The 71835-nt window shown below is 43.9% G+C and overlaps 4 protein-coding genes across 8 annotated transcripts in view; 1 reads left to right on the top strand and 3 right to left on the bottom strand.

Annotated features, from left to right (window-relative positions):
• The window catches only part of LOC141112687 (mixed lineage kinase domain-like protein), a 74423-nt gene extending 66714 nt beyond the window's left edge, over positions 1-7709 (bottom strand). Inside the window, exons 1-2 of one of the 2 annotated variants that reach the window (XM_073605691.1) lie at positions 7381-7708; positions 6099-6149 (exon numbers count right to left, since the gene is read on the bottom strand). The gene's annotated coding sequence lies outside the window, so the exon portion shown is untranslated. Of the gene's footprint in view, positions 1-6098; positions 6150-7380 lie in introns of both variants that reach the window. The other variant, XM_073605692.1, reaches the window with a different exon arrangement.
• Positions 7710-14757: 7048 nt separating this feature from the next.
• LOC141112686 (mixed lineage kinase domain-like protein) lies at positions 14758-43471 on the bottom strand. Of its 4 annotated transcripts, none has more exons than XM_073605687.1 (12): positions 43197-43471; positions 36604-36798; positions 35232-35694; positions 33277-33366; positions 32111-32270; positions 31899-31996; positions 31457-31592; positions 31143-31227; positions 30348-30496; positions 25297-25346; positions 20018-20170; positions 14758-17423 (listed from the first exon to the last, which is right to left on the bottom strand). In XM_073605687.1, the coding sequence occupies exons 2-12, from the start codon at positions 36709-36711 to the stop codon at positions 17350-17352; spliced, it is 1566 nt and encodes a 521-aa protein (XP_073461788.1). In that variant the 5' UTR covers positions 36712-36798; positions 43197-43471; the 3' UTR covers positions 14758-17349. The 4 variants fall into 4 exon arrangements, with proteins under 4 accessions (XP_073461788.1, XP_073461789.1, XP_073461790.1 ...); XM_073605688.1 differs by having other exon boundaries at positions 36616-36798; XM_073605689.1 differs by having other exon boundaries at positions 36682-36798; positions 43197-43469.
• Positions 43472-53955: 10484 nt separating this feature from the next.
• LOC141112685 (mixed lineage kinase domain-like protein) overlaps positions 53956-71835 on the bottom strand; it is a 28156-nt gene continuing 10276 nt past the window's right edge. Inside the window, exons 2-11 of the mRNA XM_073605685.1 lie at positions 67521-67974; positions 65157-65213; positions 63897-64056; positions 63469-63566; positions 63121-63256; positions 62777-62861; positions 62081-62229; positions 57726-57775; positions 55640-55792; positions 53956-54141 (exon numbers count right to left, since the gene is read on the bottom strand). Coding sequence (XP_073461786.1) covers positions 54092-54141; positions 55640-55792; positions 57726-57775; positions 62081-62229; positions 62777-62861; positions 63121-63256; positions 63469-63566; positions 63897-64056; positions 65157-65213; positions 67521-67971 — 1389 coding nt within the window. The 5' untranslated portion in view covers positions 67972-67974 and the 3' untranslated portion in view covers positions 53956-54091. The remainder of the gene's footprint in view (positions 54142-55639; positions 55793-57725; positions 57776-62080; positions 62230-62776; positions 62862-63120; positions 63257-63468; positions 63567-63896; positions 64057-65156; positions 65214-67520; positions 67975-71835) is intronic.
• Positions 70180-71835, top strand: part of LOC141111753 (mixed lineage kinase domain-like protein) — a 47592-nt gene continuing 45936 nt past the window's right edge. Inside the window, exon 1 of the mRNA XM_073603891.1 lies at positions 70180-70206. Coding sequence (XP_073459992.1) covers positions 70180-70206 — 27 coding nt within the window. The remainder of the gene's footprint in view (positions 70207-71835) is intronic.

The following is a 71835-nucleotide window of genomic DNA, read 5'->3' as shown; positions in this document are numbered from 1 at the left end:
CACCGCCTGTATACTGCTGTTCAGAGTATATAGGGCCTGGTGGCCCCACGCCTTTCCTTTTTTTAATTTAGGTGTGGGGTTCCCCTTAATATCCATAGAAGACCCAAAGGGCCTGGTAATGGACTGGGGGGTACCCATGCTGCTTGTCTCACTGATTTTCATCCATATTGCCAGGACCCGACATTACATTAAAGCCGCAAGCAGTTTTAAATTACTTTTTTCCTTTAAAAATGACATTTTGTGCAGGGACTGTTCTAAGCACAGGAAACATGCGCCACTTTACAGGCATACTACCAGGTACGATATTTAAAGGAATATTTCACTTTTTTTTTTTAACTTTAAGCATCATTAAAATCACTGCTCCCAAAAAAACGGGCGTTTTTGAAAGTTTTTTTTGCATTGATACATGTCCCCAGGGGCAGGACCCGGGTCCCCAAACCCTTTTTAGGACAATACCATGCAAATTAGCCTTTAAAATGAGCACTTTTGATTTTGAACGTTCGACTCCCATAGACGTCAATGGGGTTCTAACGTTCGTGCGAATTTTCGGTCCGTTCGCAGGTTCTGTTGCGAACCGAACCGGGGGGTGTTCGGCTCATCCCTATATAAACAATATTATTGTGTATCTCTCTATCTCCTGTCTGAACAATGTTCATAAACAATGTTACTTTGTATCTCTCTATCTCCCCACTATTCAATGCTTATAAACAATGTTTTTTTGTATTTTTCTATCTCCTGTCTGATCAATGTTTATAAGCAAAGTTACCTTGTATCTCTCTATCTCCCATCTGAACCAATGTTTAGGTAGTGCTACCCCCAGAGGAGCCACTAAATTGTTTTGTGGTTTCTCTGCACACCTGAAGATGACACACATTGCCCACACATTGCCCACTCAGCACTTACCAACACACCTTAAAGAGGGAGTCCCGCGAAAAAAAAAAATGTTAAAAGTCAGCAGCTACAAATACTGCAGCTGCTGACTTTTAAAATAAGGACACTCACCTGTCCCAGGGTCCAGTGATGTCGGCACCCGAGATCGAATCTTCCCTCGGTCCTCGGGTGCTGCCGCCGCCATTCTCTGTAAGGGAATCAGGAAGTGAAGCGCAGTTCCCTACTGCGCATGCGTGAGTCGCGCTGCGCTTCCTAACTGGTCCCCGCTGTCTCTGGGACCCATGTGTGTCCCAGCAGACAGCGCGGTGGGGACGGGAAGAGGCATAGACTCCCGTGGCAGTCTATGTCGGAAGTGGGTGCAAATACCTATCTTAGACAGGTATCTGCACCCCCCTCCCCCCTGAAAGGTGCCAAATGTGACACCGGAGGGGGGGAGGGTTCCGAAAAGCGGAGGTTCAATTTTTGGGTGAACCTCCGCTTTAAGGTATTTCAAAGAAATGATTAGGCCAGGCATCACTAAATGGCAGGACGCAGCCCACATCCGAACCGAGTAACAGTCCTATCTGGATCGCAGCCTCACCAAATAGATGCCTGTGTATCTTCTGGCCGGTGGCTCCCCTGCTCGCCATTGCCACTATCATTCTCAAGGGAGGTCACAAGATGGGAGGCACAGCAGGTCTGGATAGAGGTTGGGGCTTTTCAAGTTAAAAAGCAAGTGATTGGTTGTTAGGCTGTGGGGCAGTCCAGGCAATCCTTCACCTGCCTTTAATATTAAAAGTCCCGCTCTCTATCCAGACCTGGCGCACCTTCCATCTTGTGTGAGTGAGTAGGATAGGACAGTAATGAGGGTGGGGGGGGGGGGGAGTGCTGCAATGAGATGAAAGGGACAGGAGTTTGTAATATGGAGGCAAGACTGCGATGTAAAGAGGGGTCTGTAGTGTAATGGGGGGACTGTGAAGTAAGGGGTGTTGTAATATGAAGGGGAGACTGTGATGTAAAGAATGGGGACTATTATATAAAGGGGACTGTGGTATAAGGCTGGGGGACTGTGATCTGATGTGAAGGGAGGACTGAGGGCAATGGTGTAAAGGGCGGTTGGTGATGGGGAGATCTGTGATGGGGGTGTAATGGTAACACATACTGGGCCCCTCACAAAACTGTGTGAAAGGGCAAGGATGCCATGTTGTTCAGAACTCAGCCATGACAGTTTGAAACACAGGTTGGTGAATAGCAGCAGTGGTCCCCTTTTTTCACCCCCCCCCCCCCATGAAGCATCTGGTACAATACACAAACTGTTAAATGATGCCAGGGACTTCTTATCAGTCCACTGATTGGGCACAGACAGACCCTTTCCATGAGGCCCCTTTCACACGGGGTGGATCCGCTCAGTGGACTCCGCTAGCTCAGTGGGAGATCGATCCGTTAATCCCTGCTAAGCCGGCGGATGACAGGTCCATCTCTGCTCACTGTGCAGGGATGGACCTGTCAGAGCCCCGCTGATCTCTATGGGAAAATAGGATGAAAACAGACATGTCCGTTTTCATCCGATCCTATCCAATCCGCTGGACGGATAGCGAACGTATCGCCATCCGTCTGTTTTGCGTGGATCTCATCGGATCGGATGGCAGGCGGGTGTCAGTGGACACATCTCCGCTGATATCCGCCTGCCCATACAAGTCAGTGAGTAGCCCGCTCGGATCCGCCTGAAAAACGGACAGGCGGATCCGAGCGGGTCTATCGTGTGAAAGGGGCCTTAGCCAATACAGTCTAGGTACCCTTGTAAAACTGTAAAATTCACAAGCTTGAGCAACCCAGAAAACAAACAGATATCAGACCACCCCCATCATAAATACCTTGGCTAAAGTCTGTAGAATACACATATCTATCTCTTCCTCTTGGTAGAATCCATAATCCACCTGGCTTCACTCTGCCTCTCCCACAGCTCTCCCCGTGGAGGCCTCCACTGGACTCACTCACCCAGACCCAGTGGTTGGAAAGGAGTTGGTGTTGGTTTGTTTCCATCCCCACTGAGCACCTTTCAAGTCCTTCTTAACCCTCCCTCTCTATTCTTCTCTTCTTTCGAGACTCAATGTATTCATCTGTTTTTTCCCATTTATCTAAGGCTTGCAGTGATCTATCAGCCTCCTGGACCAGTGTCACGCTTTCTTGATGACTTCTTTGCCTAGCTACCCCACTTTCTCACCTCTAAAATACCCACCATCATTCTTGGTGATTTTAACATCCCCACTAATGTTAACAGCCCATCTACATCCTAACTTTTAAACTTACAGTAACCTCACCTTTTGACCTAACACAATGGGGTTGATTTATTAAAGGAAAATATACTGTGCACTGCAAGTGCACTCGCTCCAGAGCTTAGTAAATGAGGTAAAGTTTCACTTTGAAATGAATATCCAATCACATGCAAGGAAATGATTGGATGATAGAAACCAGCAGAGCTTCCCCTCATTTCAAATCTTCCCCTCAGATCTGGAGCGACTGCACTTGCAGTGCACAGTATATTTGCCTTTAGTAAATCAACTTCAATGGTCACAGTCCCCCACTCCCTCTGATGGTAATACCCTTAACCTTTCTTTCTCTCATCTTTGCACTCCCTAAACCCTCACCAACACCCCCTTTCTGCTCTCTGATCACAATCTCATCACTTTCACAGTGTCCTTTAACCACCTACCTCTCCAATCAGCAAACAATTAGCCTTAGAAACCTTCACCAATTTAATCCTTCCCTTTTCTACTCTGCAATTGACCATCTCTATGACAAAATACCCCCCTTCCCCTTGTCCTGCCCTGGCCTGGCCACTTCTATCTATTTCTCTCTCTTCCACACTGAACTCACTTGCTCCTCTCATTATATGAAATATCAGGCCTCGACCATTACAACCTTGGCAGACTGATGACACCAAGCCTAACAAGCCTACTTTGGCACTCTCATTAATACTTTGTCCTCGTCTTCTCTACTTTTAACTCTCTACTTTCTCCACCATTGCCTCCACCCAGTAACTCGCTCACGAGATTGAAAATCACTTCAAAAACAAGATTGATGCAATTTTTGGGGGCATCTCCACTGCACAGATATCTACCCCATTTAACACACCCTGTACAAAACCACCCTAGGTCGCTAAAGTTTTCTCAGAAGCCCGCCTTACACTTGACCCTGTTCCCTCACAAATACTACAGTCACCCTCTTCTATTCTATGCTCTCTCCACTTACATCTTCAATCTCACCTTCTCTACTGGCACTTTCCCCTCCTCTCTATAACATGCTCTGAACACCCTTATACTTAAAAATCCCTCACTGGACCCTACAAGCCTGAACAACTTAAGACCCATCTACTTGCTCCAGTTTACCTCTAAACTTTTAGTCTACAACCGTCTGAGCCCCTACCTCACTGACAACAACCTTCTTGACCCCTTACAGTCTGGCTTCCGCTTACTACACTCTACTGAAACTGCCCTACTCACTAATGATTTACTAACTGCTAAAACCCATGGGCACTATTTCATACTACTACATACTCATACTACTAGACCTTTCTGCAGACTTTGATACTGTCCATCTCCTTGTCAAAAACCTCCACTCTCTTGCCCTTCAAGACTCTGCTCTCTCATGGTTTTTCTACTGCCTACTACCTATCACAGCACTCTCTTAGTCTTACCTATAGCTCTGCCTCCTCCTTTCCACTCCCTCTCTGTAGGGGTCCCCCAAGGTTTTGTCCTCTGACCCCTCCTCTTCTTCATTTACACCTCCTCCCTTGGTCACGTGATAAACTCCCATGGCTTACAGTACCAGCCCTATGCTGATGACACACAAATCTATCTCTCTACTCTTCACCTCAGTCTCCTCTCGCCTTGCTAACTCACTAACTGACATATCAGCATGGATGTCACACCACTTCCTCAAACTTAATCTTTCTAAAAGTGAGCTCATAATATTCCCTCCTGCCAGGAGCGTACTTACAGGGGTCACAGGGACCTGACCCCTGTGACCCAGCCCCATGCTCCAGGGGGCCCGAGCGGCCACCTGTATGCTTGGATAGAAGGGGAGCAGGGGCCGAATGCCTGCTTCTCCTCCTCTTCCTCCTGCAGACATTCAGCAGCTGCAGGAGGGAAATGAAGGACATTAGTTCCTCCACATGCTGCTCCTGCCGCCTCCCTATTGCTGTCCTGCTGCCCCGGGCTCCTGTGTGCTCTCTCCTGGCCCCGCATCTCCCCCGGGTTTCCCCATCCTACCTCCTGCCGGCTGCTGCTGGGGATCTGTCAGGATGAAGAGCAGGGAAGTAACAGATAAACATGTCATTTACTGGCTCCTTCCTTGTCTTAATGAATAGAGTCAGTGATCGGTACCGATCTCTGACTGTTTTTTTTTTTTTTTTATCCACTCATAGAGCGGCATAGTGAACTGTGTTTACTATGCCTCAGTTTATGAATGAACAGGAAGCCTCTATGCAGAGCTATTCTATGCCCCCAAACTGAGGTGCGGTGCATAAAAATGAATAAAATGTAATTTTGACATTTTATTATAGTTAAAAGAAAAAAAAAGGATACAGAACTACGCACTTAAAGTGGTTGTAAACCCTTACAACACACTTTTTGCTACAGGTAAGCCTATAATAAGGCTTACCTGTAGCTACCCTGGATATCTCCTAAACCTGAACGGTTTAGGAGACATCACCTGCGCACTGAAGCAATGGCATGTACGTGCCATTGCTTTCAGTGACTGTGCCGTTACCGGCGGGTCACGCACGCATGTGCGGGAGTGACATCATTGCAGCTTTGGCCAATCACAGTGACGGAGCCAAGATACCCGTAGGTAACTCCGGAATGACGTCGCTGGCCGGTGCTGTGTCGGGCACCGCAGAGGGGGCTTCAATCCCAGGTGAGTATTACATAATGAGCTAGTATGCTATGCATACTAGCTCATTATGTCTTTGTCTTGCAGGTGTTAGTTTTTTTTATTTTTTTCCAAAGTGAGTTTACAACCACTTTAAGCACCACCATACCAGTTCCTGGACTTTGCACTAACAGGTGACCGCACAATAGAACCTTGCATTTTACATTAAGGACCAGGATGTTTGGGCCCTAAAGGTGGGGGGGATTGTGACATGAACAGGAGGCTGTGATGTGAAGAATCTGAGTCATAGCTCAAACATGAAAGGTGGACCTCTGCTGGAAGAAAATTGTACTCACCAGACCTCTGTAAATTTTAATTCAGTACTCCTATATTAGGTCAAGCATAGCCTACAAGAAGAGAAGATTACTTTGTATCGCTTAACATCTGATCAATGCTTATAAACAATGTTACTTTGTATCTTTTTATCTTGACATCTGATCAATGTGTATAAACAATGTTATTTTGTATATTTTTATCTTGACATCTGATCAATGTGTATAAACAATGTTACTTTGTATCTTTTTATCTTGACATCTGATCAATGTGTATAAACAATGTTATTTTGTATATTTTTATCTTGTGCCTGATCAATGTTTACAAACTTTGGGGTTGATTTACTAAGGGCAGATAGATTTGTGTGTCATCAGCATAGGGCTGGTACATTCGCTTTAGATCTGAGGGGAAGATCTGAAATGAGGGGAAGGTCTGCTGACTTTATCATCCAATCATGTACAAGCAAAAATGCTTTTTTTTATTTTCCTTTCATGTCCCCCTCAGATCTACAGCGACTGCACTTTCAAGTGCACTTGTAGTGCAAAGTGGATTTAGTAAATGAACCCCAATGTTACTGTGTATCTCTCTTTCTCCTGTCTGAGCAATGTTTATAAACAATGTTACTATTGTAACTGTTGTAAATGTTACTATTGTAACTGTTGTAATTCCTACACTGTTCACCTGATTTGGATGTAAATACCCCCAAACTAAAGCTGAAAGTCTGCAGTTAAAGCACATCTTGTTCGTTTCATTTCAAATCCATTGTGGTGGTGTATAGCGCCAAAATGATTAGAATTCTGTCGATGTCCCAGGCTGTGTATATATACATATATATATATATATACACACACAGCATGTGAGTGTTAAACTTCCAGACATTTACTTATGCGTCATCGATCATGCTGCGATCAATAGACTGAAAAACATATATCTCATAAGTTCCCTGCGGGCAGATCACAGCCCTGCCGGGGTATGCAGTACCCTCTCCTGCGGGTCGGAGTGACAGATCATATTGGAGGAATATAGGGACTGTGGGGACAGGCTGCTTATTTCCAACACTCGGACACAATGCTGCATGGCCAGTCAATGTTTACTTTGTACTGTGCCACATCCCAGACATGAATGAAGTGTCCTATAATCCCTGATATGTCTGGCCATGCCAGAGGCCATTGTATGGCATGTTCTGCCCAGAAAAGTCAATGCCCACACAGAATGATAAAATCTCACCTTATTTACTAAGCTAAGTGAACATCTCTAACTTTTTAGTAAATCACCCCCCCCCCCCTTGACGGTAAATTGTCTGACCTTTGTACAGGCTGATGCAATGGCGAAGGGTGGAATCCTCGGGGTCCTCTCTGAGCTCTTTCACCTTCTCTCTGTCTCCAGCGTTCTATCCACAAACTTCCCTTCCAAGAAAATGGCTCAGCCTCCAAAAAAGGAAGTCTTCACCCAGAGCCACGACAGCAACTTTCATTTTCACTTTTAAATGTGACTACCCAAGAAAGTAATGTTCTGATTTCTGTGTGACGCTCTGTAATGAGAACCATTCATTATAGACTCACGTCACAGAAGACAGAGCGCTGCGGGCTGCTACTGCTCCATCTGAAAACGCCAGGTGCCTGGCTGTCATTCTCATCCAATGACGTTAAGGCTCAATACTGGCTTTTTAACTTCCCCTTCCCCCCTTAACCACTTTAGGACCGAGCCTCTTTTTGAGATTTGTTGTTTACAAGTTGAAAACTGTTTTTTTTTTTGCTAGAAAATTACTAAGAAACCCCAAACATTATATATTGTGGTTTGAACACCGTTTTCATATGCGGGCGCTACTCACATATGCGTTCGCTTCTGCACGCGAGCTCGACGGGACGGGCGCATTTAAAAAACATTTTTTTCTTATTTATTTTACCTTTTATTTTTACACTGTTTTAAAAAAAAATTGTGTCACTTTTATTCCTATTACAAGGAATGTAAACATCCCTTGTAATAGAAAAAAAACCTGACAGGACCTCCTAAATATGAAATCTGGGGTCAAAAAGACCTCAGATATCATATTTACACTAAAATGCAATAAATAAAAAAAAAAATTGTCATTTAAATTTTTTTTTTAAATGGCCCTTTAAGAGCTATGGGCGGAAGTGACGTTTTGATGTTGCTTCCGCCCTGCAATGTTATGGAGATGGGTGGGGGCCATCTTCCCCTCACTCGTCTTCATACCCAGCAAGGGTGAAGATCCAATCGCCTACGCCGCTGCCGACGGCTCCGGTAAGCAGCGGAGGGCACCGGAGAGCGGCGGGAGGGGGGGTCCTTTCCCGCCACCATTAACAGTGATCTTGCGGCGAATCCGCCGCAGAGACCACTCTTATCGGAAAGCAGACCGCCCGCTGAAGAAGAGGATACCGGAGTTATGGCAGCAAGTACATTTGTTTTTGTGCGAATGCCAGCAAAACTGCGCTTGATAATGTGAGGCCATCTGTGCAAAAGGTGGAAAAGGATCTTTCAATATGATAATGATCCAAAGCACACTAACAAATCCACTAAGGAACGATTTAAAAAGAAGGGTACCAAAATGGCATCCATATTGTACTATACAAAGGAAACGTAGAAAGATGAAATAACCTGAGATAAGGGTTTATTATTGTGGAGTTTATGTCTAATTGTGCTGCTCAGGAAAAGTATTGATCTGCCAAAAAATAAATAACCTAAATTATAACAACTCTGAGTATGAGTTCAAATTTCCTTACAGTAGTTAATGTCACTGCCCCTCCCACAATGGCATGATTTCCTTCCCATTCGTTTGTGAGTTTGCCCCCCAGTAGTTTGTGTCTCTGCCCCTTCCACAATGGTGATTTTTCCCACCTATTAGGTTGTCAGTTTGCCCCTCCCACAATGGTGAGTCCCCCCCCACACCACAAGTAGTCTGGGTCTCTGCCCCTCCCACAATGGTGAGATTTCCCTGCAGTATTTTGTGTCTCTGCCCCTCCCACAATGGTGAGATTTCCCTGCAGTATTTTGTGTCTCTGCCCCTCCCACAATGGTATGATTTCCTTCCCATTTTCATTTGTGAGTTTGCCACCCGGTAGTTTGTGTCTCTGCCCCTTCCACAATGGTGAGTTTTCCCCCTTATTAGGTTGTGAGTTAGCCCCTCCCACAATGGCGAGTCCCCCCCCACAGTAGTTTGTGTCTCTGCACCTCCCACAATGGTGAGATTTCCCTGAGGTAGTCTGTGTCTCTGCCTCTTCCACAATGGTGAGTCCCTCCCCCACCCCAAGTAGTCTGTGTCTCTGCCTCTTCCACAGTGTTGAGCCCCACCCAACCCCCCCCCCCCCAGTAGTTTGTGTCTCTGCCAGGGGCACAGCATGGGTTGTCAGCGCCCCCTATCCTGTGGACTTACCTATTCTCAGCTCGCTCTAGTCTGGTCACATGATCCCCTCTGTCAGTCAGTGGTGGCTGCAGGGGAGAGGAGAGAGAGCGCTTAACAATGGCTGGAAAAGCCTGGAGCGGCGACATCACCCATAGGATCCCATGTCTCATCTGTTGTTGGCTCTCCCTCCTCTCCCCTGCATACACCACTGGCTCCCACAGGGGATAGCGTGACCGCACTGGAGCAGCATGAAAATAGGTGTATACATCTTTTCTACACAGGTTAGACAGCATAGGTTATAGGAGGGGGTGGGGGGAGAATTTTTAGGCTAGTTAGGTTTAAGCTGAAAATTCTTCCTTAATCACTAATTAATTAACCCCTTCACCCCCCCCCCCTCCCAGGGGTTAAACTGTCCAGTTCACAGGAAAGAGAGAGATGGGGGGGGGAGGAAGGGGGTGAGATAGAAAAACAGGGGTGAAAGAGAGAGGGGAGGTGAGAGAGAGAGGTGAGGTGAGGGGGGATGAAAGAGAGGGGAGGTGTGGGGGGGTGAAAGAGAGAGGTGAGGGGGGGTGAGGGGGGATGAAAGAGAGAGGGGAGGTGAGGGGGGGTGAAAGAGAGAGGTGAGGGGGGGTGAAAAAGAGAGGGGAGGTGAGGGGGGGATGAAAGAGAGAGGAAGGTGAGGGGGGGTGAAAGAGAGAGGGGAGGTGAGAGAGTAGGGAAGAAAGACCCCCACCTTGCCAACATCCAAGTATTAGGAAGAAAGGACTGAGAAAGTGGGCTAGACCTTCTAAAAAATGGCGGATTTTATGGGCACAATATGAGGCAGTACATGTAAAACAAAATAATCTTTATTACAATCATTGTTAAAAACAACACACTATTAAAATCACTACAACGCCCACTACTCAGCAGTAGTTGAACAGGTACCCAATTACAAACATGGAGGCATGGATACAATCATATAGGCGTAAAGGGGCCATCGAAATAAAAGAAAAGGAGTGTAGATATCAAGAAAGTCAGGTCGATAACTCCTCCATGCGTGCTTGTCAACGCGTTTTGCAAAAGATTTGCTTCCTCAGGACAGATTGGGTAGGTGCTACTGATTTATTGACCTCAAAAAGGCAAATAGCGGGCATGAACAGATCCAGAGCATGGACAAGTAGGGACCCTACATTGCCAGATGATACAAGGTGTCCAAAACACAACGTTGGGCCAATGGGAGGACACCTCCCAGGGTGGCCAATGAATGTTATATCATCTAGCCACTCTATTAGGGCACGGACATGGATATGGGTTCAAGAGGGGTTATAGAAAGGTGAACCAGATTACAGTTTAAATGTCTGCAAATATGTTGGGCCCAGTAATAGTAGATGGATATAAGAGGTAGCCATACTACAATCTTTAAGGCACATCCACTCAAGATTGGGATTTATCCTAACGCGGCCACGACATAGAAAAACGTTCCTCCAGAGGTAATAATCTACTCAGAGCAGTCACTAGTGAGGCTTGTTGGTCACCAGGCAAAAAGGAAAGGAAGTACCTTATTAAGATGGAGTCCAACCCAACAGAGGGAATGTGCCCCATTTGGGAGCTCAAAAGTAAAGCTTAGCCAATCAACCGGTAGAGTGGGTGAACCACTCTTGGGAAATCCACGCCTCTGTGGTGTCATCGCCAGTCCAAATTTGGCTTTTGAGCTCCCAAGTGGCCTGTTCTGTTCAACTACTGCTGAGGAGCGGGTGTTGTTGCGATTTTAATAGTGTGTAGTTTTTAACAATGGTTGTAATAAAGTGTATTTTGTTTTACATGTACTGCCTCATGTTGGGCCCATAAAATCTGCCATTTTTTGAGAAGGTCTAGCACACTTTCTCAATCCTTTCTTCGGGGTTAGAGAGTACCTTCCATGCCAGCAGTAGGATGTTCATGATGGTCAGCAGAGTTCTCCTTCTGTGTGACGATAGGGGTGCTATAATCCTTCCAGCGGATGCCGGCTATTTGTGCCTTCCTCCCGTCCTTTTCCTACGGGCCCCCAGTCAGCGTGTCCTCTGGGCCACTGTCACTGTTGATGTTGTATAGAGGAGGTTTGAGAAGGAATCCAGGTTCTGGGAGGCATTGCTGCAGCGGGGATGCTGCACCCGCTGCTGCTCACCTCTTTGGGCGTCAGGGAGGCGGTGGAGCTCTTCTCCCTCTCAGGCCTAGCTGCCCTCACTTTTCACCTTCTCTGTGGCCTCTATCTCCAGGGCCGCCCACTTGGCATTTGGAAATAGAAATAGGCCTGCACCCCGAGGATGACACTATCTGCTGCTCCGCTCCTGCCACCACCAAACCGGGACTCGCCCTGACAGCAAGGGGCTCAAGGAAAAGCTGCTTTGGGCCCCACAACAATGACTGGGCCCAGGGCAGCTATCCCTTCTGCCCTGCATCTAAGATGGCTCTGGGTTCCAGCACACTCAGGATGGTGCCCCTCTAAAACAGCACTATGATAGGCATTTAAATCTTTCTTAGCGTAATATACACATTTGCTGTCCCTATTTAGATCGGTATGGCTATTCCAGTCACATATTAGAGATCTGCATTATAGATGACCGTATGACCCACAACTTCTCGGATGCCTCTATATATTATACAGACATTCCTCAGTACCTGTTATTGACCCGGGTCTGTGGACAAGCACCCTTTATTTTCCCTTAATCATTGGGGTATAGGTACGTTTTCGAACTTTACAATATATATACACAACTTTTGCCAGTAATTTAGCATACGGTTTTGCACTAACCATTGGATTAACTTTACAATTTATCTAGGTCTACTGGGACATACTAGAGTGAGTGTCTTAGGTTGTGGCCCCTCCCTGGCGTGACTTTTGCATCCATACGCGGGGTACTTGCTGTGGCGTCATCAGCACATGTGCACTGAAACAATTGCTTCAGCTAGTGTGCCGTTACCAGCTGCTCCCGCGGGAGTGACGTCATCGTGGCTCCAGCCAATCTCAGCGCCGGAGCCCGCGATACCCGGAAGTAACTCCGGGAGCGATGTCGCCGGCCGGACCAGTGTATGAGGAGCGGGGGCTTCGATCTAAGGTGAGTATTTCATAATGAGCTAGTATGCTATGCATACTAGCTCGTTTTGCTTTTGTCTTGCAGGTTTTGTTTTTTATTTTTTTTGTTAGTGGGATTACAACCACTTTAATAAGATATACAAATATGTGACCAAATACTATTTGGGTCCAATAGTTTTCGATATCTACAGTTGCACAAGACGGGAGGCATGGCAGGTCTGGACAAAGGCAGGACTTTTCATGTGAAAGGCAGGTAATTGATTGGTTACTAGACAGCGGGGCGGTCTCAGCAATCAATCCAGTCCTTTGTCAGGACCTGCCATGCTTTCCGTTTTGTGTAAATAAGGTAGGGGAGGGGAGGGAGAGTGCTGCGATCTTATGGAAGGGACAGACCTGCCACGCCTGATGGGCCAGGATGAGGAAAGCTGTACATCTGATCTGGTGCCAAATCTTCTTGGGCGTTAATTTGCTGCCCCTCTCAAACTGCCGCCTGGGTCCAATGGACCCAGCGGGACCAATGGTAGGGCCGGTGTCTTGTCAAATACAGTCCCCTATCATATAGTGTCCGCCCTGTACTGCGCAGGCGCAGTACGGAGGACAACTGAGGCGCCGAAAGTCTCCGAAGTTTAACAGCTGATCATCAGCTGTACACGGCGCCTGCGCTTTTATTCTCACCCTATGTCCAGGTTCATTCCCTACTATCCAAGTGGACATAGAGTTAGAATAAATAATTGCCGAGCGCAGCGAGGCCGCGCCCGAAGCGTGGCGAGCGAAGCGAGCCCGCGAGGGGCCCTCTTACAAAGCCATCGCCTAAGCGCCGTGTACAGCTGATGGTCAGCTGATAAACTTCGGACACTTTCGGCATCTCCTTCTGCTCCGTACTGCGCAAGCGCTGCGCCTGCGCAGTACGGGGTGGACACTATGCGATAGGAGGACAGTTCTAGTCAGAACACCGGCCCTGAGTGCACGCCACCACCAGGTGAAAATCCAGCTCACCTCATAGATGGGTATTACAAGCTCTATTCAATACAACTCCTGCGATTCCCCCTGGATGGTATCCATCCTTCCCTCCTGGGATTAAGCACTCCTTAAAACGACTCTCTCTCTCAGTGAACCACATGCAATAGAAAAGCAACTACATAGTGCTCTCCATTTCAATAATTTAGTAAAAAGTCCCCATTAATACCCACTTACAAAAAAAGAGCGCTCATATATATATCACTCACCTGCTAGCTCACCACTCCACTGGGACCGTGGTCGAAGCGCGACGTCACGGGCTGCCCATAGAGCCCATAATACCCATCTATGAGGTGAGCAGGTTTTTTTCACCTGGTGGTGTTATGCACTGTTTATTTAGTAAGAAGATTGGTGATTGAAGAGCACAGCGGTGGATGACATTTATATATGGATTTTGTTTATGTGTTTTGATTTTGGATGCAAAGGATTTTATTATTAATACAGAATTAAAAGAGTACAGAGAGGCACAGCACACAGTAGTGCTGCACTATACGAGACACTTTGATCTGCATACTTGTTCTGAGTAAGTGACTTGGAGTGTTAAAGCCAGTGAGTTAGCATTACAGCCAGTAAACTGGCATTTTCAGATACAGGTCAGCAATTGCAGTCTACATACGTCTAATAGGAATTTTTTCCTTTAAAACTGAACTCCAAACGGATACAAAAAAATAAAATGATACTTGGCTGGCAGCGTATGTAAATCCCTGATATCTCGCTCCTGTACAGCCACACTCAGACTGGGAGTGGGTTCATCATTCTGTGCTGACAAGCTGAAAAGGAGGAGAGGGGAGCTCATGAGTTTGCTGCTGCTCCTGCATTGTCCAATCACAGGCTGGGGGTGGGGTGGGGATGGGACCTAGCTGTGTTGGTTCCCCTGCAGTAGAGCAAGCACCGGGTCACCAGGTAAATCTCAGGACTGGCAGAACAGGAACAGAAATCCTTGTGGCAGGGAAGAGAGCTCTAATAAAATAATTTTATCTGGAGATCAGCTGTGGCTCATAGCTACTGTGGGATGGAGGACTCTGACACTCAGAAGAAGATGGGGGTACCCGGGGTGCTGGGGGAAATGATCGCCTTCTCATTTTATTAGAGGATCAGGATTTCATTTCAGAGGGATCTCTTATTATACACTGGGGGCCGGGGGGGGGGGGGGGGTTGGGGGTAAAGAAGTAACCAGGGCCCCAAGGCTTCAGGGGCCACCGAGGATGTAACATCATAGGTTAAAGAATACAGTGGAATGCCGAGAATGTGAAAATTGATGGGAAAATTTATTGATACAAAATAGACATAAAAAAAAATAAAGCATGCTTTTAATGCAATACATGAACAAATTCTCAAATTCCACTGAACACAGACCTTTAGGGTTTATAGTAATCTCATTTATTGACCAATATAAGTCATTAATCAACTGCCTGAGGAAGTGACCTAAAAAGTCCTAAAAGCTTGCATCTTTAATAACATCATAAAGGACAGGTACACTTTAGAACAAAGTGCATAAACCCCTTTTGCCCTCCTCCTGACCTTACCCCCCCCTTCTCCCTCCACAGATACACACTTACCGCAATCTGGTGGCCGCAGTTCCACTGTTTGTTTACATCCAGCGGTGCAGGTTTACACTGTCCTGGCCACACCTGTGCACTACAGCCCCATAGACTTCAAAGTCCTGTTCAGATATCACATTGGGGGAACGAGCGTTCCCACTTGTGATCTTAAAAGTGAAATTTATGTTTCCATGTGTTGTGCATAGGACTTCACTTAAATGGGCTGCCCTACGCCCGTTTCTTGTCCAAAAGAAGCCCCTGCTTTTTTTTTTGGTTGCCAACCGGAGTGTGAATTTTAAACACACTCGTGTCCCTGAATGTCCTGCCACAATCATGGCAGAATAGCACCACACTTGGGGCACCATTAGGAATAAGCGAGTTGCGCATTTTGCCGTAATTTGGAATCACACAGGATCGTGGCGATTCTGCCTGCAATTCCAAATCCCTAATGTGAACGGGGCTCAAGGGACCATTTCTGGCTTCAGGACAAAGCCTTATGGACTTCTATGGGGTTCTAATGCACCGGCTCGGTCAGCAAAGTGAAGATTTGCACCACTGAATGTAAAGGAACAGTTGGATGTAAACAGACAGTATGTAAACAGACCACATGATGATATCAAATAGCTGGACGTAAACAGACAGTATGTAAACAAATAGCTGAATGTAAACAGACCACATGATGATATCAAATAGCTGGACGTAAACAGACCATAAGATAACAAATAAGTGGATGTAAAACAGACAGTATGTAAACAAACATCTAGATGTAAAACAAAAAAAACAAACAAACACGTGTGGAGGGTGGGTTAGGTCAAGAAGCAGAAACTGTTAAATGCACATTATTTTAAAGTGCACTTATTCTTTAAAATAAGCCAATAAAGGGAATTACTTAAACTCCCGACTTAGCACAACACAAAGAAATGCTTCACATATTAAGTGGACCTGAGCATTGAACATGGGGCAAAGTTCTTCAACCAGAGAAGATGTGTGGAGGTCCATCGTGTAACCTCACAGCCTCTGATCAAAGTACACTCACCTTTATAAAGTCTGAAAGGACCCTGCTAGAACCTCTGGGGGGGGGGGGGGGGGGGATTATAGCAATGCTTTTCAATGCCAGATTTCCTTTCCTAAGGAGAAGATGAATTCTGATGTCAATGGAATGTCAGTTCTGATCAAAAAAAAAAAAAAGTCAGCTGTGCTCATCTCTCTGCTTCTTCACAATATTCATCAAAAGTAAAAAAAAATAAAAATAAAATCTGTACCTAAATTTAAAAACCACAATTTGTGTAGATAGATAGATAGATAGATAGATAGATAGATAGATAGATAGATAGATAGATAGATAGATAGATAGATAGATAGATAGATAGAGGATTATCAGTCCTTAGACGTGGTGGCTTGATTTTTTTTTTTTTTTCAGACTGAGAACATTTTCAACCAGTAGAGAAAAATGCATTTTGATCCTGCCACAAATGCAGGGTCCTTGTCACTACTTTTTGGTGGGATTGAAAGTATAAAATTAATCTTCCCTCCAAGCTATCTAAACTAATAATCCCCTCCCCTGCCATGTAATAGAGATGAATAGAGGAGGACTTGTTTGTAGTCGAAATCAGCACAGCCTTGGATGACAACACTGCTCCTCCATAGATATGATAGGGGAAGGAGCCTTGTCACCTAAAGTGCGTTATTCACAGGATTACTAGGTAGAAAAAAAAAAAAAAAAAAAAAAGGAAAAACCGAACGCCACTGCTGCCACATCTAAGGATAAAGTAAGTACAAATCGGTTAGATGTTTGTTTGTTTTGAGGGCGGGGGGGTTAAAACGTTTTGAAGACACAATTTCATGCTTTTTGCTGATCTTTATAAACTTTCCCCTTTAATTCAGTTCCTTCAAATAAATTTATAAGCTCTTCTAGCTAACATGCTGTATTATGTATATATGTGGCCAATCAGTGAGCATAGTACAATTCACATTTATCATTAGCTCCTTGTAGAACATAATCCCTTGGAGGGCTGTGACCATAGACATGGCTCTGCTGCAGTGAAGAGTGACCAAGCAATGAGCAATCCGTTTATAAAACTAAATTTTTTCTTCTTTCACAGATTCCGGAAATAAATACTGAAAACAATGCACCATATCGTGCAGTGGTAATAATTCCTATATCAATCCGCCATGGGTAGCTGAAAAACAATAGTGTCCATTAGATCGTCTGACAAGATGAAGCATTGATTGACCAGCCAGTGCACATGATGCTTGTGATAGGTGCACAAAGTTTAGAAATAGTCACATGCTGGTCCGCTCTATGCCGTTGCATCCTGATGACATCCTTCTCGCCTTTGCTGATTCAAATTAACCATGAGAAGATCCACAGTTACTGAAATGACAGAAGAAATTACTTAGGATCAGCCAAACCCCATCCCCTATTAGTTCAATGAGGTTTCTGGGAGAATGTATCTATAGTGAAAGATCTTCCGAAAGCAATGTTAATAGGGAGAGGGTTCACAATCATGCCTCTACTGGTTGATGAGCCAGATAGAGTGATACCCTGGCCCTCCAGGCAGAAGGCTAGGAATGGAGTGTTGAAACTGGTTTTGCAAAATACAGTGTTTGACTAGAGGAGGTGTGAGATTCAAGGGACCAGACTGATTAGGCAAGTGACCATATGTTCCAGTGTTCCAATTCCAATCCTAAGAGGTGTTCAGTAGGGTTGAGGACATGGCTCTGTGAAGGCCACTTGAGTTCCTCAGCACCAAACCAGTCAAACCATGTCTATACGGAGCTGGCTTTGTACACAGGGGCACAGTCATGCTGTAAGAAAAAAAAAAAAAAAAGGGTCTTCCCCAAACTGTTACCACAAGGGTGGAAAAGCAAAATTGTCTACAGTTTCTTTGTATAATCAAATATTACCATAGCCTAACCTTTCAGTGAAAGCACTTGAACTCCTTCATTTGGAGGGAGGCCCACATAGGTGTGGCCAAATCCATGTGCCTGTGAAGCCGAGACCCCTTAGTGAATCCAATTATGTCAGTTCACCACCTCTAGCCAATTGTTTGTTACATGTCGTTTTTTTGTTTTTCCCCCTATGTTTATTGCCTTGCATTATTTCCTATTGATTTTTTTGATCCGCACGCTCCTCCATCCACCCACTTGTTGGTCTTGGCCGTTTTTGTTTTGCACCCGGCGCAGGGGGGTCCTCTATCGCACCGTCACCTTAGGCGGTGCGTCTTAGGACATCCACAATTTGGCCAAGGTGTCCCTTCCAGGCCACCATACGTTTGCGTTCCAGCAATGGAGCGCAGGCGTGGCCATGACGCACCGGCGGCGCCGTGACGCAGCCCCGTCCTCCGGCTTGGTCAGATGGGTCTGCGCCACACGCTGTGGTGCTGGCGGACTCGAGGAGAAAGGTATGGCGCGATATGTCCGCATCTTCTCCTCTTTCTCCCTCTGCACCAGCTGTACCAGATTGCGATTGGTTCAAGCTGTTCAGTACACATGCTCATAAACCGGCCCCCAGGTCTTTTTGAAAGACATTGAGAGAACGTTCGGTGATGAGCAGACGTTTGTCCTATGTAAGGTCAGTTACTTAACTATCAGGCATTTTTTGTCACTCCTTGACCCACAGATTGGTTGCGACAAGGGCCTGCTGTACCTGCCTAGCTACTTCATTTGTTTATTAGACACACATAGACACTCTATTTTTGTATTGATTTAGAACTGACAAAACGGTTACAGAGTGTGGTGCTGGTTCTCACATCATGTTCCATCACACATGAGTCCTCGCAGTGAAACTTATTTCGGTCTCTACATTGACTGGCCCGCTGGTGTTTATGAGCGGTGTGTGAGTGACCAACTGATTAATGGAGGTTTTCCATCTGGCAAAGTTCCCTCTATCAAATCGATCCATGTTTTTTGGTTTACCATGTAAGTAAGCCTATGCATGTGTTTGATATTACATATATGTCATGTGTTACATTGGTGGCTACATTGCTGACCAGTTTATTGATATTCTTACTTATTTACTTATTTGTATTATTACTTAAACATTGTGCTTTTCTCATTGTAGAAACCGTATACCCAACTTTTTGATTCAATAACATTAAACCTCTGAAGAAGGACCATGTGTCCGTAACATGTAAGGTGTTATCCATATTGTATTGACCCTCTCCAATCCTTTGCACTAGGATGGTGTGTTGTTCTCTACACATGTTAATCATCGGGGTATTATTTATGTTTTTTATGCATTGTATGTAATTTTTTGCACTTATTCAATCTATGTAACAAAATGTATACTTTTTTACTAATTGCTTGATCTGTCTATTAACGATCCTTATGCCACGTACACACGAGCGGACTTTACGGCAGACTTTGCCTGGCGGACTTTGACGGACTTTACGAATGAACGGACTTGCCTACACACAATCCACCAAAGTCCGTCGAATTCGTACATGATGATGTGCGACCGGACTAAAACAAGGAAGTTCATAGCCAGTAGCCAATAGCTGCCCTAGCGTGGCTTTTTGTCCGTCGAACTAGCATACAGACGCGCTGACTTTTGACCGATAGATTTAAAACATGTTTCAAATCTAAGTCCGTCCAACTTTTGAGAAAACAAAGTCCGCTGGAGCCCACACACGATCGAATTGTCCGACGAAATCCCGTCCGCCGGGCAAAGTCTGCCGTAAAGTCCGCTCGTGTGTACGCGGCATAAGGGGTTCTTTCACCGTACCTTTGGTACCAGGTTGTTTTCTCTGAGACCCCAGCCAGTTCCTAGAAGAACACAAGCTGGTTCTTTATTTGCCTAAATCCCTCAATTGACCCAGGACCCATTCCTTTGAGACTAAAATTAAATAAATCATTTGAAATTTGGTTTGTTTTCAATCCTGATGGGTAGACTGGTTTCATCCTCACGGTTCCTCTAGCCATCACCATTTATGTAATCTGAGTGAATACATTTATAAGTTTAGTTACCTCCAGCAGATGGGCGATCCCTGGGATTCCTCTGTAAGAGGCGTTTGATGAGATCACGGAACTTATTAGGACATGAAGATGGAAAGTCATTGTCTAGTGAGGCCCACCACTTCTCCTGCATCTCCCCCAGATTGTCTGCTGTCACCTCCAGGTCTGAAGAGAACATGAAACAATAGTTGTTAAAATGAAGGCTCTTCTCTTGAATAACAAGTAATGTGTGTATGAAATATATTAACAGGATTTCAATCTATTCACAGGAGAGGAGTTTATACACAGATACCCTCTACAGCTACTCAAGCAAGGAGTTTATTTTAGGATTTAGGAAGAACACAACATCCAGAGACGTAATTAGAACCTTCAGGGCCCTGGTCCAAGAAACCATGAAAGGCCCCCTGACCTCTGGCCGGGGGCCCTTCCCTCCAAGCCCGGTGGTGGAATGCCAGGGACCAGTTGCAAGTGAGATCCTGGTAGTTCGACCAACGGTGTCAGTAGTTTTTTGTTATTATTCTTTTTTTCCAATTTTTTTTTAAATTACATTATTTTTTTTACAATTCTTTAAAATTATTTTTTGCAATTTTTTTCCTTTTAGGACCCCCGTTAGGGAGCTATATTTCGCTAAAAATACAATAAAACTATTAGCAGACACAAATACAACATAACTCATAGAATTCCTGCCAAATCTAAAAGATAAAACTAAGTTAATAAATAAAAATGAAGGCGAGATGAAAAAAAATATACAGGCTGCGGGATCAGAGGGAGAGAAACAAAGTTAGGCTCTATGCACACTGGGCTTAAAAAAAAAAAAACTCCAATTCACCTAGCAGAAAAAAAATACTCATATAGAGAATTTTTTGTACAAAGTTTAGACGAGTTTAGGAGAGTTTTACGTTTTTTTCTGCCAGTATCTCCAATCAGAGATGCAAACCAGAAGGTTTTTTTTTTGTCCTGCCTCTAAACGCTGAGCTGGACACATAGGATAACATTGAGCTGCTTCTACAGACAGAACACAAAACTCCTATAGAAGCAGAGAATTTTAAATCAGTGTGCATGGAGCCTAAGTTAGAGAGATAAACTCAGGAGCAGAAATAACCTTATAACCAGTGCTGAGAGGAGAGGAGGGGGCCCACACAGGGAGGGGGATTAGTGAAGGACGACTGTCTCTTTATTAGCAGATAAAAACTGGCAGCAGGGAAAGGGGAGGAGAGCAGCTTTCATCTACTGGAGGAAAAGAAACACAATTTTCGTCTGTCACTAATCCCCCTCCCTGTGTGGGCCCCCCTATATTATCAGCCTGTACACCAGGGCTGGTGGTCCCCCCCACTATCAGAGGCCCTGCCTATAGGGGAACCAATGCCCTCCATTTTCCTCCTGCAGCTGCTGAATGATGGCGGGCATGGGTTCCTCTATATGCCACCCCTGCTGCCCCTCCTACCTAAGTGTACAGGGGAGTCGCACAAGGCCCCTGTAGTTACAAACCTGGAAAAAAAAAAATATAAAATAAAACAAAAAAAAACAAAAAATCACAGGGACATGGAGATCATAATCTGCCCCCATAAAGTAATGGGCACAAGAACTTTAGATAGTCGAAAAAATATCTGTCTTAGGTTATGTATTCTGGATAGAAGAAACATTCCAAGCGAGAAGATATCTGAAGGTCTTTGAAACAACCTCAGCACTTCATTAAACAAACAGATGTTAATGACGTCATGCGTAGGTAGACCCAAACTGATGAACCAAAAAAGAAATAGCCATGTAAAAAGGGAGTAAAGCTGGGCAAGGGACAACCACACTGAAGAGGGGTAGTTGTGGCTAATGTGAAAAAGCTCTGCTATGGCAAAAGTGAGACAACAATAGGCAAGGGGATCCTCCTGCACAAGAATTTAGGTCATTCTGTAACCACAAATGTCACAGCAGACAAGTGTTGCACAATGTGCTGTCCTAGGCTAGTTCTGAAGAAGCACATGCAAATGGCCAAGACTAAAGCTAGGCATACTGGAGGCGCATGGAATCTCGGTCAGGCAGGTTGATTCTATCGATCAACTTGGGTACAAGCGGCCTGTCAGATTTTTCATGCGACTATTGCCATAATCACTGTTTCCCGGCCAGAATGAAACCCCCCAACCCCCCCCCCCCTCCCCCCAAGAGAACGCAATGGCTCCGCTATCAACACGGAATCGAGCAATTTTCTTTCCTAAATCCCATGGTTGCAGAAAAAAAAAAAATAAAAATATCGCTTGATCTATGGCCGGCTTAGGTATGGGAAGTACTGATGTTGGCCATGGAGATCATAGAGTGTAGAACACAAGGAATACATCACGCTAGGGATAGACCGATATCGTTTTTTTTCGGTGCCGATATTTCAGCCACCTCTCCTGCCGATATTATGTGCCGATATTTTGTACATTTAAAAACTCTTCATAAAACAACAATTTTATGCACAAATCTGGTATAAACTGAACATGGGTGGGTGGCTGCTCGCTGGCCTGCCACCTTGCTGTGGGTGGGTGGCTACTGGCTGGCCTGGCCCTTGCTGTGGGTGGGTGGCTACTGGCTGGCCTGGCACCTTGCTGTGGGTGGGTGGCTACTGGCTGGCCTGGCACCTTGCTGTGGGTGGGTGGCTACTGGCTGGCCTGGCACCTTGCTGTGGGTGGGTGGCTACTGGCTGGCCTGGCACCTTGCTGTGGGTAGCATGTCCATCCGAGTGTCGAGGCAAGACCAGGGAGGCCTGTCAGACTCAGAATGTTAGGCCCAGTGTGCGGAGGCATAATGACGTTGTGTGCATGTGCCGCGCACCCCTGCGCACTGGGTCTGCAGGCTTCTGGGCCCCAAAAAAATGGCCGAGGCCCACGGAGACCAATATTGGTCTAGTTTGTGACCGATACCGATTTTTCAGAAAATGCTAATATCGGCTCGATAATCGGTCGATGCCTACATCACGCTTGCTTGTTTTCTAAGATTTCCAGCACTGCCATCAGCTCAGAACTGTCAGAAACCACTAGCTGATCAAATACAGTCTTCATGGGAGGAGATATGACCAAATATCATTCCTCCAAGAGTTAAATACCGTATTTATCGGCGCATAACACGCACTTAAAATCAGGGGAAAGTCGCAGGTGCGTGTTATACGCCGATCCCCTGCGATCCCGAGCTGTCACAACTTCAAAATCGCCGACCGCGATTTGAAAATGGCGCCGCCGGCGCCGAAATACACAGAGCCGGTCCTCGGCTCTTGTTCACTTTCGGCTCCACTCGTAGTCCCGAGCAGAGCTATCCGAACCTACTCAGCTAGGTCCGGATAGCTCCGCTCGGGACTACGAGTGGAGCCGAAAGTGAACGAGAGCCGCCGGAAAGAGCCGAGGACCGGCTCTGTGTATTTCGGCGCCGGAGGCGCCATTTTCAAATCGCGGTCGGCGATTTTGAAGCCCAGGATGGCAGGGACAGGGGATCGAAGGCTGCACTGGGGCAAGGCTGCACTGGGGAAGGCTGCACTGACAAGGCTGCACTGGGGAAGGCTGCACTGGGGGAAGGCTGCACTGGGGAAGGCTGCACTGACAAGGCTGCACTGGGGAAGGCTGCAATGATGGGCATTTAAATGTAAGTTTTTTCCCTTCAACTTCCCTCCTAAAAGTTTTTTTTTCCCTTAAAATTCCCTCCTAAATTGGGGTGCGTGTTATACGCCGATAAATACGGTACTTACCTACACCTGAACACACAAAGACTGGTGTGCAGAAAATGGCAGCAGGTGTTCTAGACTAAGGAGTCAATATCTGAAATATTTGGTTAGACAGAACACGTTTGTCCATGAAGGGCTGAAGAACATTTTGTTGATGGACATCTGCAGGAATGGTACATGGGTGAACGTCTGCAGGAAGAGTGAAGTACAATGGAGGCTCCCAGCAGGTTTGGGACTATAGTTCTGCCAATATAGTCGTTGATTTTGTCTAAATTGATGGCTGCCGCCCTGCTGAAAATACAGAAAGCTTTTTATCCATCCTGCAATGCCCATCATGGAGGTGTCTGATCAGTCCCAACATTTATTCTGCTGCAGGACAATGACCCCAAAATCAGAGCACCATCTTCAGGAGGGGCTGGGAACGCAGCAACAAATGATATGGTCCCCACAGAGCCCTGATCTCCCGATCTCTGAGACAGTTTGGGATCAGAGACAGGAGGGGGAAAGAGACAGCCAAGGAACTGCGACAAGTCCTCCAGGACACTGAATATCCTACAAATGAGGACCTGCAGAATCTGCATATGTACCCAAGAAAATTACTTCTATGTGAAAGTAGACGTAAACCCAATCAATGACATCTTATGCCTCGTACACATGGTCGGATTTTCCGACGGAAAATGTTCGATGGGAACCTTTTGTCGGAAATTCCAACCGTGCGTAGGCTCCATCGGACAGTTTCCATCGGAGATCTGGTTCTCAAATTTTCCGACAACAAAATCCGTTTGCGTAAAATCCGATCATGTGTAGACAATTCAGATCCGCAAAGTGCCACGCATGCTCGGAATCAAGCAGAAGAGCCGCATTGGCTTTTGAACTTCATTTTTCTCGGCTCGTCGTACGTCAGCACGTTCTTGACGTTCGGAATTTCTGACCAACTTTGTGTGACCGTGTGTATGCAAGACAAGTTTGAGCCAACATCTGTCGGAAAAAAACATGGATTTTGTTGTCAGAATGTGCGATTGTGTAAGTGATTTTTATGTAAATTTTCAATTTTTCAAATCTACAGTTTTCAATACAATAAACCCTGGTGATCCTGCCACGAAGGCCCTTGATGGAGACTACCAAATGACTGTGGATTCACATTACACAGACATAGTCCATTGTTGTCACTATTGGTAAACCTGCCCTGAGAAATGCCATGCAGCCATCACTAGAATGCATGAAAATGGGAGGTAGCTGCAAAGGGGCTGCACCAGAGGATCAGTAGGACCGAGATGGAACAAAGGACGACCAAACATGAAAAAAAGGGCAATTGTGTATATAATACACAGAGCAAACCTAATATCATTTAGTTAGGGTTTAGAAAAAGCAAAAAAGGGTGGTCATGCCATAGATTGATTTAATTTTAGGTCACTCCACCCCTTCCCTATTTACTGCATTTTCTAGGATGCCTCTTGAGCATTAAAAACTATTCATGGAACTTCTTTTTATAGCGTTCCAGCTGTGCACTACGTTTTCAAATCCCCTGAAACCTTTGCATAGTTCTGTATTATTAGGTCGGCTCGGTTTTGTATACTAGAGCCGGAAAGTCGGGTCATAGACTCACCGTGAAAGGGCGGTTTTCCTGTGGCGATTTCATACATCACCACCCCCAGGCTAGAAGAGAAGAGGACAATTAATTACTAATTATTTAAAAAAACATTGATGAGGAATATCATGGTTATTGTACAGACCTCTGACCCCAAGTACACTCATAATTGGGACATTCCAATCCTCCTATGAATTAGATTTCTTCTTGGTTCACACCCATGTGTTTAGTGCAGAAATGCACTACAGTCCATTTACCATGGTTTCCTATGGATCTAGTTCACATCTGCGAGTTTTGAGCCAGTACAGTTTTTTTTTAGAAAGAGTAAGGAACGTTTTTTCCGGCAGAAGATTGCGTTTTGCGTGTGATAGACTTCAGTGGACCCACACCAAAATACAAGTGTTGTGGGAGGAAAATATGACAGTTCTGTTCATGGAGTACGCTTTTGATGTGACTTTACACTCTCTGGCACTCAAGTAGCATCAAAGTAGTGCAGGAACCTTCATGTGTCCAAAGTCGCATGTTAGAGTTAAAGTGTTACTAAACCTACAACAGGAAAATCAGTCTGTATATGCAGTAAAGCATGCTGGTTATACTCCCTGTGGAACCTAAGGGGTTAGTCCTCTGCATTGTGTATAAAGGCTGTTTGATCCTGTCTTCTCTGATTCCCCCCCCCCCTTCTTTTACGGTCCCCAATCCTTCAGCTGATAGAACAGAGTCTTTGAGGCACTCTGCATATGCTCAAATTGGTGTGTATTGCTAGGGAGTTTTTTGGAAGGGTGCATGTGATCAGCACTGGGCCAATCAGCACTGTCGGGTGAGAGGTCATGCAGCCTCATAGGACAGTCAGAGGAGAATGAAAACTCCTCGTACAAGCTTTAACCAGACACTGATTGAAGTCACAGGACTATTATATACTGCTGATGAGAAAAGTTATTTAGCAGTTTATATTTACTAAAATAATTACATTTCCATGTTTTGTGTACTGTGGGAGACCAGATATAGTGAATGCAGGGTCCTGGGTTTAGTAACAATTTAAATGTTAGAGATAGCGTTATCAGTAATGGTTAAGGTTAGCGGTAATTGTTAGAGTTAGAAAGCTAACCCTAATGATTACCGCTCACCATAACCCTAGTCCTTAACCCATAGTTACATAGTAGGTGAGGTTGAAAAAGGACACAAGTCCATCAAGTCCAACCTATGTGTGTGATTATATGTCAGTATTACATTGTATATCCCTGTATGTTTTGGTCGTTCAGGTGCTTATCTAATCGTTTTTTGAAATCATCGATGCTCCCCGCTGAGACCACCGCCTGTGGAAGAAAATTCCATATCCTTGCCGCTCTTACAGTAAAGAACCCTCTGCGTAGTTTATGGTTAAACCTCTTTTCTTCTAATTTTAATGAGTGGCCATGAGTCTTATTAAACCCCTTTCCATGAAAAAGTTTTATCCCTATTGTGGGGTCACCAGTACGGTATTTGTAAATTGAAATCATATCCCCTCTCAAGCGTCTCTTCTCCAGAGAGAATAAGTTCGGTGCTCGCAACCTTTCCTCATAACTAATATCCTCCAGATCCTTTATTAGCTTTGTTGCCCTTCTTTGTACTCGCTCCATTTCCAGTACATCCTTCCAGAGGACTGGTGCCCAGAACTGGACAGCATACTCCAGGTGCAACCGGACCAGAGTCTTGTGTCCTTATTTAATATGCTCTTAAAGCGAACCCATCTCTCCTCTGTGTTCTTAGTTCCTAAGATTTTATCTCAATTTATGCCTTCTAGCAAGGTTCGTAGTTTAGGGAAGTTGGCTCTTTTGAAATTCAATGTCTTTGTACTCCCCTTATGTTTCCTATTTGTGTGATTTATACTGAAGTCAATTGACCTGTAATCACTGTTTACCAAATTGCCCCGTATTTCCACATCCGTGATCAGGTCTGTATTGTTGGTAATCAGTAGATCTAGTAACTCTAGTAACATTTAGGAACTGGCGAGCCTTAGACCAATGCGTGGTTCCCTCTGCCCAGTCTGTCTGGATAATTAAAATCCCCCATTATAACACTTCCTATCCTTGCTGTTAATCCAAATTGTGATAGGAGGTCCACCTCCCCCTCCTCCCTCAGGTTAGGGGGCCTATAGCATACTCCCAGTATTATTTTCTCCTTAGCTTCATCCCTTTGGAACTCTACCCATAAGGATTCCTCCTCCTCCCTAGCTCCCTTAGGGATGTCATCTCTCACATTCACTTGTACATTATTCTTGATATATAGACATACCCCTCCCCCTTTTTTTACCCTCTCTATCCCTGCGATAAAGGGAATACCCTTAAATGGTTGCCAGACAATCATGAGAGCTGTTGAACCAGGTCTCTGAAATTCCCACAAAATCCAAATCCTCCTCGTACAACAGTATCTCTAGTTCACCCAAACCCTAACATGCGACTTTGGGCACAGTTTCCTGCTGTACTTTGATGTGACTTTCCTATTAGCCAAAAAAAAAAAAAAAAACAACACACACACACAAATGCAAAAACGCATCAACTAAACCATGTTTAAAAATGCAAAGTATGCTGGAAAAACACATCAACCACAACCTGTATGGATGTGAACCTGGCCTTATGGATCAGAATTAGAATCAGTTTAGAATTTCTTATCCCTGTGAAATTCTCATCCGTTTCACTAGTTATAAGGATTGAATTCAAGTTAAAGTTTGACCTGAATTTTCAGAGTTTAGATCAAATTTTTCTAATTGCATTAGTGAAAGGCAATAGGGAAGAATGTTGTTGGATGGTGACTGGAGTCCATATACCAGCTTGGAAAATGTACAGAGAATTTTACTAATATAAATAAGAAACATCAGATCAGAAAATAAATATAATACATAAAAAAACAAAAAAAAAACAAAAACAAACATACACACACACACCACAAAATTAATAGTTTACTGGCTCTTCAAGTTGCTGAATGCATCTTTACTGGGAAATCACATGGATGAGAGCCAACAAGTTTAGAATTGGTTGCCTGCAGGGCTGTATCACATTACTGTACTTTTTCTAATTTGGAGGGAATAGCAATGACAATTGGTGTAAGAGTTAGGACAGACAGAACACTGGTTACTACGTAGCATGCGAGCAGTTCCTGTTTCCATGAAAGAAGAACAATTGCTCTGAGCGGGTTACTGTGTAGCATTTCTGCTTTCTAGCAGACAAAATTGCACAATCTGAGGTTTCCTCTTAGAAAGTTAAAATTTTGGGAAGTTGTTCGGTGACCATTCACCAGGAGAAGAGTCAGGAGGAGGTACCAGTGTCTTCACAATAAATACTTCTACATTTCATCAGAGGGAAACTTATTGGATTGTGGCATTAAAGCAAAAAAACATGCTTCATAAAACAAAATCTGTAACAATGTACTGTATATGTCATTTACTGAATACAAAAAAACAATAAAAAAAACCCAAAAAAAACATAAAAGTAGTGCAAGTCCTAGTCTAGTTCACACTGCTGCGACTTGCCATGCGACACAGTCACATGACAAGTGAAAACGTATTTATTTCAATGGCGGCCTTTACAATCAATCGACTCAAGTCGAAGCAACTTTTAAAAAGGTTGCAGCACTACTTTGATGCAACTTCAAACATACACTCTAATGTTGCAAGCAAGTCGCACTGGAAATTGTACAACAAATCAGAGTTCAGGCTAACAGAGGGGGAAGCATCACAGGGAGCTAATTATGTGTGCTGCAGTAAAATGAACCTGCAGGTAACAGGAGAGAACAGAGTGAAAAAGCCAAGCTAAAAAAAAGAAAAAAAAAGAAGAAGAAGAATTAGGTCTCCTGTCCTGCCAGACAGGCCTGTGCAAATCTCAGGACTGCATGGACAAATACAAATCCTGTGGCGGGTAAAACAGCTCTCATGTATGTACTATTTCATCTGTGTTTTGCCCTGTTCCTAGGGTTCTGTTTTAATCCAGATACTGACATCAGTACAGGCTGTGACATGAAGATGTTGATGGCTCTGTAGCACCCTCCTAGATAGGTGCATTTAGTTGTCCCACTGTAGACAGTGTGGATGTTATTGTTGCTAAGCAAAACCATAAACCTGCACACTGTAATAAGTGTTGCTGTGTTTAATAGTTAGGTCTTCTCAGTTTACTCAGCTGCTGCCAGTCTGCATATAGCTCACTGTATCCAGGAAACTTGAGAAGTTTCTGGATGATAGGTGTGGAGGTATACAGATGGCAGCATGAATATTGATGCAGCCCCAGCCTATCTCAGAGAGACTGGCTTTAAAGGAATGCTGGGTCTATATTCAGTGAGCACACAGAGTTCAGGGTTTTTCCTATATAGGATTGTTCCAGCCTGGGAGAGGGCACATTGTCCTCCCAGGCAACTACTGCTGTGTGGCCTCAGGTGGATGACCTCTGGGCCTGAATGCTGAGACCTAAGTTCTACTGAATGGACTGAGGGACCATCTACTGGAGATCTGGTGTGGTATCATGAAGGAAGGTGTCCATCTGCTCTTGGGCCTTGTGAGTACAGATATCCCTAAAGGATCTTAGAGACTGTGTGCTACCTAACCCACTCTGGTGCTGGGAAGTCAGCTGTGGGTCTAGGCTAAAAAGGGACACCGGCTGGTGTTCTGAAGAGCTTTATCCATTTAACCTCTTGCTACCAGGGACAGTGCTCAAGCTTGCTACTACCTTTACTGTTAAAGCTGAAGTCTTCTGTTTGCTTTAAGCACAGACTTTGTCATAGCTTATCCAAGAGAATGATTAAAGTCATCAACTTTACATAGTTCTTATTTTTGGAGTATCCCATCTAATTCTCCATCCCTATCCAAGTTCTCCAAGCATTTGGCCGTATTTACTAAAGAATATGCTATGTTGGTGGATGGATTATGTGTAAAAAGGAAATCATACATTTTTCGGAATTTACTATGCACCTGCCAGGATTGTGAATGCATATGTGCAGACAGCAGCATATGTAAGCAGAAGTTACAAAAGGTTGGCTTGCTATAGAATGAATGATCTGGTCCTATAGCAGATCATCTCTGAGTATATATAATTGTAGCACCTTACCTGTAAATCTCGCTGCGTTTGTCGTATGCATTGATGTCTTTCCATGTCTCGGGGGAGATGTACTCCAGCTCTCTGGCCTTCTTTCTTATCACTGCGTTGGAGGGTCTCCCGATAGACGATTCTGTCTTGGAGAGCTCAAATCCTGACAGCTGGGGACATCAATGGGTGAATTAATGGCATGGCATATACGATTGGGGAAATTGTAGAAGTTCGTGCCTTGTGTAGAGTCACTTTAAGTAGCAGTAGGTTTCATCGTCCACACTGTCACGGTGGAGCTCGCCCACACTGTCACGGTGGAGCTCGCCCACACTCTTTGCAGTCACTGACTTGAGCCCTTGCTGTCTGCAAGCCATGCTTCCCAAGTGTACTATGCCTACTCTACACGTTATATACTTTGGAGGCGATTTACTAAAACTGGTGGACTCAGAATCTGGTGCAGCTGTGCATTGTAACCAATCAGCTTCTAACTTCAGCTTGTACAATTAGGCTTTGGCAATAAAACCTGGAAGCTGATTGGATGCTATGCAGAGCTGCACCAGATTGCAGCTTTAGTAAATAACCCCCTTTGTGTACGTGGACATACAGCACTCTTCCCCCCCCCGAGACCCTACTACAGAAAAAATTGACAATGAAAATCCATCTCAGTAGACTCCAACCCAACTATATCATGGAACCCAGCAATTTTGCAGCTACAGTGCAGCTATTGTACAGCTGAATGGTCTACATGATATCAGACCATCCTCATGTTGGACATTTGATTGGAGCTTGTGTTGTTGAGGATATAGAATCTGGTACCTTAACACAGTACGTTCCATCCACTAAAAACTTGGAGCTGCTCAGATTCCCATGGAGGATGGCTTTTTCTTCAGTCTGATGCAACCTGTAATTAGAATGACCTCAATAAGTAATGGTGGGTTATGATAAAAGGTAAGCTATGTTCACATTCCTTAAATTGTGAGTCAATATTTCACAGTTCCAGCATTACTGATTTCTAACACCTAATAAATGCGGTCACTTGTCTCCTGCAGCCTCTGACCATCTCCAAGCTAAAACAGCTTTGTCAGGTAATTCAATGCTTCCAATTACGAGATAAAATGGAGAGGTCTCACCTGTACAGCGCTCTGGCTGCATCTAGAGCCATAACAACTCTCCGATCCAAAGGCAAGTCCGGTTCAGCCTGTAACAGTTCCCGTAGTGTCCCTTTCTCACATAACTCCATCACCAACGAGTAGCAGGTTTCTGGGCCTGATTCAAAGGATGAGAGAGGATGAGGATGGAACAGAGACAGGAGACCAGGAAGGAGAGCTAGAGAAAGGAGAAAGGGGGGGGGGGGGGGTGAACAGACAGGAGACTAGGTCAAGAGAGCTGCAGAGAAGGGGAGAGAGGATGAGGATAGCAACAGATATAGGAGACCAGGACAAAGACCTGAAGAAAAAAAAATGGAAGCAGAGATGGGATACCAGAACAGAGCTGCAGAGAATCTGGATGAGAACGAAGAAGAAAGAACAGAGATCAGGGATATGGAGACAGAATTGATGTTACTATCCTCACCTGAATTATCTATACAGATACCGTAGAGTCGTAAAATATTTAAACACTCAAATTTCTTCATTGTTTGGCTCTCAGACAGAAATGTCCTCCGAATGAAGCTGTAAAAACAGAGAAATGGTCACCTTCTGCCCTTCCTTCCATGAGATAGAAGAGGACTGGTCTGCCTCCCATGAGATAGAAGAGGACCGGTCTGTGTGTCCCCAGGAACTCACTCTTCACTCTGCACATTTTGATCCTTGAACACTTTGATGGCCACAGGACTGCGGTGGAACTCTCCACAGTACAGGAAATGGGTGGGCCGCTCCAGCAATAGGTCTCCTCGCTTCAGATCTGTCGCCCGGATCTCTGCGATGTTCCATTTCGGCCGGACACCTAGAGATAGAAAGTGGAGAATTTCACTTTGCTTTACTCTTTCCTAGAGCACTATGAGCTACCTAAAAGGCTTATTCTCACCCTGTTCGCTTTGCTGGACACCACTGCAAATGTATTGCAAGTAGCCTGCCTTGTAGCTCCCTTTGACTGAAATCTCAGTTTTTCCCACCCAGTAAGGGTGGAGTCACTGAGATGAGTTATTCAGTTCACAACATAAAGGCTAATAGGAGCCTGTAAATATGTGAAAAGGAAAGTATAGCTCCACCTTATGGCACCATTGATGAATGCCGAAATTGCTATTTACCTGAAAGCCTTTACTATTAGCATACCTCCCAACTTTTTGAGATGGGAATGAGGGACACCTATTAGCAAAAATACGTAGGCATAGAACAAACCCCCTGCCACAACCCTTAAAAGGAGAATTAAAAATGATTATTTAAACCGACAAGTGCTTTTTTTAACCACTACTATTATTTTATACTGGCTTATGAAATTTACCAATGTAGAAATTTAGAAACTGGATGGATGGTTTAGCACTGGGAAATACATTTTGAAAGCTAAATAGTTCATTTTATATATAACTATATAGATCAGACCAAAATGAGGGACAAATGAGGAGGAAAGAGGGACAGAGGGACAGTCCCTCAAAATCAGGGACAGCTGGGAGCTATGTATTAGTGATTAGTAGGATCCAACTTGATTTACAGTAGCATGTGCCAATCATGCCACAGTAGTGTATTGTAGGTATTCGGTACTCCCTCTCTGTATCTGGTCTTTTAAATGAACATCCACTCTTCTTTTTTTATACATATCTTGAATTTTGGGTAGAGGGTATAGTATGGTTGGGAATTTGGCCTATGCTGCCCCCAGAAAGTTGAGGATGGAGGCAATAATGAGCATTTTCTTAGTAAATACGAGTGCCATTTTCTCACTTATATCAGAAACGTCTGGACTACTGACCATATGCCTACCTGTGTGCCACTGTGCTGGTGTTCTGAGTACTTACATGCTAAATTAATTTCAGCCAGTGTAGCATTCAGTTTGCTCATTTCATCCTTCATGTTGTCCATCTTGTCCTCTATTTGGGGCACATGACCTGCATCAAACAGAAATAGAGACAATGTTTTTTCTTACATTTTCAATTGGGTGAAATCACAGCTGTAAGCTCATATGGAGAATGCTATGGAGCTCCTGTTCTTGTCACTGAAATTATCAGTTCAGCCAACAAATTCCACCCAATAACTCGCTATATGGCCAAAAAGTTTGGAAACCCAGTTGAGCTTTTTGGACATTTCATCAGAAAGCCATGGACCTCAATATGGAGTGCACACCTCCCCATGGCCATTAATACAGAGTTACCCCCCCCCCCCCACCACACACACACTGTGTCTATAACAGTCTCCACTCTTCTGGGAAGACTTTCCACAAGATTTTGGAGTGTGTCTGTGGGAGTTTGTGCTCATTTGTGAAGTCAGTTACTGATGTTGGAAAAGAAGACCTAGATCACCATCTCCAATTCATCCCAGACATGTTTAGTAGGGTTGAGGTCAGGGCTCTGTACAGGACACTCCAGTTCCTCCACACCAACCTCGTCACACCATGTCTTTATGGAGCTGGCTTTATACACAGTCATGCTGGAACAGAAAAGGATATTCCCCAAACTGTTGCCATATTAACAGTACCCTTCACTGGACACTAGACACCTGAACTCCATGGGGTCCATATACATAAGAGACTTTGAATTAGATTCTCATGCTGATTAGAAGGAGATAGATAGAATTTATGGTACACACACACCCCCACACTGTACTAACATGTCATACTTGCCTGCTCTGTGCAATGGTTTTGCATAGAGCAGCCCCGATCCTCCTATTCTTGGTCCTCTGCTGGTGCTCCTGGCTCCCCCCCCACCAAGTCCTGGCTGTGAATGACAGCAACAGGAGCCAATGACTCCCACTGCTGTATCTGACTCAATGAGGATAGAGAGAGCCAAGAGTCTCTGCTCTCATGCACTTTGCTGGATCGAGATTGGGCTCAAGTATGTATTTAGATGGAGAGAAAAGAGGTCCGGCAATTCCAGATGGCTTCAATATAAAATCCACAACTTTATTTAGATTCACACAAGGCACAAAGTAAATCCATAGCACAGTAATATTGACGCATTTCAGCCACACCTGGCCTTAGTCATAAGGCCAGGTGTGGCCGAAACATGTCAATTTTGTGGCCTCTTTTTATCCTGCTATTTGAACTTTTAATTTGGGTTGCACATTCTTATAATTTCTGGCTGACTAACTGTATGCAAAAGGCTTTTTATCTCGCTGCCATAGGCGTGCGCACATGGTGTGCCAGGTGTGCCCAGGCACACCCTAATCACTGTGCAGCACAGATTCCCCCTATGCCCCCCCCCCCCCATTTACCCAACAACACTGCTGGCTGCTGCAGGCACACACAGGGGGGTGTTTTAGGATGAGTGGGGAAAGGGCTGGCAAATATGTAATTTACCGACCCCTTCCTTTTCTAAATGATCACAGTGAGTGATAAGTAGCGTGTGTTTGAGCTTTGGGGTGCACACCCTAATGAAATAGGCTGCGCACACCTATGCTTGCTGCATAGAATGCATGAAGGTAAAACAAAAAGCAAAAAAACACCTTCTACCTTTACAAACCCTTTAAACACGTGGCCTTTAGCACTGTGCTGTTAAAACATGATACATATTCTGAACAGACAGACCTTTACTACTATTTTTAGAAGATTTATAAAAATACGACTCAGACCTACTTATACTTGTCTGGAACATGAAAGATCTGTAGAGAACCCTACATACATTAGCTAGATCATTAATACTGCTCAGAAAGCATGTATGATTAAATGAATGGCATATCTATAGGTTGTTCTACATATCAAAAGGTTGGGCTATGGTCTACATGATCTGTAGTGGGGGCAAAAAGAAAAGAAACTCACTGTTGAGGTAAGTGCGGAGCTCCTGCAGGTCTTCCTCTATATCCTTTTCATTCTGCCTCTTCCTAGTGTTCTCCATGAAGAACTGATAAAATTTAGACCTGTGTTCGGCAGCCAGCAGGACAGAGATCTGGGTGGCAGCATCCCCCAAGCGGTCGTTGATTAGGTGAAATTCTTCCTTGATGCTATTGGCCTGGAGTAACTGTTTCCACCAGGCATGGTGGGAATATTTAATGACCCAGCACTTGGCGTTCTCCAGCGTGGTGGCCAGCTCCCCCACCACTGCCAGCAGAGCCACTGACTTATCCTGCTGCTTCTCCAGAGTCTTTGCAGTCAGAAGCAACATTTTGATCCTCTTCTCTAGGCGGCGGCATTGCTTCTTGTTGGAGCTGGCCTGGTCACACAGGTCATAGATGGTCTGAGCAACAGTGAAAACATGTCCCAATGCCTCCATCGCCTCCATCTCCTGCAAGGACAAAGAGGGTTAGAGAAGGAAGCATGGATGAGTGTGGAAGGTGCAAGGGTCAGGGTTTGGTCAATAAAGGACAACTGTCCCAAGACAGACTGGTAACCCATATAGAGATTAAAGATGAAGGTCTATTCTTTTTTAGGACAATATCATCCTTGATCAGGCTAAAAAAATGGCTAGGTAAAGCCTGGCAAGGCTCATTTCTGATTTCAGGTCCCTAGTAATAAAGTGACACCAGTTTCAGAGAGGCACACAGGCAAGGGTGGTCTGCCAATAGCAGGCACCTTGAGATGTGCGCATTGCACTATGCCAATACACCTAGGAAGCCTATGCTTGGTAGATGTACTTGTTCTCTTTTCTTACGAACCGAAACATTGAAAACTGGCAACAAAATTACACCACACTGATTATTCTGGATCATATATCTAACACCAATCACTGAAATCTTATATAAACTCTAACAATCATTTCAAAAGTAATTTTCAATCTTTCTGATCCTCCAGCTTCATTAAAATATTCCATGAAGGTTCCTGATCAGACCAGTCATAGGGTTATAACATTTTGTCATTGTCTCCCAGTTGTGCTTTTGCCTTGGCACCCTGTCACATTGGCTTCCCATGAAAACTACTAGTGACTATTTTAACACACATGATGCAAGGCATGGTCCACTGTTTCCATCAGGAAACCCCCCCTTGAGAAAGGCCATGCAGCCATTACTGGAGTGCATGTAGACAGCAGAAAGTGGCTGCAATGAGGCTAGAGGGGATCAGCAGCACTGAGATTAAACAAAAACATTCAATAAATTAGGTTGAACGTTTAGTTTACGTCTCAGATTAACCTACAGTATACCCCCAAACTGTCTTGGCTCATAGAAGCAGGTAAAGTCAATTTCCAGTCTGAACCTACCAGACCACCAACCTGAGAGGTGAGAATGTTCAGTAAGACGTCTGAGACTCCAGGAAACTGCAGAGAATGCATGTTTACCTTCTGACTCATTTCTTCCTCAAACATCATGTTCCGGAATGAAGTTCCATTTCTACAGCACAAGCATATATTCCCAGCATGCTTCACTTCTTCACACAAGATGCACCACAATGTTCTCTGTACAACATTGTGGTATATGTCAGAGCTATATAAATGTATAATACCAGTGTGTGACTGTGTAGGGACATTAGAGTGTACATATTTGTTTATTGAAAAGCTTACAAACATACAACATACACATTTTATATATATAAAATTTTAAAACCTTGAATTGCGAGCATAATTAGTTCTAGAAACATGCGTGTAATCCAAAGCACTTGTATATCAAAGCGAATTTCCCCATAAGAAATAATGGAAACTCAAACGATTCGTTCCACAACCATTTATTCATAAGTCCTTCATTTTATAGTCTCTATAAAAAGATTATAGCAATGTGATAGGTTGTGTAACCATAAAATGTCCATCCACAAATGGAAGCCTCCACAAGGGGATTAGAAGTAAAATCCAGCAGGAGCTCCAAGGTATAAAAGAGAAGAGGCGCCTCTAATGCTGGCCATACACTATACAAAAAAATTGGCCGAAAAATCGTTCGTATAGACACTTCGTTCGTTTTTCGGCAAGTTAATGGGCACAAATCGATAATCGTTTGTGACGTTTTTGTGGAGAAAAAACGAACGGGAAGTTTGGAAAATTTCTGCCGAACGTATGATAAATTGCAAGGTTAATGTGTTTCCCGTCCGAACTGTCTGCACTAGGTATATGTAAAAAAAAACGAACAAAAAATTATTTATTCATGTCCACTGAACAATTTATCGGTCATTATATGATGGCACGATCGTTTGCGGTCACGGTCGAACGTTCGTTTTTCGAAAATGTGTTCGGCCGATTTTTCGTATAGTGTATGGCCAGCATAAGTGTAGCAATATGGTTACATTTAATGAAGGTACAACATTTACCAACTCGCATGGTTGATGATTAAAACAGACACGTCTAAGTATGCAGGCATCCGGGGTAAAGCTGTCCACATAGACCATCCCTCGCACCGCCAGCTCTCACCGCTGTCAGTCTGCAATCTTGACCGGGAAGACTACCCTGCAGTAGAGCGATCTGAAAGTGAGGCTTGAACCGCTCGTGGAGCACAGCATGGAAGGGACGACGTCAATGGCAGCAAGGAGGATGGTCTATGTGGACAGCTTTACCCCGGATGCCTGCGTACTAAGATGTGTCTGTTTTAATCATCAACTATGTGAGTTGCTAAATGTTGTACCTTCATTAAATGTAACCATATTGCTACACTTAGAGGCGCCTCTCTTCTATTTTATACTCAGTTGTGACATGACGCTACTTGTATATCAAGTGAAAAATTTATTAAACAAAAAAAAAAAAATGTTGCTTGTCTTGCAAAACGTTCTCAAACCAAGTTACTAAGGTTTTACTGTAAATGTGTAATAAATCTATAATATATATATATATATATATATATATACACACACACACACATACATACATACACACATATATACACATGGTACAGCAAAGAATCACCCCCTTTAAAATAATCATATTTTGTTGCTTGTAGCCTGAAGTGAAGACAGACACAGTTTTTGTTTCATCCAGCTGTATTTTTATCTATCTATCTATCTATCTATCTATCTATCTATCTATCTATCTATCTATCTATCTAGAGGGAGAGATAGAGAGAGATAGAGAGGTCAACATGTCAGAAAGCATAAAAAAAAAATCAAAACGTTTTATTATTATCATTAATGCACCTTAAAAAAAACCCTAACCTCCACCTAAACACACCCTCAGGTTATGAAACAATTAACCACTTGCCGACCGCCGCACGACGATGTACGTCCAAACTTTGAAGGGGTATATCGTTGTTATGGCAGCAGCTAGCTGCCATAACCTCAGTATCCCCGTTTTCGTGCGGCGGTCGGCTTTCAGATAAAAGTGATCCCTGCGGCGGATTCACCACGAGGTCACTTTTATCGGTGGCGGGAGAGGGCCCCCCACCTCCCACCGCTATCCGGTGCCCTCCGCCGCTACCGACGGCTCCGGTAAGCGATCGCATCCGTCTCCGTCCTGTGCCTGGAGACGAGTGAGGCTAAGATGGCGCCCACTCGTCTCCATGACACTGCTGGGCGGAAGCGACGTCAAACTTCCACGCCTCTTAAAAGGCAAATTTTTTCAAATGTAATTTTTTTAAATTACTTTTTTTTTTTTATTGCATTTTAGTATAAATATGAGATCTGAGGTCTTTTTGACCCCAGATCTCATATTTAAGAGGACCTGTCATGCTTTTTTCTATTTCAAGGGATGTTTACATTGTAAACAGTGTAAAAATAAATAAAATAATGTAAAATAAAGAATAAAAATAATTTTTTTTTTTTTTTAAAAACCCCCGTCCCGACTAGCTCGCGCGCAGAAGCGAACGCATACGCGAGTAGCGCCCGCATATGAAAACGGTAGTCAAACCACACATGTGAGGTATCGCCGCAACCGGTAGAGCGAGAGCAATAATTCTAGCCCTAGACCTCCTCTGTACCGCAAAATATGCAACCTGCAGAATTTTTTAAACGTCGCCTATGGAGATTTGAGGGTAAAAGTTTGACACCATTCCACGAGCGGGCGCAATTTTGAAGCGTGACATGTTGGGTATCAATTTACTTGGTGTAACATTATATTTCACAATATAAAATAAAAATTGGGCTAACTTTACTGTTGTCTTAATTTTTTATTCAAAAAAGTGCAATTTTTTCCAAAAAAAGTGCACTTTTAAGACCGCTGCGCAAATACGGTGCAAAAAAAAAAAAGTATTGCAACGACCATTTTATTCTCTAGGGTGTTAGAAGAAAAACCATATATAATGTTTGGGGGTTCTAAGTAATTTTCTAGCAAAAAAACCTGGTTTTAAACATGTAAACACCTAAAATCCAAAACGAGGCTGGTCCTTAAGTGGTTAAACATTGATCTCATGCATGCAGCCTATTTTCTTATAAAAATCTAGGGAATAGACAGAAAGAAAAGCCGCTTACCCAGAGACTGACAGACAGCAACTACGGGATCTGACATTCCTCCAATGCCTTTGTCCAGGCCTCCTACCGCCACCTTTCCCTCTCAAGACCCCACATTTTCTCAACCTCATCCAGAATGTTGTCAACAGGAAAGGCCTTTTTTTCCCCCCAGGTGAAAACCTGACCCCCGGGCAGTAACAAACTAAGCCAACTAGAAAAACCTGTCTCGAAATCAAAATCCTAGTGAGTCTGAAAAAAAGCCCCACTTCACATAACAAGCGGGAAAGGAAAGCCCAGAGCCCCACCCACTTAGACTTCTATATTAAAGGGGCACTGAAACAAGAAATGGTCCTTCGTCTCCTCCACCCCACTACACTACACTCTACTCTTTGGCAGCCACGGTTCTCCACAGAGCGATGCTTCAGGTTGCCCTTCAGATAAAGTCTGCCATGGAACGATTCTCTCCACAATCCGAAGGGATTCTCACCAGATTAATCAAACGCAGACCCTCCCTCATAATAGGGCCTGGGCAATCCTTCAAGGCCAGTGGCTTGTTAAAGGCAGATTCAACAACCCTCCTCTCCAGGGCCTTCCTAGGAAGAGACTTAATTTCCTCCCCCGTCACTCGCCACCGCCGAAGCATTTTCAGGCAAGGGGCAGCCTAAGCCAGGAGCTCACCGCGTCGGACCCTCAGGCTTTTCACTGGCCCACTGTTATATCTACTCCTCAGAAAAGGCCTAAACCAAGACTGAAAAATACCAACCCACCCAGGCCGTTCCTATACGAGCAAGTTAAAATTATGTTTCAAAACATCAGAGAAAAGAATACCACCGGGTTAACTCTACCTAGGCCACCCATCTGTCTGGGAAGATAGCTTACAGACCTCTTAAGGAGGTTCAGTCAATTCCCCTCATAACAGCTGGAAGCTGTAGAACTTCGCAGCTGTAAATCTTTGCATAGAGATAGAGACTGGAAAACTACAGACAAAGCTGACATATAGAAATACCACAATCAGCATAGCTCCCAACTGTCCCTGATTTCGAGGGACTGTCCCTGATTTGGAGCAATGTCCCTCATTCCTCCTCATTTGTCCCTCATTTTGCTCTGATCTATATAGATGTATATAAAATTTACTTTTTATCTTTCAAAAAGTGTTTTCCAGCGCTAAACCTTTCATCTGATTTCTAAATTGCTACATTTGTAAATTCCAAAAGCCAATATAAAGGAATAGTAGTGGTAAAGAAAGCACTTGTGGGTTTAACCAATCTTGTTTTTTTTGTACAATTCTCCTTTAAGGGGGCGTGGCAAGGGGGCGTGTCCTATGCCTGCATACTTTTGCTGATAGGTGTCCCTCATTCCCATCTCAAAAAGTTTGGAGGTATGCAATCAGGTAAGTTTTAATCAGGTCAACCCTTTCCCTGTAATGCCCCGTACACACGGTCGGATTTTCCGACGGAAAATGTATGATAGGACCTTGTTGTCGGAAATTCCGACCGTGTGTAGGCTCCATCACACATTTTCCATCGGATTTTCCGACACACAAAGTTTGAGAGCAGGCTATAAAATTTTCCGACAACAAAATCCGTTGTCGGAAATTCCGATCGCGTGTACACAAATCCGACGCACAAAGTGCCACGCATGCTCAGAATAAATAAAGAGATGAAAGCTATTGGCTACTGCCCCGTTTATAGTCCCAACGTACATGTTTTACGTCACCGCGTTCAGAATGATTGGATTTTCCGCCAACTTTGTGCGACTGTGTGTATGCAAGACAAGTTTGAGCCAACATCCGTCGGAAAAAATCCTAGGATTTTGTTGTCGAAATGTCCGAACAAAGTCCGACCGTGTGTACGGGGCATAAGAGTTTTCAATCCTTCCAGCTGGCAACCTTGGCATCGGCATCTTGTAGCCTGCTTACCCAGGTTTGCAAGGCAGTAATCACCGGGATCAAATTTGATGACTAAAACTTTAATTTCCTACCAGGGCTCTGGGAAGGCATCAAGCAGCCTAAAGGCTTTGCCTTCCTCTCTTCTCCACAAAACCTCACACCTATCCTGACTGATGTTTAAACCAGATGTCTCATCACGGAGACCACCTCCTCTATCCCAGAGATGGAAAACCAGACACGTCATCAACATAGTCCTTGACTCTCATTGGAGGATCACCAGGAATTCCTCAAGGCACTCTGCACAGCGGTCCACTCTCTAACCTCCGGATAAAGAGATCGATTGCGAACCCGTATAGCAGAGGACTCAAAGGACACCCTTGACACACACCCAAGCCAACCTCAAAGGGCTGTCTGATCCAACGATTTACAAGCATGAAGCTCCCAGCTCCTCTGTACAAGGTCTTTGGAACGACTAGTGACCACTTTAACACACATGATGCAAGGCACGGTCCATTGTTTCCATAAGGTAACCCACCTTAAGAAATGCCATGCAGCCATCACTGGAGTGCATGTAGACAGGAAGTGGCTGCAATGAGGCTGCAGGAGATCAGCAGCACTGAGATAAAACAAAAACTTTCATTAAATTAGGTTCTACATTTAGTTTAAGTCTCACATTAACCTACACTCCATTAAACTGCCTTGGCTCATAGAAGCAGGCAAAGTCCATTCCCAGTCCGAAAACCTACCAGACTACCAATACGCCAGAACGTTCAGGAACACAGCTGAGACTCCTTGAAACTGCAGATAATGCATGTTCACTTCATGACTCATACCTTTCTCAAACATCACGTTCCACAAAGAAGTTACGGGTTTACAGCACAAGCAAATATTCCCAGCGTGCTTCACAAAGATACACCACATTGTTTGAAGTTCTTTGTACAACACTATGCTGTATATTAAAGTTACATAAAATAATAGTGTGTGACTGTGGGGGGACATTAGAGTGTAAGCTCCTCTGGTACAGAGACTGATGAGGCTGGCTCAGTGTTCTTCGTACAGCACTGTGGTATATGTCAGAGCTATATAAATGTATAATAATAAACATGTGTGATTGTAAGAGCTTTATAAATGTATAATAATAATAATAATAATAATGATGGTGTGTAACTGTGGGGGGCATTAGAGTGTAAGCTCCTCTGGTGCAGAGATTTGTCGTGGCTGGCTCAATGTTCTTTGTACAGCACTGTGGTATATGTCAGAGATATATAAATACATAATAATAGAGTGTGGTTGCCGAAGGACAGTAGAGTGTAAGCTCTTCTCGTGCAGAGACTGATATGACTGGTTCTGTGTTTTCTGTACAGCACTGCAGTATATGTCAGAGCTACATAAATTGATAATAGCAGAGGGTGACTGTGGAGAGGACGTTAAGAGTGTAAGCTCCTCTGGTGCAGAGAGTGGTCTCTGTACACCACTGCAGTATATGTCAGAGCTATATCAATGTATAATATTAATAGTGTGTGACTGCGGGGGAACATTAGAGTGTAAGCTCTGTGGTAAGGCAAAGAATAAATGTCCTCTGTGAACAGGACAGAACGAATACTTACTCAGTGTCCAGGCAAGGAGGTTGATGTGGAGTCTCAGCCCGTCTTCAGCCTTTTTTTTATCCTGGAATGTGACACCTCCCATTTCCTGTATTGCAAAACTCCTAAACTTCCACTTTCATTAGCTCTGCTGTTTCACATTGTATCAGCTGTTGTGCATCCCATCGTCTTTCCCATTGAAATTCCTATGTGTGGTCTCTGTAGAGTGATGAAATCTGGATCAGATTAAAGCGGAGTTCCACACAAAAATGGAACTTCCGCTTTTCGGAACCCTCCCCCCCCCCTCCGGTGTCACATTTGGCACCTTTCAGTATTTCAGCACCTTTTAATATTTTTTTTTTTTAGGTGGACTCCTGCTTTAAGGCATGTCTGTGTGGAGTAGAATCCGTTATACAACCAGCGATCCAAATCAATTCTCTATAGAAAGTGGAACTAAAAAACACTCCTCGATTGCATCATCCTGGAAGATGAGACGTCACTATGGTGGGAATATCCTGATTCATTTCATAAGAAGATGACCGAACCAGATGATACTTGGTTTCAATTCTTGTGTATTCATTTGATAATTTATATAGTTAATCATTTTATTTATTGATCGGTTGATCTTGTTGAACATAGGGCTTGGTTTACTCCTTAAGTCTCGTACACACGATCGGATTTTCCGACGGGAAATGTGTGATGACAGGCTGTTGGCGGAAAATCCGACCGTGTGTACGCTCCATCGGACAATTGTTGTCGGATTTTCCGTGGACAAATGTTGGATGGCAGGTTTTAAAATTTTCCGCCGACAAATGTCTGTTGTTGGATTTTCCGAGTGTGTACACAAGTCCGTCGGACAAAAGTCCAAAGTACAAACAAGCATGCTTGGGAGCAAGGATGAGCCAGAAGCGGTCGGTCTTGTAAACTAGCGTTCATAATAGAGAATTAACATTCATGACGTGGCAAATTATGAAATCTGGAAATGCAGCGCACAATTCTCTTCTTCTTTAATGGGATAATAATGAAGCTGCTTTGCTGGTGATACTGATGGAGTTATTGCAAACTAATTTTCAAAGGCTTTTTTTTCTAGTGATATCAAGAATATTATTATGCTTTTTTGGGTTTTTTTTTGTTTTTTTGGGCAAGTTACCACAACACCATTATCCCGTAATTTTTAAGATCAAAGATACAACTATGTTGGTGTCCCTTGTCAATTTTACATTGTATTTTTTTAAGTGTAACTACCTACTCCCAAACTGTCATTTGAAGTAAAACACATAGCCAAGTATTATTCTCCACAATTGTTTTATCGTGCATTAAAAAAAGAAAACAAATAAAATTAGACATGCTATCTGCCAATAGAACCTAACCAAAAAGTGCATTCTATGCATCCAAAAATATAGAAAATATACCAAATCAAATCATTATTATTCAACCAAAAAAATAATATCAAAGCAATAACTCCAAGGCCAATAATAAATAACACGTTATCTCCTCTGATTCCGCAACATGTCTGGTTGACGAACGGCCGTTCAGAAATGAACTGAAAAGCGCAAAATGAAAAGCGCTAAAAGAAAAGCGCAAATCAACACTCACCAAACTTCTACTAACACGAAATTAGCAGAAGGAGCCCAAAGGGTGGCGCTAAAGAGCTAAAAAACAATGTAGTACGTCACTACGTTCGTATTTGTTGGCCGACAATTCCTTGCCGTGTGTATGCAAGACAAGTTTGGGCCAATGCCCTTCGGACAAAAGTCCACGGTTTTGTTGGCCAACAATCCGATCGTGTGTACGAGGCTTTACAGATTCCATAAGAGCCATAGTTAATTTTTTGCATGTTTTTCACGCTTTCCCATGTGTCGTGTATAGGGAAGCCCATTCATTTTAATGGTCTACCTTTCACACAAGAAACGTAGAAAAGAAGTCCCTGACTGTTTTCCAAACACACGCCGCATGGTGCACGTATTTGCAGATGAGTGGGCGTATCTCTTATGCCGCGTACACACGATCGGACATTCCGACAACAAAATCCTGGATTTTTTTCCGACGGATGTTGGCTCAAACTTGTCTTGCATACACACGGTCACACAAATGTTGTCGGAAATTCCGAACATCAAGAACGCGGTGACGTACAACACATAGGACGAGCCAAGAAAGATTAAGTTCAATAGCCAGTGTGGCTCTTCTGCTTGATTCCGAGCATGCGTGGATTTTTGTGCGTCGGAATTGTGTACACATACTCGGAATTTCCGACAACGGATTTTGTTGTCGAAACATTTGAGACCCAGCTCTCAAGTTTTTGTTGTCGGAAATTCCGACAACAAATGTCTGATGGAGCCTACACACGGTCGGAATTTCCGACAACAAGTTCCCATCGAACATTTGTTGTCGGAAATTCTGAGTGTGTGTATGCGGCATAACAATTAATGGCACCACTGCATGTCTGCTAAAAAACAAACTGTTTCTGTGGGTGTCGGGAAAGCGTGCAAACATGTGCGTTCCCTTTTGTTTTTCAGACAAAAATTTAAGTTTTGGAAATTCGGATGTATACAAATCTCCGAATGGACATGGTAATGAATGTTAACTAATCCGAAAAAATATAACAAAATTAACAACTGTATTTGTTTCTTTCGAATAACGTCACATGATGCGAGAGGGAGGGAGGATTTGGTATTTGGTGGGTGGAAGAGGATTTATTCTGGGAGGGGTATTGGGGGGGGGGATTTGTCTTAGGAAGGGGAATTGAGGGGGTTGAGGATAAGTGCTGGTATGGGGAAGAAGGGGTGATTGTGCTAGGACTGGGGATTTTGGGGATGGTGGAGGAGGACTTGTGCTGAGGAAGGGGGAAGATCTGTTTTGGGAGGGGGGGGGTTATTTTGGGAGGGGGAGAAATTATTTTTGCTGGTGGGAGTGAACATATATATTAGTGGATTTTTGGTAAAAGGGTAAAGTGGGGGAGAGTATTGCTCGTGGAGGGAATTTTGCACTCTCCTTACCTCTACACTGTGCGCTACACACCCCTGACTCCTGCACTTTTTTGTTTTGTATTTATGACTCCTGATATGCATTACACACTCCTTTCCTCTGCATTCTGTACATTAAATATTCTGACCCCTGCATTCCATGCATAACACGCACAATTTGGCCACACCCACTGTTCACCACACGTATGCCGCATTACTCCTCTCCTTCGGGCAACCAAAAGTGTCCCGGTGTTTTACAATCTCATAGCGTACACTCCAAAAAAAAAATGCTGTGCGCCGCTAATGTGTTCAGGTTTTGCTTGAAAAAAAGGTGGCAACCCTACAGACAGTACATGCGGAGAGCAATGCTTGAAGAATGACAGCACTTGGTGCATGAAGAAGCTGGTAGGCAGTCAAAGAAATAGTAGTGGAAAGTTTCCCCACAGCAGCACTAGTGAACAGTCCCTGTGTGGTCCGTTCTCCTCTGGAACCTTTCACTTACGCTAGGCGCACTCTTCCTGTCCAGCGGGTTCCTGTCCCTGACCAGGGGCAGACTGACCATTCAGGCACTCGGGCACAGCCTGAGCCAGTCAGGGCCCCATGAGAGATTCCTGGTTCCTTTATCAAAGTTATCATTGGCCGATTTATAGACACGTGTCCTGCCATGTCTGCATCCCGTGATGTGTTCCAGCATGGGTGCTCTGTCACTATTGTTTTTATATTCCTCCCATCTTCCTGCTATGTGGCTGAGTGGCTGAGTCCACCCACTCCTGCCAATTCTCTCCGATTCGCAGGCAAACTGACCAGAATAGATCCCGCCCTCTATCCCCGCCCACATTTTCCATAGCATTGGACGCACGCTGTCTCAAAGGTGAGATGTCAAGGGTCTGTTTAGACCCTTGATATATCACCAAAGCCCCACCCCCAAAAGAATTGTGAACATAAAGGTAAAACATTATTAAATTAAAACTAAAAATTAAGAAATTGTAAATATATTTATATATATATATATGTATATATATATATATATATATATATATATATATATATAAAAATCATACTAAACCAGACTAAAATTTCTAATCATACTAAAACACCATGTCCAATATGTGGCATCATTTAGCCACATTTGCAGAAATTTATGCCAGCGCCAACAATGTTATTGGAAAATATCTCTATGACTGGAAGGATTAAATGAAACAGCTGCCACTAATAATTCGGTATAGAACCTACCTATAATTTAGCCACACCCTCTGTGTGCCATGGCGCGCTATGGAAAGGGCCCCAGTGCATTACTTCGCCCAGGGGTCCATGATGCTAATAAAGTGGCACTGCCCATGAGAGATACCTTTATTGGGTTGCCAGCTTTACGTCTCCTGGCACTCTGCATGTTGCCAAGCTTGGTGTCCCTCCACGCTGGCCTGCTGCATGAATGTTGGTTGAAGCATGGCTGAAGCACGGCAGCCATCTTTAAACCTGGGGGCCCCATAAGTTGTCATTCCACCCCTGTCCCTAACCTTGCCACATGCAAAATGCTCGCTAACTGCACTGAAACAGTGCTTTTTATGAGCACTGCCCTCATTAAAGGTGGCCATCTGGGGCAACAACGTCCAATCGGACAGCAGTTAACCTGATGACACGTATGGAGGCTTAAGATGAATGTTTTCTCCTCCTGTCCTCCACTCTCCCTGCATGGTGGTTGTGACAGTGCCACATGTGTAGGAAGGCCAACCTACACCTGCCTACATCCTAACTGGATTCTGCTCTATACGTCTGTTTCACCCATTTGTGACCTCGGCTTCATCCCTGACCTTGATTCAGCTTCTGATTTGGTACTTTGGTGCATGCACATTGGTGACCTCAGCTTAATCTTGACTACGGTTCTGCTCTTTGCCATTGTTGAGTGCCCACCTACCTTATTTGCTAATGCAGCTGCCTGCTTCTGTGGCATGCTTGGGCAGGCGATACAAGAGAGGGTGCCCTCGTCATCTCGGTCTCCTATAAAGTTCATGACTGGTTGATATGGATGGTGAAAGGGTAAGTCAGGATCGTCAGGTAGGAAGATGGGTTAATGCAGTTTGAGGGAGTGGTGTGGGCTCACAGAAAAAGAAGGAAGATGTTACTGCTACTCCTAACATCCAGACAAGCGGCCCATCTAGTAGTGGTGTTCTGGGAAATGCAGGAAGATCTAACAGGTTAAACCACCAGCCAGACCAATAGTCAATGGCATAAATTCCATGAGATCATGCCTAGGTCAGTATTTGGATCACTTTCTACAGACTAGTGTAACAGCTACAAAAGCATACCTTAAAGACACTACCAGCTTTCTGCAAAAGATAAAAAACGTGATTTTTTCCCAAAGATACAGAAATATTCCTGGTAACGGCAGATGTGGCGTCGTTAAACACGATAATACAAAACGATGATACCTTACTAGCCCTCAATTGGGCCTTGAGTAAAAGGGATGACCTGCCCTATATCCAAAAAAGATTTCTAATACCCCGTACACACGGTCGGACATTGATCGGACATTCCGACAACAAAATCGGATGGATTTTTTCCGACGGATGTTGGCTCAAACTTGTCTTGCATACACACGGTCACACAAAGTTGTCGGAAAATCCGATCGTTCTGAACGCGGTGACGTAAAACACGTACGTCGGGACTATAAACGGGGCAGTGGCCAATGCTTTCGTCTCTTTATTTATTCTGAGCATGCGTGGCACTTTGTGCATCGGATTTGTGTACACACGATCGGAAATTCCGACAACGGATTTTGTTGTCGGAAAATTTTATAGCCTGCTCTCAAATTTTGTGTGTCAGAAAATCTGATGGAAAATATGTAATGGAGCCTACACACGGTCGGAATTTCCTGACAACAAGGTCCTATCACACATTTTCCATCGGAAAATCCGACCGTGTGTACGGGGCATTAGGATGGTTTTGGATTACTGTTTAACGCATAACTATTTTTGGTATGCTGGCAATTTCTACAGCCAGAAGACTGGCATAGCAATGGGCGCAAAGTTTGCGCCTAGTTTAGCAAACCTGTTCATGAGCGAATGGGAGGACAAGTGGGTATACCATAATAGAAGACAAGAATTGATCTTTTACCAACGCTACATTGATGACTTATTCATTGTATGGCAGGGTTCAGAGGTCGCGCTATTGGAGTATACGAAGATGCTAAACAGCAATACCAGTAATATTAAATTAGACTTTAAATGGAGTCAGGAACAGATCCATTACCTGGACGTTACGATTATGAAAGGTGAGAATCAGTTCCACACCAAGGCGTTCTTTAAAAGTACTGACAGAAACAGCTATATACCAGTACAGAGTGGGCACCATCCACGATGGTTACGCAACATCCCCAAAAGACAATTCACAAGGATTCCCCACAACTGCACCCATGATGCGGATTATATTACACAAGTTGAATGCATCAAGCAACGTTTTGTTGAAAAGGGATACAAAAGTCAATCTTTAGATAAGTATCTGAAGTGGGATCTAATCCACAAGAAATGTACTTAGTCCCCAAACAAAGACAAATTGACTCTAAACATGAGTGGGGATTTATCAGCGGATATCACGAACAATATCGTGAGATTGAATCAATCTTTAGAAAACACTGGCATATCCTCACTATGGATAAGGTCTTGGGCAGAGAGCTACCGGACAATCCACCCTTTATTTATAAGAAGACTGCATCATTCGGTGACAAGGTAGTAAAGAAAGTACTGGATCCCCCGAAGAGAACCAAAATGTTCTGGGATAAGATGGGCTTTTATGCCTGCAAAAAATGTAAGGCATGTAAGCAAGTGAATACACATTTGAGGGGACTTACAAGCTTTACATCTACTGCTAATGGTAAGGAATTCCTTTTCATGCATGTCAACGCATGTAGTGTACACTCTGGAATGCCTGTGCGGGCTTATGTATATTGTCCGCACGAAAAGAACATTATCGAAAAGGGTATCAGAACACATATATAACATTAGCATAGGATACAAAGAACACAGTGTGTCACTATACTTTAGAGAAAAGCACAACAGGAACCCAGTGGGTCTGAAATTCTGGGGAATTGACAAATTATACCCCAGTTGGAGGGGAACAAATATGATGCGAGAGATATCCAGATGTGAAATACTGACCAATACTGACCAATACTTTGAGCCCTAACAGACTTAACATAGACCTGGATTTGAATAGCTTCATAAGCAATCACTAGACATCTTCTGGATATAACATGTTTACTGTGTGATAGGAATAGCAGGTTTTTAGTCTAATACTTTCATGCTCATTTTTATGGTTACTTTTATGACATTAAAGTGGAGTTCCACCCACTTTTACAGCTCTTCAGCATCCCTCACTAAACTGTGCACTGTAAACTAATTGGATATTAAAAAAAAAATTTTCTCAGCACCTACTGTATATCTGCTGTATTCATTTTTCACTTCTTCCTCCCTGGCCGTGGCTCATCGCATCATTTCCTGTTTGCAATGCCTTCTGGGAAGGGGCGGCAACTTCCTCTGACACTGCCATTGCTATGGAAACCTGACCTGAAACCTATTACACCGCTTGTGCTGCACTGAGCATGTGCGAGATCTGCAAGGATGAGATCCAGGAAGAAATACAGTCTGGCTTCAGATGCCCACACTTAAGATGGCCACGGCCCGCTTTAAGTTTATAAAATAACAAACTACTGCTATAAACTAACAAAACAGACCTTAGTTTACAGACTAACTTTACTAGAATACATTAAGCTTGTGTATTATAGGGGTATTTTTATTTAAAAAGTATAATTTCGGCTGGAACACCACTTTAATTACAGTCTCATAATATGAATTTTAATTTATGAATATATTAATTTTTATTAATGAGGGAATTGAACCCCGTTTTTATATGTTTTTTTTGTAATGCCTAATAGAACCATCAATCATGAATTGCATTAGAATAATGTGTTAATGCATGTACATTTTTCATTAGTATTTATATACATTTTTTAGCTTTTGTTATAGCTTTTATTATATCGGCACGAGTAGTTAGAACGGCTGGCAACGGTAGTTATTCAAATGACCATTGATGCCAACGGGTGACTGCTCGAGCTAACATTGTATTTTAGATAAGAGTTGACATTCACATTTATAGGTAATAACTATGAATCTACATGTAATACATCTGTGATCATGATGTGAGTTAAGGCGTGCAGAGTCTATGTATTGACTATGTACGATCCTGTGTTGATGCCCGGCTGGATGTGTAGTTTTTTCGCACATAGGACCGTAGACACTGAGTGTGCGGATGTGCCCGGTCCCTTGCTCTGAGTCACTCCGTGGCATACCTAGCGGTGGGCGGCTCTCTGGCTGATGACGCCCGTGATGACGGAGGCGGAGCTGCCAGCTGCCAATGTTATTTAAATGGTGGTTTACGATGCGTGGCCACGCCCTCTGAAGACGTAATCACGAAACGCGTCAAGGTGAGACCACGCACCTTACCAGCAACACACTACCAGCGCCATCCCAGGACTCAGCGGATCGTCCGTATGGGACACCGAGCGGCGGTGAGCTAGATGCGGTCTGTGTAATGCTGGCATTGTCTTTTAATCTAGTAAGCACAACTTGTATGAGGGGGGGTCTTTGATTATTTTTTTAATAAACAGAGTAACACTATGAGCGGTATCCCCTCTAATTTTTACATGCTTTGAACACCGGCTCCATAACGTGCTTGACAGCCACTGATCCATACTGCAAAGGATATTAACAGGCTCAGCTCTAAATCCTCTCTGGTAAGCGCACACACAAAGGGGACACACGAGGTGGACTGGTGAAGGTGTAGTAGCTGAATACTTGTTTGCACTGGTGGATTGGAAAACGTCAGCTTTTTACCTCCCTTCAATTAAAGCAGTTACTGAACTTTTTTTGGGATGAGTCAATGGTGTTCATGTCCCCACCTCCATCCATACTAGGGATGGGAAGGAGCACCACATGATTATAAGTGGACTTCGTGTTGAATGTGCAGTTTATACAGCAGCTGAGAACTTTTAAACTGAATGCACAGGATGTCATTACATCAATGTATATCGGTTTGATTTACATGAAGCGCTGTTAATGTTTGATTTTACATTTTACGTCATTTTTATCTTATTGATTATTTATAATAGCGGCTGCAAGTGCAGTAACCTAGTACCATTTGAGCGCTGGGATCAGAAGTACTTTGTATTCCTTACCTATATTTTTTAGGAAGATCTAACAGTTGATGGTAACTGGAGATTCTATAATCAGAAGACTAAGAATAATTTGCCAGGATCTTCTCAACTGCCAATCTTGTGCCTCCCTGGTGCTAGCATTCGGCTTGTAGTGGACCGGTTAAACAAATTACTGGGATGGGCTAGAAGTGACCCAGCTGTCTTGGCTCATATTGGAACTAACAACAGAATACATGGAAGATGTAATTCATCCCAAAGGTATTCTATCGGGTTGAGGTCAGGAGTCTTTATGGACCTTGCTCTGTGTACTGGTGCACAGTCATGTTGTAACAGGAAGGGGCCGTCCCCAAACTGTTCCAACAAAGTTGGGAGCATAAAATTGTCCAAAATGTCTTGGTATGCTGACGCCTTAAGAGTTCCTTTCACTGGAACTAGGGGGCCAAGCCCAACCCCTGAAAAGCAACCCCACACCATAATCCCCCCTCCACCAAATGATTTGGACCAGTGCAAAAAGCAAGGTCCATAAAGATATGGATGAGCGGGTTTGGGGTGGAAGAACTTGACTGGCCTGCACAGAGTCCTGTCCTCAACCCGAAAGAACACCTTCGAATGGATGAATTAGATCAGAGACTGTGAGCCAGGCCTTCTCGTCCAACATCAGTGCCTGACCTCGCTAATGTGCTTCTGGAAGAATGGTCAAACATTCCCATAGACACACTCCTAAACCTTGTGGACGGCCTTCCCAGAAGAGTTGAAGCTGTTATAACTGCAAAGGGTGGGCCAACGCAATATTGAACCCTACGGACTAAGACTGGGATGCCAGTAAAGTTCATGTGAGTGTAAAGGCAGGTGTCCCAATACTTTTGGCAATATAGTGTATATGAATTGTAGTATTTGATTTCATTTTTACCACAGTTATCAATTGGAAAACATAACACTTGTCACTTTTTTGTATACTTAGCACTTTAATATAGGGGTGCAATTGTGTTCACAGAGTTATATATAAACACTATTGCCCCGTACACACGGTTGGATTTTCCGACGGAAAATGTGTGATAGGACTTTGTTGTCGGAAATTCCGACCGTGTGTAGGCTCCATCACACATTTTCCTTCGGAATTTCCGACACACAAAGTTTGAGAGCAGGCTATAAAATTTTCCGACAACAAAATCCGTTGTCGGAAATTCCGATCGTGTGTACACAAATCCGACGGACAAAGTGCCACGCATGCTCAGAATAAATAAAGAGATGAAAGCTTTTGGCCACTGCCCCGTTTATAGTCCCGACGTACGTGTTTTACGTCACCGCGTACAGAATGATCGGATTTTCCGACAACTTTGTGTGACCGTGTGTATGCAAGACAAGTTTGAGCCAACATCGGTCAGAAAAAATCCTAGGATTTTGTTGTCGGAATGTCCGAACAAAGTCCGACCGTGTGTACAGGGCATTAGAGAGTACTTACAGTATTTAATTGTGTCCACCTTGACACCAGGGGCAGAAGTTTATCATTATATACACAGCAATTTATTCTGATAAAGCAGCGCCACATCCACTTTTTATCTCCCACTAATTATGACACTACCACGGTTGTTGTTTAAGTGGAGGCAGCAGCTTTCTGTATAAAGATTTCTTTTCTTTTATTTGACCAAAGCGTGGAAATACTTCTTCTTAAATCACTTGTGATAGGTGCACCAAGTATATAAATAGTCACATGTTGGCCCACTCTATGCCATGGCATCCTGATGACATTACTCTGGCGTTTGCTGATTCAAATAATGCAAAAGTAGATCCACAGTTACTGAAATGACAGAAGAAATGACTTGGATCAGTCAAAACCCATCTACAGGTAATACATACTGTATGCATATCATGTGCACTAGACAAAGAACGATGACACACATGTGAACAACACCTAACTAAACTGTCAATTAAATTGTTAAGTATCTACAGTATGGTGAATGTATCTATGGTGGGGAAGTGGGAGGGGCCACTTCTAGTCTTTAGTGGGTGATGATGAGCCAGATGAAGAGTGATAACCTGGTCCCCAAGACTAGGGCTTGGAATGGGGTGTAGAATCAGCATCTGGCTAAAGGAGGTTTGGTATTCAAGAGGCCAGACTGGCTAGCCAAGTGGCCACATGATGGCTGACCAACATTTCAATTCTAAAATTTGCTCAGTAGGGTTGAGGTCAGGGCTCTGTGTAGTCCCCTCACACCAAACTAAGGACCGCCCCACGTACATACACTGCGGCAGGGCGGCCCTTTAGTGCAAAATCACATACCTGTACGTGATTCTCGTCTTCAGCTCCCGTGTGTGCGTGCTGCTGGAGCCCAACTACCGCTGTTGATTGGCAACAGCGGGAGCCAATCATTGGGTTCGGTGGCCGCTGGGAACCCGGCAATTGTTCGTAGAGAGGCAGAACGGCGGTCTGCCTATGTAAACAAGGCAGACCGCTGTTATGCCAGAATGGAAAATGCAGATCTCATGTTTCTGATAAGCAGAAATATTGATCTCTGTATTCCTTTAGTCAAAGCACTCCCCCTACAGTTAGGAAGCACACATAGGGAACACATTTAACCCTTTGATCGCCCCTGATGTTAACCCTTTCCCTGACAGTGACATTAGTACAGTGTCAGTGCATTTTTTTTTTTAGCACTGATCACTGTATTGGTGTCACTGGTCTCCAAAAAGTGTTACTTGTACAGCGTACACACGGTCAGACTTTTCGACCGGACTTGCCTGGCGGACGCCGACGGACCAAATCCGGCGAACAATCCGATCGTGTGTGGGCTTCACCGGACCTTCAGCGGACTTTTCCAGTTGCAAATCTGAGGGACTTTAGATTTGGAACATGCTTCAAATCTTTACGTCGTAACTCCGCCAGACCCAGAAATCCGCTCGTCTGTATGCTAATCCGACGGACAAAAACCGACGCTAGGGCAGCTACTGGCTATCAACTTCCTTATTCTAGTCCGGTCGTACGTCATCAGGTACGAATCCGTCGGACTTTGGTGTGATCGTGTGTAGGCAAGTCCGTTAGTTGGGAAAATCCATTGGAAGTCCGCCGAAAGCCCGTCGGATAGTCCGTTGGACCAGTCTGGTAAAAAAGTCTGCTCGTGTGTATGCGGCATAAGAGGTAAAGTAATAATTTGAACTTTGGTTTGTTTTCAGCCCTGATGGAGCCCTGTAGACTGATTTTCTGATCACTGTTACCATCACCATTTATGTAATCTGAGCACCAGTACAGTTATGAGGTATAGAAACAGACATGGAATAACTGGCATAAATTGAACTACCTCTAGCAGATGGACGATCTTTGGGATTTTTCTGTAAAAGGCGTTTAATCAGGTCACGGAACATATCAGGGCACGAAGATGGAAAGTCATTGTCTAGTGAGGCCCACCACTTCTCCTGCATCTCCACCAGATTGTCTGCTGTCACCTCCAGACCTGAAGAGAACATGAAACGATAGTTGTTAAAAGGAAGGCCCTTCTCTTGACAACCCAAGGTGTGTATGAGGTATAATGGCATTGTGTCTACTAATCACAGGAGAGGAACTCGCACATACTGCAGCCACTCTCTAGAGCCTAACAAGCAAGTAGTTTATTTTGATATTTTAGAAGGACACTGGAACACCCAGAAGAAAATTACATGGACATGGATATCTGATCATATACAGTACTGTGCAAAAGAACTTTAGAAAGTCCACAAAATATCTGTCTTAGAAGGTTACGGCTGGGTTCACACTGATGCGAATTTCAATTCGCATGACAGGAGAGTGTGACCGACTCTTAATGGAGCCGATTCACACACCTCCGGGGCTGCCGCAATGCGAATTGCAGAAAGGTCCTGTGCATCTTCTGGTCCATTTCAGGTGTGAATTCAGCCAAAAATTTGGACCTGATTCACACCTGAAACGGTGAACAGACACGCACCAGAACCCCCTGCTGTGACCCGTGGCTGTAGCTAGTGTAAACCCAGCCCGAGTCTTCTGGATTAGCATATGAATAGAAGAAAGTGCATGATCCAAACATTCATATTACACAAAGTGAAGCAATAAGAGATCTGAATGTCTTTAACCACTTCTAGCCCGCGCTAAAGCTGAAAGATGGCTACAGCGCGGGCTTACTTTGCCGGAAGGCCGTCATATGGCGTCCTCCTGGGATCGCGCTGCCAGCACACCCCTTGCGGCACGTGGGTAGCACACTCTGTTTTTGCTGAGTCCTTTGGACTTGGGTCCAGTCAGGGTAAAGGGCCAATCACAGCTGCCCTTTACCACCTGATCAGATGTGTTCAATGACAGCTGCTCACGATGTAAACACAAGGTGGTTGTTGGCATTCCTTTCCTCACGCTGACAGCATAAGGAGAGCAGAAGAGAGCCAATAACCAGATTGTGTTAAAGGGACATCTATACTGATAATCAGGGCACTGATATCAGTGTCCTAATTATCAGTGCAGTCCCAACAGTGCCAACCAGTGCTGCCAATCAGTGCCCATCAGTGCCTCTTAGACATGTGCGGTTCCTTTCTTTCCAAATTACTCAGACAAATTTTTCTTATTCAGAGATTTGGATATATCTGAATACCTGAGTTACAGTATAAACTAAGTTAATCGAATGCTCCGAATAACGAAAAACAAAATCATCTGAATTTCCGAAATTCAAATTGAAATTCGAATCTAATCTGTAAACTTATTTCTGAAATCAAAGACGGTGTGTATTATTAGAGTACCATTTCGAAATAATGTTGTTTTTATTAAGCCAAAGGTGATTTAAAGAGTCATTGTAATCATTTGATGAAGATGTTTCTTTTGTTTGTTCACTTTGCCGATTCAAAATTTATTGATTTGAACATTTCGAATAATAATAATAAAAAAAAAAAAATAAAAAAAAAAATTGGTGAATTCGAAGATGCGTTTTCGTCATGCACATGTTGTCTAATGCAGCTGCCCAGCCTTGGCCTCCATGCTCGCTCCGGCTTCCGGATGCCAGCTCAAGCCCTCCCCGGCCACAGGCCTGCACCAGGAACAGAAAGGGTGTCCTGAGACCCGATTGGCCAGGGAATCCTAAGACTCCCTGGCCAAGCGGGTCTCAGGACCTGATTGGTTGGGAGGAGAATCAGGAAAACAATAGCTAATATTAATTCGTTATTGTCACACAACTGGGTGGGCTCAGGGCGCAATGCTCTGCACCCCCAGCCCACCCTTTTCTTAAGGCAATTAGAGCCTCTTGCTCTAATCATGTGCTTCAGAAAAAAAAAAAACCCCATTGGAATCCATGTGTCCGGTGCCCTGCATGTAAACATACATAGGATATACAAAATTCTGTATTAGGTCGGCTCAGTTTTGTATGCTAGAGCGGGAAAGTCGGGTCATAGACTCACCGTGAAAGGGCGGTTTTCCTGTAGCGATTTCATACATCACCACCCCCAGGCTGGAAGAGAAGATGACAATTATTAACCATTATTTATTTATAAATGATGAATATCATGGCCAACAAGGAGCCCTCTAACCCAGAGTATATTCATCATTAGGATGTCCCAGTTCTCTTATGAATTCGATTTGGGAATCGGTGTTTGGAATGTCTTATCCCAGTGAAATTCTCATCCTGATCACTAGTGATGAGATTTAAACTCAGGTTGATGTCCTGAATTTTTAGTTTGAATCAAATGTTTTGAACTGCATTAAAGTCAATGTGGAAGAACCTTGTTTCATGATGACTGGAGTCCAGCTTGGAAAATTTACAGAGAGAATTTTACCATTATATAAGTAACATCAAAGGAAAGTACACAAAACAATTGGTGTACTGGCTCTTTAGATTTCTGTTTGCCTCTTTCCAGGGATATAACACTAATGAGATCCAACAATATTAGAACTGGTTGTCTTCAGGATTTTGTCACAATTTAGCCGTGTTTACATGCCGTGTGTAGCTGCGTTTGCGTCTAGAAGCGTTTTTCTTTGTTAAAATGTAAAACGTCTGTAAACGCTTTTAAACGCATGTTAATGAGTTTAGCAGCATTTACAGGCTGTTACAGGCATTTGGCATTTCAAATACTTCTGAACATCCGTCCTGAACACATTTTTTTGCATTCCAAAAAATGCTTCTAAACTCAACTGCCTAAATACAACTAGGCCTCGTGTACACTGCAGCTGCTAAACTCATGTTTAGGAGCAGTTGGGCATTTTTTTCAGCAGCCCCTGAACTCTCCTCAATGTTATCCTATGTGTACATGTACACTCAGTTGTTTATAGTAGTTTAGAGGCAGTTGAGTTTACTGACTTTTTTTGTAAGCAGAAAAATTGTGTTAAAGTGGAGTTCCACCCACTTTTACAACTCTTCAGCATCCCTCACTAAACTGTGCACTGTAAACAAATTGGATATTTTTCTATTTTTTTTCTCAGCACCTACTGTATATCTGCTGTATTCATTTTTCACTTCCTGCTCCCTGGCCGCGGCCCATCGCATCATTTCCTGTTTGCAATGCCTTCTGGGAAGGCATTGCAATGCCTCTGAAACTGCCGTTGCTATGGAAACCTGACCTGAAACCTATTATACTGCTTGTGCTGCACTGAGCATGTGCGAGATCTGCAAGGATGAGATCCAGGAAGAAATACAGTCTGGCTTCAGATGCCCATACTTAAGATGGCCATGGCCTGCTGTAACTGTTTAAAATAACAAACTACTGCTATAAACTAACAAAATAGACCTTAGTTTACAGACTAACTTTACTAGAATACATTAAGCTTGTGTATTATAGGGATATTTTTATTTAAAAAGTACAATTTCGGCCGGAACACCACTTTAAGGACGGTAGTTTACTGGCAATTCAAATGCCAAAAGCTTGTAACTGCTTGTAAGCGCGTGTAAACGTTAAGACACAGTGTTAGGCTTCATGTACACGGGGCTTTTTTACAACCTCTCCTGAACGATTCAACTTGACAGATAGTAACCGACGTTTAAAACGTCCGTTTTGCCGCTTTTACCAGCGTTTTGCCGCGTTTAGAAGCTTTATAAAATAATAGCAAAAAATGAAAAACGCCCGTAAACGAAACGTGGCTAAACGCAGTTACAAGCTGTTACAGGCATTTGGCGTTTCAAATGCCTCTGAACATCCGTCCTGAACGCATTTTTTTGCGTTCCAAAAAATGCTTCTAAACTCAACTGCCTAGAAACGACTATAAACGACCCTGTGTACATGTACTGATAAGATAACATAGAGGTGAGTTCAGGAGCAGCTGAAAAAAACGCCCAACTGCTCTAAAACGTCTGTTTACTAGTAGCAGTGTACATGAGGCCTTAAGCTGCCCTTTCAGCCTATTGATTTGAATGGAAGTCGCACCCAAGTCGGATCGTGCTCTGAGGATTTTTGAAGGGGACCCCCATGCCAAAATGAAAAAAAAAAACGGCGTGGGGTCCCCCCCAAGATCCATATCAGGTCCTTTAGTTTGGTATGGATCTTGAAAGGGAACCCCATGCCAAAATGGAAAAAAAAAATCTGCATGGGGGTCCCCCACAAGACCATATCAGACCCTTCTGCCTTAAGAAAACGGCATGCCCCCCCCCCCCCCCCAAATTCATACCAGACCCATATCCGAGCATGCAGCCCGGCAGGTCAGGACCCCACACAGTTTTTTTTTTTCCATTTTGGTGTGGGGTTCCCTTTCAGGATCCAACCAGACTCAAAGGGCCTGGTATGGATCTTGGGGGGGGGGACCGCACACCGTTTTTTTTCATATTGGTGAGGGGTTCCCTTCAAAATCCTCAGAGCACAAGTCGCACAAAAAGTTGGATCATCGTTATCAGACTTGGATGCCACTTCCATTCAAATCAATGGGCTGAAAGTCAGATCAGTAGACGGCTTTCATAGGGAACTTTTGATTTTGAATAGAGGCAGAGAAACGCTGCTAAAAGCTAGTGCGGCTTAATGCCAATGCAAAAAGCTACTAAAAGCATATTTTTACAGCGGTTTTCGTTGGTTTTGGCTTTGCAGCTCGCTTTTAGTAAATGCCTGGGTACATGGGGCCTAATACTGTACTTTCACCTAAATTGGTGTGAACGGCCATGACAGCTGATGTAACAGAATGCCAAGGCCGTTCCAATGACAATAGAACATCTGCTCTGTGATGGTTACTATGTAGCATTCAGGTAGTTCCTGTTTTCATGACAATAGAAAAAGTTGCACAATCTGAGGTTTTCGCACAGAGATTGTGCAAGATGACATTTTGGGACGTTACTTTTCAGGGACCATTCCCCAGGAGGAGATACCAGTGTTCTCACGATTAATACTTCTCCAGTTCATCACTAGGAAATCTACTGGATTGTGGTATTAAGAAAAAAAAAAACATGCTGCTCAGAAAAACTGCAACAATGTATAAGAAACTCACTAAATACTTTGTTTTAATACAAAGGTTAGTATATTTTGTCTTTTTTTTTTTGTAATTCAAGTCCCTGACTGTCCCCTGGTATCAGCCTTTTGCAGAGTTTAGAATAAGAGAGGGGAAAGCAACACAGGGAGCCAATCAGGTGTGCTGCAGTGCAAAGAGCATGCAGATAGCAGGAGAGCAGTGGCGGCCGCTCATGCAGGGCGCAGGGGTGCCACCCCCCAATCTATGCGCCCGGCCTCTAATCTACATGCAGGGCGCCAGACGCATGGATTCCAATAGGGTTTTTTTTAAGCACATGATTAGAGCGTGAGGCTCTAATTGGCTTCAAAAAAAGGGTGGGCTTGGGGCTCAGAGCACTCCTAAGGTAAGGCCACTGATCGCAGCCCACGGAGGGGCACTAACCGCCGAGGTCCGTCTCCCGTGCGGAGGGTGGGGGGGACGGGACAGATCGCCGACTGGTTTGACTGGTTTGGAGCTGGTTTGTTTGGCGCCCACCCCCACCCCCCCCAAAAAAAAATGAGCACCAGCCATCACTGCAGGAGAGAGCAGAGTGAGAGTGATAAGCTCACTGGTCTAATGCTTCTTCTTCAGTGTCCAATCACAGACTAGGGACGGACAAGACCACCTGTAAAAGGTATGTAACTGCAGCTGAAAAGGAAAATTCTATTCTCCTGCCTTGCCAGATAGGGCTATGCAACTCTCAAAAATGGTTGGACAGCTCTTGTATATATATTTCATCTGTATTTAGCTGTTCGTTTTTAATCCAGATACTGACATCATACAGCCATGTAGGCATTGATGGTTCTATAGATCTTCTTTCGGTAGAAACGACAATTTCCAGGTGTAATTTTCACCTTGCAGGGTAGGTGGAATGAATTATGGAGTGGAAACCCCACCCCTCCTAAACACATTGGGCAGTATTTACTAAAGATGTGCTATGCTGGCTATGTATCTGCCATGATTGCAAATGCATGCAGGTGACAGCGTTTGTAAGCAGAATTTACAAGAGGAGGCCTTTTAAGGAATGTACTCCTTTGACATCTAAAGGTATGCCTGTCAAAAGGTAACAAGTCAAAATATTCATGCCTTTCTCTATTTAGCTGATGTTAGCAATATCAACTACACATACAATGAAGGGATAGAATTACATCAAGTTCCAGTGACTATTTGGATCTTCCCTCCCTTTTCAGTGCCACTGACAATGGTGACACCAGACCAAAGAGTGAATTGCCCCAGTGGGGACACAGCAACAAAACTTCACAGGGGTTCTAACCTTTCCACGATCCACCGAAAACTGAAAAGTGTTTTGTTCATACAGCAGACCATCTCTGCTGATAAAAAGGTAGTGACTCACCTGTAAATCTCGCTGCATTTGTCGTACGCATTGATATCTTGCCACGTCTCAGGGGCCATGTACTCCAGCACTCTGTTCTTCTTTCTTGTTGCCACGTTGGGGGTTCTCCGGATGGAAGTTTCTGTCTTGGAGAGCTCAAATCCCGACAACTGGGGACATCAATGGGTGGATTAATGGCATGGCCTATTTGACTGTATACATTTTTGAAGTAAAAGCCTAGTGCATTTTTTTTTTAAATAGAGGGGCAAAGTCACTTTAGACAAGATTAGGTCACATTGTCCACCGTCATGTTGGAGCTCATACACACCATCATGGCGGAGCTTGTCCACACTCTTTGTAGTTACTGCCTTGTGCCCTGGTTGTTTGCAGGCCTTCCTCTCTGAGTGCACCATGTCTACTTTATACACATTTTACACTTTGCGTACATAGACAGACAGCACTGAACTACACTGGTACCCATACACTGGACCCTACTTCAGGAAACATGGACTATGAAAAAACATCTCAGCAGACCCCAACCACATAATGGAACCCAACAATGTTTTAGTGTTTCAGCTACAGACTATGACTTCCAGTAATGGTACAATGCAACATATGGTAATAAAGCCTGGTGGCCGAGACTTCTGACTAGTTTCCATGAAATTGGTCCAGCCTCCTACTGGATATTTCATTGGGGTTTGTGCTGTTATATAGTACCTTCACACAGTACGTCCCATCAACTAAATACTTGAAGCTGCTCAGATTCCCATGGAGGATGGCTTTTTCTTCAGTCTGATGTAATCTGGATTTAAAAGAAAAAAAGAAAGGAAAAAAAGTAACAATGGCATAGGCGATGCTCACATTCCCCAAATTGTGGGTCAATATTTCACTGTATCATCTCAGAAAAAAATTACAGACATTTTCCAAAAACAATTCCAGCATTGGTGATTTCTAACATCTGATAATGTGTCTCCAGCAGACTTTGACAATCTCTGAGCTAAGCCAGCTTGGTCAGATAATTCAGTGCCTCTAATATTAGAAATAAATAGAAGGTGTCTCACCTGTACAGTGCTCTGGCCGTGTCTAGAGCCATATGAACTCTCTGATTCCAAGGCAAGTCCGGTTCAATTTGTAACAGTTCCCGTAGTGTCCCTTTCTCACATAACTCCGTCACCAACGAGTAGCAGGTTTCCGGGCCTAAATCAAAGTAGGAGAGAGGATGAGGAAAGGAGCAGAGACAGGAGACCAGGACAAAGATCTACAGAGAGGAGAAGGGTGGGAAGAGGAAAAAGAGACCAGGACAAAGATCTGCAAAAAGTATGGAAGCAGAGATGGGATACCAGAATAGAGCTGAAGAAAGTCTGGATCAGAAGGAGGAAGACAGGGAGAATTGATGTTACCGTACTCACCTGAATTATCGATACAGATACCGTAGAGTCGTAAAATATTCAAACACTCAAATTTTTTCATTGTTTGGCTCTCAGACAAAAATGTCTTCCGAATGAATCTGTAAAAATAGAGAAAATTGTCACCTTCTGCCTTTCCTTCCATGAGATAGAAGAGGACTGGTCTGCCTCCCAGGAGATAGAAGAGGACTGGTCTGCCTCCCAGGAGATAGAAGAGGACCGGTCTGCCTCCCATGTAATAGAAGAGGACTGGTCTGCCTCCCAGGGGATAGAAGAGGACTGGTCTGCCTCCCATGAGATACAGTAGAAGAGGACTGGTCTGCCTCCCATGAGATAGAAGAGGACCGGTCTGCCTCCCATGTAATAGAAGAGGACCGGTCTGCTTTTCATGGCATAGAAGAGGACTGGTCTATGTATGCCCAGCAACTCACTCCTCATTCTGCACATTCTGATCCTTGAACACTTTGATTGCCACAGGGCTTTGGTGGAGCTCTCCCCGGTACAAGTAATGGGTAGGTTGCTCCAGCAATAGGACTCCTCGCTTTAGATCTGTCACTCGGATCTCTATGATGTTCCATTTCGTAGGGGAACCTAGTGATAGAAAAAACAGAGTTACACTTTGCTTTACATTTTCCCAGAGTACTATCAGCTATGAGCTGCATTTTGCTGCACACAATCACATCTGTACAGAGTGAAAAAGATCAAAGAGACAGCACAGTGCAAGCAGCCTGCCTTATCTTATGCCGTGTTCAGTCCGGACTTTCGACGGACTGAACCCCAAAGGACTTTTCGATGGACTTTCGACTGAGTTTTGACGAATAGGACTTGTCTACACACGATCACAACATAGTCTGACGGATTCGACCATGATGAATAAGAGGAGAAGGAGAATAAGGAAGTTCATAGCCGGTAGCCAATAGCTGCCCTAGCGTCGTTTTTCGTCCGTCGGACTAGCATACAGACAAACGGATTTTTTCGATCAGACTTGAGTCCATCGGAAAGATTTGAAACATGTTCTATTTCTAAAGTTCTTCAGATTTTCGACACAGAAAATCCCACACAGAAGCCCACACACGGTCAAATTGTTCAGTCAGACCAGTTCGGTCAAAAAGTCTGGCCGTGTGTGCACGGCATAACTGAAACCACAGATTCTCCCACCCAACAGGAGTGGAGTTACTGAAATGAGTCATTCAGTTCACAACATAAGTGAAAAGGAGAGTATAGTTCACCTTATGACACGATTCATGAATGCTGATTGTGTAATATTCTTTTTTTACCTGAAATATAGCTTTTTTTTAAATAGAAATAAGGTTTTATCTGAAATATAGCTGTTACCATTTGTGACCAAGAAGATCTGAATTGATCAGCAATCGCCATTATTCATCAATCATGCCACAGCAGCACATTGTGGATATTTGGTACTTTCCATCTGTATTTTGTCTTTAAAGGGAATGCCCATTTTTCAATTTTTAAACATGTCTTCAATTTTGGGTATATAGTATGGCTGCTTATATAAGATTGGGAATGTGGCCTATGCCCCCCACTTTCCCATGTTAAAATTGAAGATTGAGGTAATAATGAGCAATTTCTTAGTAGACATGAGTGCCCTTGGCTCTGCTACATCAGGAATTTCTTGACCACTGACCATGCCCCTGTTAGTGTTCCAATGTGGTGCTGTTCTGGGTACTTACATGCTAAATGAATTGCTGTCATGTTGTCTATCTTGTCCTTCATTTCGGTAGCATGACCTGCATCAAACAGAAATAGAGACAAATGGGTTGATTTGCTAAAGGTAAATAAACTGTACATTTTGCAAGTACAGTTGCTCCAGAGTTTAGTAAATGAGCTCTGCTGACTTCCATCATCCAATCATGTACAAGCAAAAATGCAGTTTTTTTTTCATTTTCCCTGCACGTGATTGTTTTTTTTTTTGTTATACTTCACTTTGCGATGTGCACTTTAGTAAATCAACCCCAAAGTGTTCTTACATTCTCAGGTGAGTGAAATCACAGCTGAGAATATTACAGAGCTCCTATTCTTGTCATTGGAATTATCAGTTAAGCCATCAAACTTGCCCGATAACTGGCAGAGAATGAGTCATGAAATATATGTGGCCAAAAGTCTGGACACAAAAATCAATTACTTACAACAAACGCCTTTCATAAGTACAATATCACGCACCAAAAGGCCACTGTTATAAATCGTAACCTTTATTAAAGTGATTATTTAGTCTAGTTTTTTTCTATTAAAATAACAAACATGTCATACTAACCTGCTCTGTGCAGCTGGTTTTGCACACGGCAGCCCCGATCCTCCTCTTCTCGGGTCCCTGGCTGGAGCTCCTGGCCCCTCCCTCCTGTTGAGTGCCCCAACAGCAAGCAGCTAGCTATGGGGGGCACCCGAGCCGAGCTGCAGCTCCGTGTATCCATTCAGATGCGGACCAGGTGTTTGGCCCCACCCCCTCTCCTGATTGGCTAACTGAGTTTGATTGACAGCAACGGGAGCCAATGGCGCCCCTGCTGTGTCTCAGCAAGTCAGGAAGGAGAGTCCCGGACGGTCGAGGCACTCGTGGACATCGCTGGATAGAGATGGGGCTCAGGTAAGTATTAGGGGGGCTGCTACACATAGAAGGCTTTTTATTTTAATGCATACAATGCATTAAGATAAAAAACCTTCTGCTTTTACAACCACTTTAAGGATTTTTTATTAAAATTGTATATACACAGCTGTGTGTGGGGGTTTTTATTTTACATTAAGGGGGAGTTGAGTTAAACAAGTGTTGGTGTTGATGGTCAGTAATGATCACAGGTGAAACGAGCTCTGCTAACTCTTACTTTCCCCCCTCGTAACCTCACTTCCTCAAATTCTGGTCTTCTGTGTCCCCCCCCTACTAACCTACACTCAATGGCAGACAGAGCCTTCTCCTGCTATGATCCTAAACTTTGGAATTCACTTTAAAAGAACATCAGAGGGTCATCTTCTCTAAACTCATTCAAATCAAATCTAAAAACTTTTTTCTTTAGACAAGCTTTCACATAATTGTCCCTTTTTTCCTTTATGTTATCCTGTGTATTTCTTGTGTTTTCTTTGTAAAGTGCTTTAAGAAACTACCTTTAAAGGTGCTATATAAAATAAGGTTTATTATTATTATTTTTATTATGGAAAGTGGTGCGCATACCACTTTAAGAAACTCATTGCTACAGTGCAAGTACTTAAATCAAACAAAAGTATGAAAAATCAGTCATACTTTTGTTTGATTTAGGTACTTGCACTGTAGCATTCGTTTCTTAAAGTGGTATGCGCACCACTTTCCATAATAACAATTTACTGGATCATGGCAGGCATTTATAGAAGATTTATAGAAATGTGATTCAGACCTACTCACACTTGTCTTTAACATAAAAGGTGTGTAGGGAACCTCACATACATTAGCTAGATCATCAATACAGTTAAAGTGGTTGTAAACCGAAAACAAAAAAAAAAACCTCTGTAAGACATCGCATACTAGCTCAATATGAAATACTTACCTTAGATCAAAGCTGTTGCAGCGGTCCCCGTACACCGATGTGAACGCCGACGTGTCTCCTGGAGTTTTTTCCAGGTTCGCGGGCTCCGGCGCTGTGATTGGCTGAAGCCGCGATGACGTCACTCCCGCGCATGCGTGCGGGAGCCGCCGGTCCCGGCACCGGCCCTGAAGAAATGGCATGAGCAGTCCGTTTCTTCAGTGTGCATGCGCCAATGACGTTGGAGCAAACATATATGGTAAACATCTCATAAACCGTGCAGGTTCAGGAAATATTTACAGTACCTACAGGTAAGCCTTATTATAGGCTTACCTGTAGGTACAAGTGATGTAACTAGGTTTACAACCACTTTAATGCTATAAAATGTACTATATTGTGGCCTTGTGCTGCTTCACAAAGCAACAATATAATATAGCATGGCATTAAAGTATTAATGATTAAATTATTGAAATATCTATATGTTATTTTACATATCAGTAGGTTAGGCTATTGTATAGATTGGATGTAGTGAAGGCTAAAAAAGGAACTCACTGTTGAGGGAAGTGCTGAGCTCCTTCAGGTCCTCCTCCATATCCTTCGCATTCTGCTGCTTCCTGGTGTTCTCTTTGAAGAACCGATGGAGCATGTCTTTCTGTTCGGCAGCTAGCAGGACAGAGATCTGGATGGCAGCATCTCCCAGGCAGTCGTTGAGCAGCTCAAACTCTCCCTTGATGCTATTGGACTTGAGTACCTGTTTCCACCAGGCATGGTCGGAATATTTCTCGACCCAACACTTGGCGTTCTCCAGTGTGGTGACCAGATCCTCCAACACTGCCAGCAGAGCCACTGACTTATCCGGCTGCTTCTCCAGAGTCTCTGCAGTCTTAAGCAATATTCTAATCCTCGTCTTTAGGCGGGAGCATTGCTTCTTGTTGGAGCTGGCCTTGTCACAGAGGTTATAGATGGTCCGAGCAATATTGAAGACTTCACCCAGCACCTCCATCTCCTGCAAGGACAAAGAGGGTTAGAGAATGATGCATGGATGAGCTTGGAAGGTGCAAGGGTCAAGGCTTGGTCAATAAAGGACGATTGTCCCAAGACAGAGACTGGTTGGTGACCCACCTAAAAATTGAAGATGAAAGTCTGTTGTTTTTTAAAACAAGATCATACTTCATCAAGTTAAAAAATGGACAGGCAGGGCCTTCTCATTGGATAGGGAAAAAGCTGTTGGCAAGGCTCGTTCCCTAATCCCTAGTAATAAAGTGACATCGGAGGGACACACAGAGAAGGGTTGTCTGGCTAATAATGGTAATAGCAGGCACCTTGGGCCGTGCGCATTCCACTATGCCAATACACAAGGAAGGCAATAGTTGATAGATGTACTTGTTCCCATTTCTTATGAACTGAAGCAATGAAAACTGGCAAGATTACACCATACCGATTATTCTGGATCATATAACTAATTCCAATCACTGAAATCTTATATAAAATCTAACACAATAATTTCAAAAGTCATTTTTAATCTTTCTGAATCTCCAGCTTCATTAAAATATTCCTTGGTGATCCTGCCATGAAGGTTCTTGTTCAGACCTGTCATAGGGTGATAACACTTTGCTCCAGTCTCGCAGTTGTGCTTCTGCATTGGCACCCTGTCACATGGGCTTTTCATTTATTTTAGGTCTCACATTAATCTACACCCCCAAACTGTCTTGGCTCAACAGGCAAAGTCCATTCCCAGTTTGAACCTACCAGACCTCCGCCAGCGGAAAGGCCTGGACGTTCAGTAACACGTTTGAGACTCCTTGAAACTGCAGAGAGTGCATGTTCACCTCCTGACTTATTCCTTCCTCAAACATCACGTTCCACTCCACAAAGAAGATACATGTCTACAGCACAAGCAATTATTCCCAGCATGCTCCACTTCTTCCTTTACACAAGATACACCACAATGTTCAAAGTTCTCTGTACAACATTGTGGTATATGTCAGAGCTATATAAATGAATAGTAATAATAATGAGGTTGATTTACTAAGGCAAATATACTGTGCACTACAAGTGCAATTGCTCTAGATCTGTGGGGAAGATCTGAAATGAGGGGAAGCTCTGCAGATTTCTATCATCCAATCTTGTGCAAGCTAAAATGCTGTTTTTTATTTTCCTTGCATGTCTCCCGCAGATCTGCAGCGACTGCACTTCCAGGTGCACTTGCAGTGCACTTGTAGTGCACAGTGGATTTGCCTTTAGTAAATAAACCCCAATGTGTGGCTGTGGGGGGACATTCAAATGTAAGCTCCTCTGGTGCAAAGACTGATGTTACTGGTTAGGTGTTCTCTGTACAGCACTATGGTATATGTCAGAGATATATACAGTATCACACACCCCTCACATTTTTGTAAATATTTTATTATATCTTTTCATTTGACAACACTGAAGAAATGACACTTTGCTACAATGTAAAGTAGTGAGTGTACAGCTTGTATAACAGTGTAAATTTGCTGTCCCCTTAAAATAACTCAGCACACAGCCATTAATGTCTAAACCGCTGAGTACACCCCTAAGTGAAAATGACCAAATTGGACCTAATTAGCCATTTTTTCCTCCCGGTATCATGTGACTCGTTCGTGTTACAAGGTCTCAGGTGTGAATGGGGAGCAGGTGTGTTGAATTTGGTGTTATCGCTCTCACTCACTCATACTGGTCGCTGGAAGTTCAACATGGCACCTCCATGGCAAAGAACTCTCCGAGGATCTGCAAAAAAGAATTGTTGCTCAACATAGAGATTGCCTAGGCTATAAGAAGATTGCCAAGACCCTGAAACTGAGCTGCAGCACGGTGGCCAAGACCATACAGCGGTTTAAGAGGACAGTTTCCACTCAGAACAGGCCTCGCCATGGTCCACCAAACAGGTTGCGTGCACGTGCTCAGCATCATATCCAGAGGTTGCCTTTGAGAAATAGACGTATGAGTGCTGCCAGCATTGCTGCAGAGGTTGAAGGTGTGGCGGGTCAGCCTGTCAGTGTTCAGACCATACGCCGCACACTGCATCAAATTGGTCTGGATGGCTGTCATCCCAGAAGGAAGCCTCTTTTAAAGATGATGCAAGAGAAAGCCCGCAAACAGTTTGCTGAAGACAAGCAGACTAAGAACATGGATTACTGGAACCATGTCCTGTGGTTTAATGAGACCAAGATAAACTTATTTGGTTCAGATGATGACAAGCGTGTGTGAAGGCAACCAGGTGAGGAGTACAAAGACAAGTGTGTCTTGCCTACAGTCAAGCATGGTGGTGGGAGTGTCATGGTCTGGGGCTGCATGAGTGCTGCCGGCATTGGGGAGCTGCAGATCTTTGAGGGAACCATGAATGCCAACATGTACTGTGACATACTGAAGCAGAGCATGATCCCCTCCCTTCCGAGACTGGGCCGCAGAGCAGTATTCCAACATGATAATGACCCCAAACAGACCTCCAAGACGACTACTGCCTTGCTAAAGAAGCTGAGGGTAAAGGTGATCTCCAGACCTAAACCCTATTGAGCATCTGTGGGACATCCTCAAATGGAAGGTGGAGGAGCGCAAGGTCTCTAACATCCACCAGCTCCATAATGTCGTCATGGAGGAGTGGAAGAGGACTCCAGTGACAACCTGTGAAGCTCTGGTGAACTCCATGCCCAAGAGAGTTAAGGCAGTGCTGGAAAATAATGGTGGCCACACAAAATATTGACACTTTGGGCCCAATTTGGACATTTTAACTTAGGAGTGTACTCACTTTTGTTGCCAGCGGTTTAGACATTAATGGCTGTGTGTTGAGTTATTTTGAGGGGGCAGCAAATTTACACTGTTATACAAGCTGTACACTCACTACTTTACATTGTAGCAAAGTGTAATTTCTTCAGTGTTGTCACATGAAAAGGTGCAGAGACTGATGCAGAGACTGATGTGACTGGCTCAGTGTTCTCTGTACAGCACCATGTACATGTGTACATGTATATGTGAGAGCTACGCAAATGGATAGTAGTAGAGAGTGACTATGGGGGGAGTTAGAGTTTGTTTATTACAAATCTTACAAACTTCAGGGACTCGTTATTGCATGGTCACTTGGGCTGCCTTTTTATATGCTCTTTTGGACTTCGGTTCAACTATGATCAGTTAGGTGCTATGTTCTGTTTGGTTAAGGCAGGGGTAGGCAACCTTTCGAGCACAGTGTGCCGATTTTTTTTTTCAAAGAAATTGAGCGTGCCGATTTTATAACCAAAAAATGTCAACTACACATTCTCAATCACGAAAATGATTTTTTATGAAGTAAATGCTGTAAACTACTTTAGTAGTGAGAAATTAACATCCTGCACTCATGCCTCAGATCACTGTCCCCCCTGCAAATCAGTTTCACCACTGTAACCCCCTGCACATCTACCCCACCACTGTACTACACTGCACATCTACTCCACCACTGTACCCCCTGTACATCTGCCCCACCAATGTACCCCCTTTCTCATCTGCCCCACCACTGTAACCCCCTGCATATCTGCTCCACCTCTCTACCCCCCTGCTCATCTGTCCCATCACTGTAACCCCCTGTACATCTGCCCCACCACTGTAACCCCTTGCTCATGTGCCCCACCACTATAACCCCCTGCTCACCTGTCCCACCACTGTACCCCCCTGCTCATCTGCCCCACCACTGTACCACCCTGCGCTTCTGTCCCACCACTGTACCACCCTGCTCTTCTGTCCCACCACTGTAACCCCCTTTCTCATCTGCCCCACCACTGTAACCCCCTGTACATCTGCCCCACCACTGTACCCCCCTGCTCATCTGCCCCACTAATGTTCCACCTTTCTCATCTGCCCCACCACTGTACCTCCCTGC

Source organism: Aquarana catesbeiana, linkage group LG11, assembly GCF_042186555.1.
Source record: "Aquarana catesbeiana isolate 2022-GZ linkage group LG11, ASM4218655v1, whole genome shotgun sequence".
Taxonomy (NCBI): domain Eukaryota; kingdom Metazoa; phylum Chordata; class Amphibia; order Anura; family Ranidae; genus Aquarana; species Aquarana catesbeiana.
This window is presented reverse-complemented; position numbering and strand designations above follow the sequence as displayed.

Coding starts and splice junctions, on each gene's coding strand:
- LOC141112686 (XM_073605687.1), bottom strand. CDS start 36,711: ATGATGTTTGAGGAAGAAATGAGTCAGAAGGTAAACATGCATTCTCTG. Junction 31,997..32,110: donor CAAAATGTGCAGAGTGAAGA/GTGAGTTCCTGG, acceptor CTGTTTTTACAG/CTTCATTCGGAGGACATTTC. Junction 30,497..31,142: donor ATGGAACGTACTGTGTTAAG/GTACCAGATTCT, acceptor TGATGTCCCCAG/CTGTCAGGATTTGAGCTCTC.